Source organism: Thermobia domestica, chromosome 4 (genome assembly GCF_964235325.1).
Source record: "Thermobia domestica chromosome 4, izTheDome1.hap1.1, whole genome shotgun sequence".
Classification (NCBI taxonomy): Eukaryota; Metazoa; Arthropoda; class Insecta; order Zygentoma; family Lepismatidae; genus Thermobia; species Thermobia domestica.
The window spans coordinates 253,634,550-253,706,638 of NC_137457.1; the positions used below are offsets into that span (position 1 = coordinate 253,634,550).

A 72,089-nucleotide genomic window follows, 5' to 3' on the forward strand; every position below is an offset into this window, starting at 1 on the left:
AATTAGATGACCTGTGTGTGCATATGTGGTGCCAACTCTCTCCAGCGACCCACCGAGGAACATTGCGACCATGCCAAGACGCGTTGCCGTTGTTATTCGTGTCAAAAGGTGGACATACTAACAATTAGGTAGGTAGTCATAACGGTCTGGTTGATGTGTGTGTATATTTTAACTCGTATGTTTTGTCTCGACTCGAATTCGAGTCGAATCGAGACAGCAACATTTTTTTTGAGTCGAGACAGGCTTAAATCTCGACTCGACTCGACTCGTGCGCATCCCTAGTGAGTTTGCCTTACAGAGCATGGAAGAACTTGATTCGGTAGCAGATTGCCTCGACCAATAGAATAATTGGTAAGCAGTCAGGACTTGGGTTTGGCCACATAGTAAATCATTCTTCTCTATCTTCCTGACTCCATAGATACGCTGGAAGAGAGTTATAAGAGCACATCTTGGTTCAGAGGTAACCACGGACAAATAAATCTTTACCATTAAGGAGTTCTTGATTACCCAAAATGACTCCGTGTGTATCCTACATTGTCCTAGGAAGACACTATGATGATTCTCATAGTGTATCCCGCCACGGAGAGATGTGGTAAGAAGCCTCATTTTATGGAATCAGAATGCTCCACTTCTGCGAAACTGGTGTGAAAATACGAGTTGTGAGCTACCAATTTGACCCCTTGTTCAACTTCTCAGTCCTACTCTCTTAGTCAATATCGACTGAGTCTTCGGCATTAATTACTGGCCTACGAAACTGTGTGACTGCAATCTTCGGATTTTTTTAAGAATCTGTCGCTTATGCACCTCACAATGTGCAATACATCTCTGTGTAAACACACTCATATTCGTGCATACCACCTGCCGATATGTACAGATAGTCACCGCGTTGCATCAATTCGATAAACGTAAATTGTTATTTACGTAACAAGTTTCTGATATTAATAAAATTTACATCTGCAGTAAATAGTAGTATTAAACTTCTAAATTCTATTTTGAGAGGCATCTAGTGACTGAGGCATGAACTACGTGCTATTTTCGTATTTTCTATTTTCGTATTTTTTTTTTTTTTTTTTTTTTTTTTTTCGAAACTACGTATGGTTTCGACTTAAATAACTCTCTACTTGCGCAAAGTCATGAAGCCTATTGACGGAAGTTCAGAACTAGTGGTTTATCAAAACTTTTGTCTGTTATTTCCATTTTAAGCAAATTCTAATGCTTATAGAGTGTTCATGCTATAAACAAAGGTTGGGAACTGTTGTTATACTATGACCATGCAAGTTTACATGGTCCTAGTCTATCGTTTCAAAAGCATTATAAATAATAAGTCAATTTTAGCAACGGTTTTCTTTAATATTGTTTTAGACCAAAAATTGTGACAAATTTATCGCAGATGTTTCATTTAAGATGGTATGAGATCAGCAGTAACGATTGATTTTCTTTCTTCCCTTTTTCCTTTCTTTTTCTTTCATTCTTTCTTCATTCTTCAGCTGAAAAATATTCTAAATATTACTAATAGAATAACTCGCCTCAATACTTCTCCAAATATTCTTCAAAGATATAATGATCGTTCCAGAAAACTTTTATCCAATTATCAACTCTCCATAACAATATCAGATTCTTCTCGCCTTATTTGTCCTCTGCTGCAAATAAGTATTACTTCGAAATACAAGCATTTTTCCAAAAAATATTCCCTTTCTTCACTACTACTCTATATGGGCAGTCACATGCGTATCACAAAATATCCTTAATACATAAAACCACCAATACATTAAATAATTAGAAACAACGTTTCTTCACAAGCAGAGTACTATAAAACAGACTACAATGAAAACATTCAATATATATAACATTTACACATGTGGTAGACCATACATATTCATGAAGAAATTTGAACCATTTCATCGTAACTAGATTCAATTGCTTTTTATAATTTCAAACAGAAGAAACTGATGTCCCACTTCGTAGTTAGAAACTTCTCTTGTTCATCATCCTGTATCGTTTTCTTTTCCTTTTATGATTAAATATCTTCAATATATATAAAAATGTTTTCATCATTTTTTCTTTTTTTCTTCAAAGAAAATTTGTGCCAAGGCACGGAAGCTACAAGTAAAAATTTTCTATTGTTTGGTTTTCCAAAAGAGTAAAGTGCGTTAAAGCATCTAGTAACAATCAGGGTTTTTTAAAGGAAACATCAAACAGTGACAGCACAAAGGTGTAAATAGCTGAAGTTTCAACCCTGTTGCAAGGGCTTCAGTAGTTGTATGAAGAGCCTCTTAATGTTCATCGATTTCCTGTGAAGCAACACAGTAGGCGCCGCCACCACGATCTTTTCTTCCTTGGATGTTTGGAAGTTTCAGGAAAGGAATTGCGTATGACTGCATCAATTTCTGATTCCGGGATGTCATCTAACCACTGTTTCTCAGGAGAGGAATTGAATATGATTCCATCCAGCTCTGATTCTGGGATGTCACTTAGCGTATCATTGTCTGAGACATCGCTTTTAACATCATCTGAAGCTATTGTTGTAACTGAATTGCTGCAATGTATTAGATGCTCAGGCATGTTGTTGACGAAATCGAGTTCTTCACCGCCGCATAGTAACATGGCCCGTTCGCTCTCGTCATCTCCAGTAGCATTTGGATCGCAGGAAGCATCTTCTGGAACATACTCAATGGAAGGCTCCTGATGAAGTACAAAGGATCGTAAATCAGTGCGGATACTGACATATGGCAACATGCATTTTACACACATGTCATTAACACAAAACCATGTAATTGAATAAGCACGCAAGGTGTATATAAAAACACGAGTAACCACCTCTTCATCATACTTATAAGTATATATTATATTTCCATTCGCATCCTTGCTTTGGTACTCTGTACAGCGCCTGTCACAGCTGATGGTATTCCTAGGGTTATCGATGAACGGAAATCTAATTTGCTTTGAGTAAAGAGCAATAAACGAAGTCTTGAAGTAGTCAGCCATCATAAAATTCAGAGCGTTTCTCTCATACGTTTATCTAGATTGCTTATTGACACCGCACTAAATTTTCCAGCTCTTAGTAACTACAACAGTGAATACAAGAATCAAAAATCTAGTTTTATCAACAATGACTTACGATTAGATATAATATAAACAAGAACAGAAATAAATAAAAAATATGTTCAATAATTTTTGGTATACTGAAAACATTTAAACGTAAAATTGTTGAAATTTACGTATATCTTTATGTGTGAATATTCTTTCGGAAAGCAAGTTATATCTGTGCACATTTTCATTCACTTCGGATCACTTCTTCTGGCCTTTCGGGCCTCATCTTTCAAAATTTTGGATGGAGGCTTTTGCCCCCTAAAACCGTTTTCCGCAGAAAATATAAAACCTGTATTTGTTTATTTTTTGCCTCTTGCCCCTACACAAAGTTGCGTTGCAATTCTTCATGTTCTTTACATACATCTAACATACAGCTATTAGCTCTTTTGATATTACGTGATCAAAGGTTTGGAGGGGTCCGTGCTCCACCTAATCGTTTCTTTCCAGAAAAATACGAAACATGTATTCCCTCATTTTGCGTCTACAATATGTGTGCACAATTTCTTTCACTTCGGTCCACTTGTTTTTGCCTTTCGGGCGCCAAATTCCAGAATTTTGGGTGAGAGCTTCCTCCCCCCCTAAAACCGTTTTTCCACAGAAAATAAAAAAAATGTATTCATTTATTTTTTGCGTATTGTCCCTACACAAAGTTTCATTGCAATTCTTCATGTTCTTTACATACATCTAACATACTGTTATTAGCTCTTTTGATATTACGTGATCAAAGGTTTGGAGGGTCCGTGCTCCACCTAACCGTTTCTTTCAGGAAAATACGAAACCCGTATTCCCTCATTTTATGTCTACAATATCTGTACGCAATTTCATTTACTTAGGTTGACTTCTTGCCTTTCGGGCCTCAACTTTCAAAATTTTTGGTGGGGTCTTTTGCCGCCTAAAACCGTTTTACCGCAGCAAATAAAAAAAATTCTTTTACTTTTTTGTGTATTGTCAATACACAAAGTTTCGTTGCAATTCTTCATGTCCTTTACACACATCTGACATACTGTTACTAGCACTTTTGATATTTCATGATCAAAGCTTTGGAAGAATCCGTATCCCACCTAACAGTTTTTTTCCAAGAAAATACGAAACACGTATTCCCTCGTTTTACGTCTACAATATCTGTGCACCGAACACTCCTAACGATGGCGAATGTTAACACCACGACATCGGCAACTATAACTGAAATGAACACATGACCATCGCCACTAGACCTTGGCTCAATGGCAGAGCGTTGCATTGTCTGATGAATCCCGATATCTTCTTCATCATGACGATGTGAGGGTGCGAATCCGTCGTGTTCAAAGGGAACAGCTCCTTGACATCTGTACTGCGGGACGGAGACAAACTGGCTGCGGCTTAATTATTATCTGGGGAACATTCAGGTGAGCATCCATGTGTCTAGTGAAGCTCGAGCAAGGCACCATGACGGCCGAGGCGTCGCACGCTGCTTGCAGACTACGTACACCCCTTCATGACGGCCATGTTTCCCATCGGTAGTGGCATTTTTCGACAAGATAATGCACGAATGTCACAAGGCCAGGAATGTGATGGAGTGGTTCGAGGAACACAGGAGCGAGTTCCAAGTGGTGTGCTGGCCCCCAAACTCTCCGGATCTGAACCCAATCGATCACATCTGGGATGTGATTGAACGTGACGTGAGGGTGCATCACCCCCTCCCCGGAATTTACGGGAATTAGATGACCTGTGTGTGCATATGTGGTGCCAACTCTCTCCAGCGACCCACCGAGGAACATTGCGACCATGCCAAGACGCGTTGCCGTTGTTATTCGTGTCAAAAGGTGGACATACTAACAATTAGGTAGGTAGTCATAACGGTCTGGCTGATGTGTGTGTATATTTTAACTCGTATGTTTTGTCTCGACTCGAATTTCGAGACGTCTCGACTCGAATTCGAGTCGAATCGAGACAGAGACTGTCGAGTCGAGACACGAGTCGAGACAGCAACATATTTTCGAGTCGAGACATGAGTCGAGACAACATTTTCTCGTTGTTAACAGAGACAGGCTTAAATCTCGACTCGACTCGACTCGTGCGCATCCCTAATTGTGTTACAGCGAGCATACAACGACCAGATTCCTTCAACGCGGCAATTGGAGCAAATGTTAAGTCTCCTTTCCCCTATCTCAGGGACTGGTCGTTGCAGTGCTTCTGCAACACAGCACGGTTTGCAGTGAACGAGAAGGTTTTTCACGCTAAATAAGATTTCTGAATTTTCTTTCATTAGCAATTAACAAACGGAATTTGTTTTTATGCATTCATACTTTTAAATTACGGGACCATGCTGAAGCAAATTAATATAATAACAATTTTAAAAAAGTGATTGCAGATAGAGGAGAAAACAACTGAAAGTAGCCCCGCATTTACAAGTTAATTCTTACCTTATATTGATAATGAAGGCTTCTTCTACAGTAATTTGTGAATCAAATATTAATAAGTCAGTATGTATCGCTCTTCCCCCGTCTGTGGATAGTATTTTAGTATAAACATATTTATTTTATAAAATAAGTATATATTATACTCTTGATGATTTCTACATAAAACTGTATGATGGGGAACGCCACATTGAATTTGGGACTAGTTTGCAATGCTCAGGGGCGTAACCACGAGGGTGATCCACCGGGTCCGGACCTTCCAAAAATTTCGAAACTTGACTAACATTTGTAGATTTTCTTAACGAACTATACTTGTTTAGCAGAGAAATGATTGATGTAGGTTAAATATTTTATTTTACGCCTCATCATGTACTCTTCTTATAAAAATAATCGTTCTATCATTTTTTCTAAAAATATAGATGACAGTAAGTAAGAATTACTTATCGTCTTTTCGGGTGCAGTATAAGACAGGTTCCATATTATGTAGACGTATTGGACCTCCCTCAAATACTTTGGACCCCTCCCAGTTAACATTTCAGGGTGTAGAACTGGCAGTGCTGTTTGTTTTTATGTTGTTTTTTTTTTAATTTTTGGCTTCTGTTACATGCTGATCCTTCATCTGGCGGGTTTCGAGGTTTCCTTTCCAGAACATATCACATTGGTAAGCATTGTTTCGCCTCATGTGGTAGTATATTGTGTTCATCGTGCATTGCATAACAACCAAGACGGATGATTTGGAATGTAGTTTTTTTCTTTTACGCACATGTGTATGTGTTGATTTATAAATATGTGACATTCGGAATTCATATACCAGTACCATTCGGAATTCATATACCAACTATTTTGTATCAGATGTATTGGTTTTTAATTATTAGGTTTAATTTTGTTGTGTGTGCTTTAATTCTGTAAATAACCTACAAATTCTTCTGTAAATAACTTACAAAAACATTGACCGGCTTTCAACTGAGGAAAAATTTGCAATTAAGGCTTAGACAAAACAAGCAAAGAGCAATTCAGGAGAGTTTTCGAAAAAAAAAAAATCCAGTTTAAATTTACAGGATATCGTATGGCAGTAGTGTTGTTTGTATCAGATACATTTCCTCAATTTATTTTAAATTTTCCTGGATAAACTGTGAATAAAGTGTGTTCAATGTACATTTTTTATAACACTAATCTCTGCTACGAATTCTCTTCAGTCAACGCTGAAGAGGAATTCGGATCACTGTCAGGGACTGAGCTTGCTAGAATGAATCGTTCGCAATAATCTAGAAAAAATCTTTAGTGAATCTACAAAGCTTCTGAAATTAATATTAACTGTACCTATGGCGTCAGTAAAAGAAGAAAAGTTTTTTTTTTTTCACATTAAAAAGAATTGACACTTTCAAGGAATTGAATGTCCCAAGAAAGGTTATCACCATTGGTTATGCTTTCCATCGAAAAAGACCTGACAATAAGAATACTAGAGTTCAACCAGCATGTATTAGGCAGATTTGCTCCAATCAAAGAGAGAAGAATGAACTTACTAATTAATTAAGGCGATTAATCGGATTAAATGTTTTGCATTTTTTATTTTTTTAAAACACAATTTTATTTAATTTCACATGTCACATAGCATTTGAATCTAAAGTTATGCTGATTAGTCAATGAGTCCACTTTATATCTTCTGTCTCTTATCGTTCGTACTGCAACACCCGAAACCACAATCCACCGCCCGACACTGTCCACAGGTAAAAATTTTAAAGAAGAAATAATACAAGATAATCTATACTTGGTAGGAATTTGAGAAGTTAGGTTCAGTGGCGGTTTTTACATAGAGCAAACCAGGCAACCGCCCGGGACCCTGGCGCATGGAAGGACTTTGTACTTCAGAAAAATATTCTTGATTTTATATATATATATATATATATATATATATATATATATATATATATATATATATATATATATATATATATATATATATATATATGGGGAACAGGTTATCCATTATTTAATAAAATTCTGAAGCTTAGAAAGTTCCCAATAGCCACCGATTACACTTCTATAAGTATTCCATAGACAGAACACCACACATGCATCGTGAATAAAAATATTTCCATTATTCCCTTCATATAATGTCCAGGGCATTAATGAGTCCCGTTACCTTTCAATTCATCCTGTAGTACTTACGTAGATCAGTACGCACCTCAGAAGTGCTTTGGGCCGTCATCAATACATACTTTACTTCTTAACTCAAACGAAGCTTCAAAGTTAAGCCAGAGTATTTGGGCCTGGAAGAATCTAAAAAGGAGACTAAAAAAGAAGTGTTACCAACCAAATGATGTCAAGCTGTGGGACAATTGTGTCAAAATAATCGCCACTTTGTACACTATACACCTTCCTGTATTTCTCGAGTTATATCGTTGGCAAAATCTTGGCACATTACTTTCTCGATTTTTATAACCTGCAATCTGCTGACTGGTGAACACAAGACAAACGCTGATGTACGTGCGAGTTCTTATTGTTAGGGAAAGAGCATTTGTATAGCATAATATATTGACTACTACTGTTATAATCGTTTCTGAATTTCCCATTTAGCTTACGTAACTCTTATAATTAGCGCTGGAGGCTGGTTTCGATTCCTGCTGAAACATCGTATGATTCGGACCACGCACTAAGCTGTAGGTCTACTTTCATAAAGCTCCGTTGCAGAAAGGAACGCAAAACTTGAAACCAACTAGTAAAACTATTTACCCCATAAGCATGAGAAGTTGAGTATGGTAAAAGTATTAACTAATCAAAATGACAATTATTCCGAATAGACTAATTTTGTCAAAGATGAATTGAAAGGTCTAGAACACCCGACTCAAAACATCGTATATTCTGAAAACCAGGGGTAAAAGTAAGGTGAACGCCGTCCCCACACCTCGAAAAAATATATATGGCATTCCCCCAGTTCCCAAAGATTACGATGGGCAAAGATAGGCAGCGTGAACAGCGTAGTGTCATGCCGCTACCTACCGTCCCCCTACCTTTTCAGATCCACTTTTACCCCTGCTGAAAACAAAATTACACTTAACATAGTGAACTGTTCTCAATCTGATGCTCGATAGAGTCTTTCGAAGTCTCCTTCCCAATCATCTACGTTTGGCAATTCTTTTTCACGCTATTCTAGTGCTTCTCCATTTCATCATACCACTTTGTACATGGTTGTTTCTTCTATATCTAATCAAGGATAGCTTATGCCCATTCTTCATTTCTTCTTGCAATATTATGAACCCTGTACTACTGCATCCGATCCAAATTATCTTTTTGATCTTATTTTTCTATATTATCGAGTAGCTCCCAGTGTACATTTCTCCATGCTTCGTTCTGTGTTGGCAGATGATGAATGTTTGATTTTGTCATATAACATTCCTGTATTTCAACACTTTGGAAATTTTAAAGGAAATTGTATACTTTCAGTGATATAGCTATTGCTTCAGTACTATTCGTTAGAAATTCTTGGTTCATACCTCATTTACTTCAGAATAAAACTAGCTTTCTGACAGTATAATGCCTAGGGTCCCCTAACGTACGTGGAAAGAGAAATTATGAGAAATCAAGAAAAATCCCTCGAAAAATTCCTTTTGGGGAATTTTGGGCCCCCCTAGAACGACTACAGGCGAACATATGCTTATAATATAAAATAAAAATACGCGGGTTATTCTAAATATTTTATTAAGAACCAGTCCGATTGTTCTAGAGAAGAAATATTCCCACTCCTATTGTAATATACAATTACTAAAGTCACAACACGAAGGGCCATCATGCCGTGAGTCTCATTTCGCATCAGTTTTCGTAAAATTTACAGAGCTCAGCGCAACGCAAGATATGCAGTAATGACATATAGTCATAACTCTAATGAATTTATATATGCTAAGCCGATTATCGCAATCTAAAACGCTAATTAGCCTAAGGTTAATGCAGAAGGAGGCCCTATTCATTTATAGAACTGCAATCAAATGGCATTGCAAAATTACATTCAGTTCGAATTTTTTGATTGGCAACTGGCAACATTGGCACAGTTGTTTACTATCTTGTTATCGTAAACATGGCCGCTGAAGGGTTTGGATGGGAGTTAGTTTATCGTAGTGTTGAGAACAATATTGCGAAGAAATCAGATGTGATAGTAACTTTAATTCATTCCAGTCTCTTGAGAAATGGTTTCAAATGCGTAGGAGTAGGAGAACAGGTAAGATCATTTTGTCATATATAATATTGATCTTACATAAAATGCAGCAATGTCATTGCCATTAACGTAAAAAATATAAAACTGTTACCGGTAAAGTAATAAAATAAAATATGGCTTAAGATATGGCATTTATTCCGAAGTTGGGCGTCCGCTTTGGCCACGTTTTTTCGCTGTTATCTCCTTTCCACACTTTCTGCAATTTGTTATTAGGTTCATTAATCCGTGATCTTCACAAACTTTTAAAAGATTTTGCTCGTTATCAACGTATTGCTTCACAAATGTTAAAACTGTTAGTTCATTGCCCTTGTACATTCGCCATGTTGATAACATAAATGCACGTTTCTTTCCCACAATGCAACTGTTCGGTTACCTTGCGCCAAGTAGTTCCTTCCGCTCGCCGTATAGTCCCATGTTTATAACCGCTTATATATAACAAATAAACAGATTTTTCGAGACTCTTGTACATTATCAAGCACACAAACGATCAAATTATCCATATCTTTCCTGTAAATTTTAACAATTTTGCTGGAAACGGACGCCCAACTTTGGAATTTAACCCTAAGATATAAAATCACTATGATTTCTGTAGCTTCTAACGTCTTGTATATTGTTTAGAATTGTCAATGCAGATTTAAAGTACTTGGCAAGATGTACATAAACCTAACACATGTAGAGAACTGCCAACCCTCAGTAAAATAACATAGGCTATACTCAATCCGAAAGCTATGATGAACTGCACCAGTTTTGTGCTATCCTTACGCAGGTTGGATGAAAATCGTGCTTTTTAGTGGCCACGTAGCACAGGTTGGTTCATTTTTTCGTTTTTACAGTTATATATGTGCACGACACGTGATATAACGGGCAAGGTTCTAGATTACTGGTCCCCTTTCCCTGGATGCGGGTCAGTGAAATAGATTATCCAGAAGAGCGAAAAACTGTATTATTAGATGACCAGAAGAAAATAATACAATTTTTTTCGGATCTTCCGGGTCACCTATACAACTGACCCGCATCTCCCTAACCCCACCCTAACACAATTTTCTATCTAAGTATAGCAGGACAACCTTCGACTATTTCAAAAAACCTAAAATATTCTTATTTCACAAGTTCAAAACCTAAAGTTCAATATTTCTTCAAAGCATAAGGGGGCAAGCCCCCCTAACCCCCCGACGATAAACATTTCTACACGCGTATGGAGCAAAACCCTCTAACCCAAAAAACTAAGATATTCTTATTTTAAAAACGTAATATATTCTCCAAAAAGGGAGTAAAAATATTTCTTCAAAAATATAGGGAAGCAAGCTCCCTAACCCCCACAATAATAAAATACTCATTAGAAAAACCAAACAAAAAATACTTTTAAAAAATCACATGACAATGACGTATATACTCAACCAATAACAATATTACGAACCCACACACAATTACCCACACAAAAACTCAAGACATACCCAACTCATTCACAAAATAGTCCGTGCTAATAACACAATAGATTACATCGAAGATCTAACATTTGTGAACTTCGGGAAAAAATTCGGAACAGATAGCAAATGCGGCATATATTCCGAAGTTGGGCGTCCGCTTTCGTCAAGTTTTTTCGCTGTTATCTTCTTTCCACACTTTCTGCAATTTGTTATTAGGTTCATTAATCCGTGCTCTTCACAAACTTTTAAAAGATTTTGCTCGTTATCAACGTATTGCTTCACAAATGTTAAAACTGCTAGTTCATTGCCCTTGTACATTCGCCATGTTGATAACATAAATGCTCGTTTCTTTCCCACAATGCAACTGTTCGGTTACCTTGCGCCAAGTAGTTCCCTCCGCTCGCCGTATAGTCCCATGTTTATAACCGCTTATATATAACAAATAAACAGGTTTTTCGAGACTCTTATATGTTATCAAGCACACAAACGATCAAATTATCCATATCTTTCCTGTAAATTTTAAAAATTTCGCTGGAAACGGACGCCCAACTTTGGAATTTAACCCGCAAATGCATACAGTTCTTCCAAAACAGGATTATTACCGAGTGAAATTCAAACTTTCGAATGTGAAAAGTGCGGAAACCTAATGAAATCTGTAAAAAGACAAAACTGTAACAGTAGGCTACCGATATACTGTAAATGCACCAACCGAAAGCATAAACACAATCAAGAAGGGTGCACAAATTCTATAAACCGAACATATAATACCTGGCTGTACCACACGAAACTTAGGGGAACCAGTAATCTAGAACCTTCTCATATAACGACTAAGCCCTCTTAAAATGAACCTGCGCCCAGGAATGCAATTCTCTCAGGATGGCTTTTAGATGGATAATCACAGGATGGCTTTTAGACATCATAATACAGGGTGTCTATCGGTCACGAAATCAGAAAATGGTGATGAAAGTCACGAATTTTAGCTTTTTTTTTTTTTTTTTTTTTTTTCTGTACAGATGTAAGTACAGATTGGAAAAGTTCGTCCTATAAAACGGCAAAATTCACCACCAAAAATGTCTATGTTCGGCTTTGAATGCTTATTACGTTTCGAATTTTCCGTAGAACCGTTGCTACTGCGTTCTTAAGATTCTTTGCATTATTTACGAACTTTAAATATTGATTTCCGTTATTCTCATCTCGTACAGGAAAATAAGTAGGCCTTCTAATCAATTAAATTAATTCAGGTTGGATCGAATTTTGAGTTTCGTTCCCTTTTAGCAGCGAGGCTATATGAGATGTGAACCTACAGCGTAAATTGGAATCTGAACCAAATAATCCCTGCTGGAAATCGAATTTGTGTCTTAAATTAATTCGGTGACGCATTTAATTTGTTAAATGTGACACTCTTCATCCTTCAAGCATATAGTGTAATGTAGAGGGAGAAGAAAATACCTCTCTTCTTCCGACAGCCATACATTTTATCATTCTAGAGGTCCGTGCTCATTTGCTCGGGTCACGAGTAAATGAGACAGACCTGGGTTCCAATCCCGATCTAGTTGTACATTTTTACACTCTTGGTATTTCATTAACTTCGCTCCTATAGAGAAATTCACGTGATCAGTGTTCGAAAATTTTCTTCCTATCTAGGCACCATAGCAAGTACAAATCCAATACAATACATAATTCTACATATTTTGGTCTCAGATTAGCTGGCACCCGGGGCTTTACGAGCCCTTGCTGTGATATAAATTAGGTTATTCCCTGCATTTATCAATATGATGTATAATTCAACCATCAGAGGCGTTCTGTTGGGTTGGCCAACTACAGTAAGAGTTTTGGTAGTCCGTGTGGCTAACATTTCAAGTGACTGAACACCGACTTGTAGAGTGATTGAATGTATGGCTGTAGGTTGGCTGTGATTGAATTTTCAACCGTAATGGTTAACACATCAGCATTGGAGATCCGCGTTCCATTCTCGGTCCAGTCATATTTTTTTCACTCATTGTATAGCATTGAATTCGCATCTATGGAGGAATTGCTGAAATATAAATTTTATCATTTCTTCCATTTATCAGTATAGTTGAGAGTTTTTTTTTTTTTTTTTCACTAAGATTTTAAGGAAGTGCATATATTCGTTTTATATTATTTATAAGAACCCAACTTACATAAGAAATTTTGGAAGAATGATTTACAGCTTCAACTAAAAGATGTAATTTCATGCGAGTTGTGTCGGTAAATAGTACAGGATGACAATGTCAGTCATAAGATGTGAAGTAAGTTTACAGTAGGAATTTGAAACTACCGAGGAAGAGCGTCCTTGATTCTGTTCGGAGACTTTAGAAAGTAAGATTTATTCAGAGGTAAGCTTCTTTCTAAATATTAAGTATCTATCAGTAATGCCTTAGATCATATAACAAAGTAAGTGGTTGCTTGATTTGGAATTTAAATTCCTTTTCAGGATCGACATAAGACAAGACCTACAGCTCAATGTGAGGTCTAAAACATGTTATTTTCCTCCAGCGAGTATCTCACGCGAAAGGCGCATATGCCAACCATATAAGTACTAAGAACCTGTAACAAACAATCACGGTTTATTTATATAGACTACAGATACCCAAGAACGTCACTGAACTATCTTCTGATAGACTACTATTATTGTCGTAAGGGTAATACCAACAGATTATTATAGTAGGAATAAAATAACATAGTGTGTGAAAAGTAGAGATGCAAGGGCTCGGAAAAAAAACGGCTTTTTTGAAAAAAAACTCGGTTTTTTCTGCTTCGCTTTTTTGCTTGGGAAATTTTGGGCTTTTTTCAAAATTTTGCTTTAAATTGATAAAGAAGACTTTGTTTCGCTTCTCTACAACACAAAAAGTCATTTAATTAGTGCTTGATGCTGATAATGATACAAAACCTCTAAAATAAACCATGAATTACGAAAAGATTTTTTAAAAAAATCTTAACATATTTACATTATGAATTCCAAAGGATTAACCAATATATATAATAATTTTTTAACCTCCTATATACAAAAGTAAATACTTTTTTTAAAAAGAATATACATAAATAATTAGCAAACTTGTATGTAGTATTTTTATTTCAAAATATCACACATCCTCTTTTTGAAAGAAAAGAAAGTAAAACATGAGAGAAATACATTTATATGGTACGTTTAAAGGCTGCACATCAAGAGCTTCGTTTTGAGTGGTTCTGTACATTCTTGAATTCTTCAGTTAAGTTTTAACTTTCATATACATTGTATGAATATTTCGAACGAATTTTTCATTAATTGATCACATACGTAATAATCTGTTACTACCTATCAGGTGCTTCGGATCTGCATAATCGGTAAAGTTCCGAATTCTGTAATGCACTGACTGTTCCTTAAGCTTGTTCAGAACCGGAAAATTACCGAATTTTCTGTTCATGGATCATGTGCGTAATAGACTGTTCATCTGATCGTGTGGTTTCCTAGGATCTGAAATATATAACCACCATCACAATTTACCCAGTCCTGAAGGTTTATGAATTTTTAACAAGAGGAATTCAACATATCGTTACGTTTTTTTAAACAAAAAAGAGAAAACCTATTGAATACATTTAAAAAGAGTGGAAAGAATCAATCACTGTTTCAATTGACAAGAAAGGCGACAAAACTGATTGTATTAATTATCGATGCATTTCTCTTAACATTCTATTAACAAGATTGATCCCATACGCAGATGAAATTATTGGAGATTATCAGTGTGGATTTAGGCGAAATCGATCAACCATCAACCAGATATTTACCATTCGACAAATACTCGAAAAGAAATGGGAATCAGGGCCATGCCGTGGGGGGCGGGGAGAAAATTCGGTAGAAAAAAGGAAAAAAGATAGGAAAAATTGCTTGGAATATATGTTTGGGGGCGCCGTCGTATACTCTCGTCCCGGGCGCTGAATTTCCACGGCACGGCCCTGATGGGAATATATTACCCAGTACATCAACTGTTTATTGATTCTACAAAGGCTTACGACTCGGTTATTAGGGAAACATGGCACAACATTCTTACAGAACTTGGAATACCGAGAAAGCTAGTTAGATTAATTAACATGTGTTTAAATGAATCCCAGAGTAAAGTCCAAGTAGAAAAATGCTAGCTTCCACATCGAGAATGTCCTGACACAAGGAGATGCGTTATCTCTTTAATTATTCAGCTTTGTTCCGGAATACGCTATAAGGAAAATCAATTATAGCAACCAGGGCCTAGAGCTGAATGGTATTCAGCAGGTTATGGCTTATGCTGATGATGTAAATCTGATAGGAGACCAATCGAAAGAAATGCAGAGGCTTTATTAAACGCTTGCAGCGACATTGATTTAGAAGTAAATGTAGAGAAAACTAAATACATGGAAGTTCACCAGGATCGCAATACGGCAAATTACGAATGCGTTAAAATATCAAATAATACTTTCGACAAAGTGGGTACTTTCAAATATCTAGGACCAATATTATCAGATCAAAATCATATCCACGAAGAAATTAAATGTCGTCTGAAATCAGGAAATTCGTGTTATTATTCAGCTCAAAATCTTTTGTCGTCGCGAATTCTCTCAAGGAATTTAAAGCTTCAAATATATAAAATGATAATCATGCCCGTTGTGCTTTATGATTGTGAAATATGATCGCTTACGCTGAGGGAAGAACGCAGAGTGCAAATATTTGAGAATAAAATTCTGAGAGGAATATTTGGACCCAAGAGGAACGGAAATTGGGAATGGCGAAAACTTCATAACGAAGAACTGCATAATTTATACGGTTTACCAAACATCGTTAGGATCATCAAGTCTAGGAGACTCAGGTGGGCATGTCAGGTAGTCAAAATGGAATAAGGTAGGAACGCTTTCAAAGTTTTAACTGGAAATCCAACCGGAAAACGTCCATTAGCAAGACCTAGGCGCAGATTAGAAGACAATATTAAGATGGATCTTGCAGAAATAGGAATACAGATTAGAAACTGGATCGAATTGGGTAAGGATAGAAGTCAATGGAGAGCTTTTGTGAACGCGGCATTGAGCCTTCGGATTCCATAAGCCATAGAGAGAGAGAGAGAGAGAATACGTTAAGCACAACTGCACAACAAAGATGAAGGAGTGATTAGCTTTTGTGCTTCTATCGGGAAGTCTGGGATTCAACCCCGCATTTGGCCATTTTGACAAATGTTTTTCTTAATTCCATCTGAGTGTAGGGATAGTGCGTGGATTGTGAGTCCTGGTCGACTTCCCTTCTTATTGTTTTCAAATCGTTGTTATTACTAACTACCAGCGGTGTCGGATTTGCGAAGGGGGTTAGGGTGGGGATGTCTTTTGGATTGAAGCCTGTACTCTGAAATTGCGGAATTTCTAGAACAAACTAAATATTAGTTATGCCTCTACTCATAAACTTCAAGCTCTCCTGAAAAAAAAAAATAGGAATTTTTAGAAAAACTAAACATTAATAAGAAAAACCTCTCCCAAAATTCTTTTCTAAATCCGTCACTGATTATTAGTATATAATGGTCTTCAAGGTTGTATCCGGAACATTATTACTAAATATACAAACGAAACGAAATATTTAGTATGCCTGTACTCATAAACTTCAAGCTCCTCCCAAATAAAAATTAGGGATTTTTTTTTAGAGAAAACAAACATTAATCAGAGAAACCCCTACCAAAAACTTTTCTAAATGCACTACTGATTATTCCTATCAAATGGTATTCAAGGATGTATCCGGAAGATTATTGCTAAATCATTGCACAGCTACAGTATAACAGAGGAAGTACGCTCTGACAGATATATTGAAAAACGTACGCTCTGATGAATATATTGAAAAACATAAGTTTAATTATGTGCTAGAAGCTAGAGTACTTAGCTCTAAGAAATGGAACACGGATAACTAAAAAGAAATGATCTAGAGAAGAAAAAGTCGATAACTCAAAAGTTAAAATAAAGATAATAGCCTCTAAAATTGCCCTCAAATACTACGTACTTTGTTTACTTTAATTCATAAAACATGTACTCCATCCATCATGATGGTGAATTCCAGAGCGAAATATGTCATTTAGGTCATGAAATCTTATTTAACTTTAGAGTATACTATAGTAAAGCTATTTAAATAGAAAAATCATGAAAATGAAAAAAGCCAAAATTTCCAAAATTCTCGTTTTTTTCCCAAAAAAGCCGGCTTTTTATGTGCAAAAAACCATCGATTCAAAAAAGCCGGCTTTTTTGCATCTCTAGTGAAAAGTTTGTGCATATCAATGATCCCAAAACTACTAAAATATGGATTACTGGTGAAAAACATAATCCAAATACATGTAGCGGGGAAATTACGCTTTTCGGTTGTGAATAGTAATTTAGGATCGTTGAATTTGTTTCCAGTCCTTTATTTTAGTAGTAATCGTATCTCAGAGACTTCCAGCAATATCTGAATTCTGGTATATCTATTTTTTTGTTTGAAAATGTACGTAATTTTGGTATACAACTGTTTAATATTCCAAACAATATATATAAATGTGTAAATTCTAAAGAGTTTCTGTTTATTTTAAAGTGCGTAAGATAATGTAAAAAAAAAAAATAAATAAATAAATAAAGTTTATATAAGTGAAAGGTTAACTGTCTAGTGGAAAACATCAAGTTAAAAAGATCATAACAAGCAGTACGTAGTAGAATACCCGTTCTTCTCACGGGAAGAATACGTTTCATTTTGGACAGAAATGGCTGAATTTGGATTTAAACGACATCGGAAGTATCACTGTTCATCTCAGTGACCCCCGAAAACTATGGATTCGACACTCATCTTTTTAAGTATTTCTGTCCGCTTCCCTTACGTTGTACCGTCAAAGTGAAATGATAGAAACCATCCCAGGCCCTAACCTCATTTATGTTGAAAATCTGATCGAGATCGGTCAGGTTCTTCAAGAGTTATTAAGTCAGTTCTCTATATATGATTATGTGTGAATGAAAAGGAATGGATCTGTTAACAGATTTATTATATTGATAATAAACAAATAAAATACAAAGTCACATTCTGCCTTTTCGCTATTATAGGCACAGTTATAGGGACTACTTAATTAATTATATATATGTGCCATTAGCATTAGCAGATATCTTACAAACAAACACATTAACAAATGGGAGCCAACTTGAGATTTGCATTCTCAAAACAAATGTACTATTCAATCACACAAATTATAAATCTCAGTAGTATAAGTGAAGCCTGTTGTTGGAAGACCTACCAACAATCTGGCATAGCAAATGTCATCATAACAAATAAGCAGTTAGGAGTATAAGGACAACTTACTGACCAGGAGAGTGTGCTGCCATTCTTGAAAGACTTCGAAGAACCTTGGTTGTCGAATCAAGTCGAGTCTTCAATTCATAACTTGTTGTTAAAAGTGAGTCCTTTTATATGATTGTGGCAAGACACTTTCCCTTTCACCAAGTTGTTTACAAAGATTTATACGTCTGATGAAATATCTGGTTTTCAAAGAGTGTTGCTATTTCCTTTATGTTTAAATGAGTTTTTAAAAAAGTTTTAATTATACTCAAATATAATTATCAAATTTATATTAAACAACACACAAAGATAGTGACTTTCATTATATGGATTAAAATATATTAGGTTTATTTAATCAGAATATATTTTTTAAAACAAACTGCAGCTACTGTGTTATCGCGCAATTGAGATACTTCGGTTTATTATTATTTCCACATTACGTATTACTGTAAAACCTATTAATTTGGCCACCTTTCTTTATTTTTTGCTGGAGGTTATTTTGTGGAATCTGTATTTTCCCTTAAGGCATACATTACTTTACTGTGTATATTGGCCATCTATCAGTCTTGGAACTTGACTGCATTGAAGCATATCGCAGTTAGGTCCTATACTGCTAATGTTAAATTCATCTCTGTATATTGAACACCCGGACATCAGACAGTGTACGTGATCTTCATTTCTTAGAAATCTTTTATCACTGTTTCGGAAAGTCAGTGAACCCGAGAAAAAAAGGAAGAAACTTGTAGAGTGAAAGAAGCTTCTCCAAAATTATAGGAGGTGATGATACTTTTATTACTTTTTGTATTGCTTGTTTCCATTCATATTCTTTCTACATTGCAATACGTTTGTTACTCTTGTCCGGATCGATTTATTAAACTATTCATGTCTTTTATTTTCGTCACGTATTGGAAACCTTTACTATCTGAGGGACTTACAGGAAATTTACAGCATATAATGGACCAATTCATGTTGCAAAGTGAATGAAAGGAGAGAAAAAGAGATGACAGCGGAAGTCCTTGCTTGTCAATACTCATTAACAGAAGTCGGCTGTAAATCTACAACCAACGGCCACGTTTGATGTTTAGCTACTTAAGGTCATTCGTATTTCCCTGAACTGGAAGCTTATCAGCATCTGCCATCATAGGCGGAAGAAATGAAACAATCAATAGAGAATATGCCGTAGCGTTTTGTAGGTGATCAGCAAGTTCAGTTTACACTTAAATCATAGTGTGCGAATAGCAAACTTATATACAAAGATATACTAAATGCGAGGTTTCTATATTGCAGAAGTATATACACAGTGTTTAATATTTATAAAATACGAACTTATATGTAAGTAATAATTAATTAATGCATTAGAAGTACATATGTTACAATCTATAGTAATTTTCGTTTCAAAATACACTTATTTTGTATAAATTAGCCATCTGCCTAAGCTGGCCAATTTTCAGTGGAACCGATGATGGCCAACACAGACACTTTTCATTTTTCTTCTTCATCTGTCATCTCCTTTAGCTTAAAAGGCTCAGCGTAGTGCATTCTACATATGTAAGGTTTCATTGTATTGTTACGCTTTTTTCTTTTATTTCAGCAAAAGCTTTCCGGTAATGAAGTTGGAAGTGAAATTCTGCCTGCGGGATGGAATCAAGGGGAAACGTATGCCCTTCGTTATGTACGTGATGGCAAACTCTTCATATTGAGAGCAGTCAGATCTGATAATGAAGTTATTTTCAATATACTGGTAAGTTTGAACCAGTTAGTTTATACAGAAGGTTGTTTCACGTCCAAGGTAACGAAGGTTGAAATCACCTGATTTTAAGAGAAACGTGACGCCACCAGCGATTGTGTTCCACGTAATAACCGTGTCTTTCAGCAATGGCCCTGCAGTTGAGTTCCCATTGCAAGAGACAGCGTTGAAGAACAGTGGTTCAAACGATCCCGTTCCTCCTGAGATGCTTTCCAAAGACCTTTAGTTGTGCGGGGACGTCTGCTTCCCATGGCCCGTTTCTACAACTGAAACCCACAAAATTCCACGGGAGAGGCATCGGGGGATTTAACAGAGATGTCTGTAAAAAGGGTATTGCGTAATGCCCATTTCACGTGCCATCCAATCCATGTATACCTGCGGGAACCTTGTCGTATGACTGGATTCCATGTCCTGATGGATGACAACACGAGATGTTTCGCTGCCTTAGAGAGAAGGAATTTCATGTCTATATAGTGGCTCCAGAATGCTCTTCTGGTAATGGACATCTTTGATTTTAGCCTGTTTGTCCACTCTGCGCAATGGAAGTTTGCCGTTATAGTTATAGCAGTAACCCCCAACAACCCACGTGGGAAACTTCCAGCACATTCACGTACCCAGTCAGATCGACGTCTGGAGTCAAGTGGACTTTTTTTTTTTTTTTGTCACTCCCAACAGATACATCCGTCTTCATCCATGACACTAAATACTTCCAGCGGCTCACCAACCAGATGGCGTTCGTAGAGCTTTCGTCTGTTGGTCTTCCTCTTTTGGATATTGGGAAGCACGCAGCTTATGAACTTGACCCTTGTGCTTCCGCACGAGATGTAAATCTTGGCCTATGATGCGATTGACAATTGTGGGGCAATTGCACTGTCTGTGCAATCGATATTTGTGTTATCGGTTTTTCATGACGCACCAGGGGGGACGCTCAGGCTTCCGATATGTTCGAGGTCCACTTTGACTGGTTCCAACAACAGATATGGTGCATACTCTTCGGGGATTCATCGCTGCGTTGATGCCCTTCTTTTACTCATGGAAGGCTTTCGTCTTGCACTGTTTAATTGTCTGGCTATAAATATAACCAATGTCGGAAAGGGCACAGATGTATCCCTTCCAGAAGACTGGGATTTTCGGTGTCATGTAACCACTCACAGACACATGATCCGTTATCACACACAATACTCTCGCACTACCAGTTCTGGGTCCTCTCTGCTGTGAACACGTGCTGTTTTTTGGTGTTCGAAGTCGTTACCGTGAGCGCGAAACGACCTTCTCTCTCTCTCTCTCTCTCTCGCTCGCTCGCTCGGCTCAGTTACATTAATTGTTTTGTAAATTATAAATATTTTATTGCTTTGACAGAAGATACGCACATCTAAGGAATCTCAATCAAATCCTGTAAGGAATTGGAAGGAACACGTTAAAAAAGTCACAATCAGCGTAAGATCATACCTAGTCATCTCATAAAGTTTGTCATAGCATTAAGATGGAAATAGCAGGAAGAAAAATTGAAATGTATGAGAAACTCATCACTCGATTTATTGCCTACAGCACACTAATAGTTTCACAAAGTGATAATTGCAGCACATATGACACTCAAGTCTAAATTGTTAACGGCGCGTTTTATGCTTTCCTAACTCCGGTGTCTAGACCAAATTTCAGTCTTCAAAACGTCCCACAGCAGTTTCTAATCCAGAGAATTCAAATCAGGACTTGCCAATGGCGAGTTTTTGTGGTCAGTAAACTCAGGGCTACACTTGCACGTATCCGGCACGACGTGGTAGTGCGGAATCCTGTTAGAAAATTCAATATTGATTTCGTAATATGGTCTGGTTAAGGAATTTAAACACTTGCTCTAAGCCTTTTTCTTTCTTTTCTTTTTTTTTTCAGTTCACCATGTGGCATGGCATCTTCATTACAAAAGTGCTCTTTTGTTGCACTACGGTACGACACTCAACCGCACCGTGACAGATGAGGGATGATGTACTTTGTAAACACAAGGAACAACCTGATGAGCTGCTTTACTGCTGTGGGCGTACCCCTGTCGCTTGATTCTCCTCAACCGTTAAAACTTTCTCTGTATAGAAAATGTTCTTGTGTCCATTGTGCACGTACGAAGGAAGGAGGTTCTTCGCTGTTTCTACCTAATTATCTTCTGCCGTGGTGTTAACAGCTGTCCACTGCTCTCACTGTAGGTCCGCAGTCCGAGGTCTCCACATTAAATCCCTAGATACAGTGTGGTTGGAGATTTTCATCTGATACCTCATTGCGTTTTGTTTTTGAGTAGCGTTTCTACAAATTCGTTCTCGCAGTATTTTGACAACTGCCAAGGTACGACTGTACGATGTTGACCAGATTGTTTTACTTGTCATCAACAGTACTAAATTCATCGTAACGCTTAATGATTTGATAAATATACCCCAAGCTGATATTAAACGGTTTCAGCAGCTTGAATATGGTGCTTACTGAATGATTGCATTTATGTAACGCAATAGCTGCTACTCTGTTGTCTTTTGTGGATTTTCAGGGGGGCCACGGTGGCTCACTGGTTGTGTGGGGTCCCTGATTCGATCCCAGTTCGCGCCAAGTGAGCTTTGTGGTGGGCAGACATCGTGTGCGTGAGTTTTCTCGGGATTCTCCCATATTCTTCATTTCATCATTTCTCATCATCACCGTCTTCGTTAGCATACACTCCATAACCGTGAGACGTGAAACTGAAAGACTTCATTTTCTTTTGTGGATCACTCCGTATGACACCATCTCACATTATATTGACTGTTTATTTCGCTTCGGTATTCCTCCTTATCTGATCAGCGGCACTAGAGCACCTGCGAAGTTTGTTTGGTAAAATACTTTTGTGTCAGAACTTATGAAATGGGCATGTATATATATAGCTTTCTATTTCTTCGCGTTATACAAGATGCTGATGAACACAGTGTCATAAATTTAGATGATTCTTTATATCAAATGAAAGGAAAATAAATTCTAATAAACATGGGTCCGAAAATGTGAAACATCAAGGTTTCAGAACATCTTGACTTGAAAATAATGGAATTTCTCGTATACGGTTCAAGAATTACACAGGAATTAGTATGCATTCTATGCATGTTTCACAATCCTCTGGTAACCATGCAATGAATATTTAATTAGTACTTAAATCCTCTTACGCCAGATTACTTTATACAATTCGTTACACCGCTACTGGGGAATTTTGAGACATCAATATTTAGATATTGCACATACTAGTTCCTGTGTAATTCCTTGGCTGCTTTCAAGAGGTCCTGTAATTTTCAAGATAGAGCGTCATGTTTTGCATTCTCGGTAGTTTAAAACTCTGAAAGTAGGCGTTTCCAGGTTCATGTTTATTAGGACTTTCTTTGTTCATTCGATATAAGGAATTGTCTCGTAAATTTATGACACTGACTATAATTCTGCGCGATTCCATACTCGAGAAGATACGTGCTATCGTATTCCGTGGGTGATAAAACTAAGGTTAAGTTGGTACCTGTTAACTCTATATGCAATGCCATTTTCCTTATATAAACTGACTTAATCTAAATGACTTAATAGAAACAACTCTAATATATTAAAACCAGCTTTCAAGTTTGCTCATATGTATCTATGTCTTGTCTGTTAGTTTCTTTAACAAAGCAGGAACGTTATTGTGTAAGGCTTGTTGTGTATTTTGATCTACTGTGATTTTTACTACATTTAATTAAGATATTTACCATGCAGCTTTACAGGCCTTTGTGAACTATGAATTCCGTTGCCACTGGCCTTTATTTCTGTCTTTTCTTTCTAACCATACACTTTCAGTATTCGTGAATCTTTCGTAACATCTTGCACCTGCCTTGCTTTCTGCTAGATAATATTGTCTTCTGCACGTTAAGATATCGCTTAGAAGCATCGCATTGGAACCGTTATGCTTACATCAACTGCCTTTTCCTAAACCCGACAGACACCAAATATTTATGACTTACTGGGTTTCACTCATTTGCTTCATCAGCTCAGGCCATTAACATTATGATTACTTGTCGAGGGCGAGCGTGGGAATAGATTATATTATAATGAATTACTCATCTACTAATGTTCATCATTTAATTTTTCTTCCAATATTTTGAGTGCTACTTGCAGGCACTCCTCAGGAACAAACACAGAAGTCCTTCTTTACAATAAGATCTTCACATTTTATTGTATCAGTAACGGAAATTGAAGAATAATTACAAAAATTTTATCAGTATTGGTGGTCACTTGCCATTCCCTGTATACTGTTAGCATTTCCTGTTATACATATTACTACATACAATAATTTTTAAATATCTGTACAAAGATTAATTACATTAATCAACATACTAGTACTCTTTTTATGTGGTTTTTGTATATAGTAGGGTTGGCAAAAACCATGGTTTTTATTGAAAAAAAAAAAAAAAACAACTTTTTTTTTGGTTTAAATCATTTGCTCTGCGTATTTATATCACATATGGACCGAAATAAGTCTGTTTTGCCTTGCTGTTATTATGCAACAACCGGGTTATGCTGGAAGGGGTGACATAAGCTTAAAACGAAATCCAAACCTCTTCTCGGCTTACATCCGAGAGAAATTGTCTTTCATTTAAACTCGAAACCGGGACTAATGGGCCACAAGTGCGATACGTCTACTGACTCACTCACGAAGGATTCCTGATAAAAATACGTTGTATTGATCTACTTGTTAATATAATTGTCAAGAGTCATTTCAAAAGGGCAAAAAAGATAAACAGTTACACAAGTGAAACCATTATACAGAATTATGTATGGACAATTTCAAAATACTACAGAGTACAGAAGAACTAATTTGATCCAAGTTAGTTCATACGACTTTTATTAGTCCAAGTTAAAGAACTACAACACCTTAATGTGCATATCAGGAAGAGAAGTGAATAAAGATACGAATTGTTTGAGTCCACTTTGGCTCTGACCTATTTATACGTAAATAGATACCAAAGATACTTCTGATTTTAATAAATGCCACTCGTGGGGTCTAAATGACCCCCCTCCCAAAGTACGGCATTTCGATGTATTTCTTCAATAGTAAACATTATTGAAACGAAATAATAGTTAGAATTTTTCTTGATTACAATTGCATTACAGTAATAACAAACTATAAAAAAATCACAAAAGAAACATTCATAAACTTATATAAGAAACAAAAGTTGGTTTTGTAGTATAACCTCTTTGAGTAGTAAATTGGGATTTTAGGTCTGGATATCATACGAATAATATACGGGAGTGAAACGTGATAACCTACAAATCTGTGTTCATCAAGATTTTACGAACACTTACACTTTTAGGAACATTTTTCTTTTTTTTTGGGTTAAATTTTTGTTTGTTTGAAAATACCAGCTGGTTTAAACCAGCCAACCGTGGTATATAGTGTTCCAGATTTATCATCATAGTATAAATAATCGAAAACTAAATACCGGCAAAATAAATCTGAATAGAGATTGGGATAGCTTGATTACTGTTTACATCAGTAGAAGCAAAAAATACAAACATTAGGTTAAAAAATATTATGTTTTTAACGTAAAAATTTATACAATGAATATACATATAAAAAATAGAATAGTAGTATCACGTGTCTACATTGAGTACACTACAATTCAAATAAATTTCTGCGCGGTGGCTCATTGGTAGAGCGTTCACCTTCGGTGCTTGGGGTTCCTGGTTCGATCCCAGCTCGCGCCGTGTGGACTGTGGTGGACGAACACCGTGCTCGTGGGTTTTCTTGGGGTTCTCCCGTTTCCTCCTACTTTCTTCATTCCACCAGTTTATTCATTTTTCATAATCACCGTCTCCTTTAGCCTAACCGGCATAATCGTGGTTCGTAAAAATCAAAGATTTCATTTCAGTTTTCAAATAAATTTCTTGACGAGTGATTAGGACTACAATTCGAAGATAGAACAATCCATTTATTGATAAATCTGGAATGTATATAAGCATACACAAAGAAGGGTTTATTAATAGGTTGGATAGTACACTAATCTTGGGATATCTATTCAAAAATTGTTGTATGCTAGTAGGAGTAGCCAACAGTTTGCTGGGAACGGCAAGTGAGCACCAGTACTGATAACAGTGGAAATTTACATAAAGTTTGAGAGGGAAAAAAAGCTCATATTGTGAAAAAAGAGTTAAGCATGTGTTTGTCCTTAAGGAGGATTGTCCGATTGTAGCAGTCGAAATATTGGAAGAAAAGTTCACTGAGGAACATTAGCAGATGAGTTATTCAATGTACCATTAACATTATTTGGCTACTGCTTGTGGTAAATTGGTCGTAATAAAGACTAAAATAATGCTGTTTTTGAAAACCAGATATCGACAATCAGGAGACTCGATGGTCAGCATAAAAGTGTTTCTAATACATTGCTTTCACGGAAATGTAATTCGGTTCTAGTAAAACTCGATCGATATGAAGGGTAGTCATTCAAAAGGATTTCATTGTTTGAGATTTGTTATATATCGCGAGCTAGAGTCTCACTTTCATAGGGAGCTAATGGCAGTTTGCGAAAATTATGTCATTTTATACAGTACAGAGATTCAAGTTATCCTACTTTTTAGTAGGAAGAGAGGAATGGTCCTACTTTCAAAAACAACTTCTACTTTTCAATCAGAAATAAATATACCCAAATAATATTTACATTGAGTTTACGCTTCATTCTTGTGGAAACACATGGATGAACTTGATCCCAGCTGCTGAAAGTGTTATAATTCAGTGGCCAGCAATAAAAGACATTTTGTCCCAAAGTTTCCCAAACAATACCAAAAGTTAGGATAATGCAATTGGTTTAAATTGATAGTGCAGTATGTAAAATATTTTCCTTTGACAGTTTGTAGCCAGTTGCATTTTCTGGTACATGCATTTCCGTTTGAGAAAGTTTTAAAGCTGTTTCAGAAAGAGAAGCCACTAGTGTATGTGTTTCATGAAGAATCTCGTACCCTTATTAAGGATTTCTTAGGTTGTTTCATAAACGTCATTGGGCTTGTTCAAAGTATGTTGAATACTTATCGAAACAGAATTTCTAAGTTCCTATAAAGTGTTAAATGTTACTGAATTGAAGGAAGGTCAGGAACAAGGAAAGCTTAGAAAAAAATTAAAACAAACTCGTTGTGTTTCTTTGCATGGGATAAGGTTTTACCATTGACCAATCTTGTTCTAAAAAGCTGTTTATGCTATCGTAACTTGAGTGAAACATTGTCTTCTACAGCCATTACTTCACTTGCATAATCTGTTTCCTTACTTCCACCTTTGAATTAAGTTTTGGGTTCTGATGAGCAAAGAATAGTACGTAGTGCAAATCCAAGATTTTATTTTCCTTCTTCTAAATTGACAATCTTTGGACAAACATTTTGGATTTGAAAAAATCTCTAGAAGAAGAAATATGTTGTAATGCACAATAATATAATAATCATTGAACATTATGGAAAATATAATCATCAATAAACATTATGCAAATTACGGAACGATCTTCCATTTATTAAAAAAGAATTCAGGTTGTAAGTGTATGTAGGAAGGATGTATACTAGTTATCTTTTTTACTCCTACTTTTTGACGAAAAATTTCTTCTCTTTATCACTAAAAGTCGCTTGAATCCCTGACATTGTTATGACTCTAGATATACAGTATATTTATACTTTTTATTTTCAGCGTGTGTCCGACTTAATGGTGTCTCAAACAATGTTTGATGCTGATGCGCTTGTGAAAACTCTGCATGGACAGATGAATGAAATAGTACCAAATAGCAGACAAGTATTCAATACAGTGCAGCTGCAGTTGTTAGACCCGGTGATACCTCGTAACAAACAGGAAACAATGACGCAGACTGAGGGACGAGTTGTAGTGTCCAATGAACAAAGAAATGATCCGTTTTCTCCAGAAGTTGATCCCCTATCGTCGGGATTTATACCAAATCCACGAAATCCTCGAGCCCCTACTGCTGGTTTCGATGACCACTGGTAAGTATATTGTAGTTACTTGAGATATCCTGTTAGGTCCTTTTATATATATCACCTGGAGCCGGCCCATTCACGGTTAAGTGAATCACTTCCATCATCTTTCTAGTTCATTTTAAAATTCTTTACTTATCTCTTTATGTGATTCATAGCGTACATCTCTCATTGTTCCATTGTGTAATCTGAAAACGATAAATGTCTGATATTAGTAAATGCCCCCATCCATATGTTAAAAGAGGCAGAATGATCATTGAAAATTTGTGCTCTAGGCACATTCGCATGTTACTTTTCCTAATGTGAAATTGTTCCTGCTCTCGAGCCTAGCTTAATATGCCTAGTCATTTCTTCTTTAACACTTAAGATTCGTTGTACTTTTTTACTACAACAAGACGAAGCGCTAGTTTAGGTCGGGTCTTATATATGAATCTCCCAGTTACTTTCTGCGAGTGGTGGTCGGTTGTGTGGAAAACTTAGTTGGACTAGTACCTAGGGAAGGGGGGCCTTTTTTCTTATATTTTAACGGTGAATTTGTGACTGTCTTGTGAACTGGAATATTATTTCTGAATGCATTGTTGTATTACCAAGAAACAAACTATATATATATATATATGCTGGAGACTGAAATTTATATACAGTAGTTCGTAAACCCAGAAGCGAAAATGTTAATGTTCCCATCCATAGATAAATTCTGTCTCAAGATATACGTGGATATTCACTTCTAATTCGACATTTTCGTTTTCAACTTAAATCCTTGATTTTCGTGCCAGCATTGTGACACGCTTTTATACATACATACATACATATATATATATATATATATATATATATATATATATATATATATATATATATATATATATATATATATATATATATATATATATATATATATATATTCAGTATCAGACCAATTTTTTTGCTCTTTGTATTAAACTTTTCTGTAGCAAAGAGGACAATGTCATCAGCGAAACAAAGACGGGTCAAATGCTTCCGTTTATATATCCCTTTGTGATACAAGTTTAGAGATGGAAACATATTCAAATAAATTATGAAAAACTTGGTGGAAGTAGTATCACCCTGTCATATCCTCGTCTCTACGTCTCTATTCTTACTGTCATTGCTGTCAGTATCTCCAGTCACTTTTTAGTGGCAGTGACGATGAGTGCATAATAATGTCTGATACGTGAACTGTTATTATTAGTTCAAATACGGGTGTTAACGCCGCAGCAGGAACCCAAAATATTTGTCATGCGAAAAAAGAATGCACAGTGAACCACAGCAAAGCAACTCGTTAGTTCCAGAAATTTCGTACAGGTTGTAAAAATATCGGAAGATCATCAAGGTCCGGTCGCCCCAGAATAACAGATCCTGAGGCCGTACGACACCCTACTGAGGAAAATCCTTCCACCAGCACAGAACGATTGCACAATGCAACAAATTGCAAGGTCACAAAAACTTTTTTCGAAAATGTGGGCGCTCTGTATGTATTTCGACCTCCTGAATTCGAAAATGATACTCAAAATGTCGTATCACCTACAGTTTTGGTACAAATCGCTTACATTTGCAATTGATGACAATGCAATGTAATTATATTATAATCTATATACGAAAACACCATATAAAGCTCAGAAGCGGCGCATAGCTTTCAATTGTTCAACAGTTGCGCCCCTAGCAGCACACAGCGAACTGTCACATTGGAAATGGCGCTTCCTGTTCGTCACTGTGTTGTTTGAGGAAGGAAGTTAGTGTTAGTGTACAATGTCTACCCGACGCTGTGTAAACTTTCCTAACAGTTTTTGTTATATTTGTGCTGAACTTGTGAAAGAAAGACCGAAGAAACTACTGATTTCGTCAAAAAGGTCTACCATGCCTATTTCGGAGTGAAACTATGTGACATTAACAAACCATGGGCTTCACAGGTCGTATGTGCTGTGTATGTAGAAGATTTACGACGGTGGGCGTCAGGAAAGAAGAGTCATTACGATTTGGCATCCCTATGGTCTGGCGGGAGCAACAGAATTATACCGACGACTGCTACTTCTGCTCTTGTAAGGTTACTGTTTTACTACTTTACAATATTCGCTCGGCATTTCATCCTGTTCCACATGGCCCGGATATACCTATACCACAGCCTCCGCAGACATTAGATACGGACGACAGTGATGACATAGATACCGTGCAGGAGACGGATGATATTGAGTTTGAAGTAGGCATAGATGAGGGCTCTATTTTATTTACTCTCTCAAATCAAAATGATTTAGTCCTGATCTGGGACTAACAAAGGACAAAGAGAGCTCCTAGGCTCAAGACTGTGTGAAAGAGATTTGTTAGCACCCGGTACGTCCGTTACATTTTACAGACAAATGGACTTGATATTTTTACACAATATTTTGCTCAAAAGGACTTGTTAGTGTACTACAGTGATGTACAAGGTTTGGTGGGTCAGTTGAACATTCCGTACGCGCCAGGTGACTGGAGACTTTATTGACTCATCTAAAAGAAGCCTGAAGGCAGTTCTGCTGCACAATGGTAATATGTATGCCTCAATACTTGTCGGCCATTCTGTGCACCTGAAGGAAACATGACAACATGAAGGTGCTTCTTACTACCACACATTATGAAGATCACAATTGGATGGTGTGTGGTGATTTGAAAGTGTAGGGTGTGCTTCTAGGACAACAATCAGGATATACCAAGTTCCCTTGTTTCATCTGTGAATGGGGCAGTCGGGCTTGTGACAAGCATTGGGAGCAAAAACAGTGGCCCCGAAGGTTGGAATTGGTTCCAGGGAACAAAAATATCAAGTGTGACCCTGTAGTGGAAAGAGACAGAATACTCTTACCAGCTCTGCACATGAAATTAGGCATAGTGAAGCAGTTTGTCAAGGCATTACCTAGGTGTGGCAATTGTTTCAAATATCTGAATAACAAGTTCCCCAATCTGTCAGCAGATGCCAAGTAGAAAGAAGGTGTGTTTACTGGTCCCGATATTCACAAGCTAATACTGGATGAAAGTTTGATGAAAGTTTCTTTCATTCAATGAAGCCGTGGGGCGAGAAGCCTGGACTGCCTTTAAGTGTATGGTTCAAAACATCCTGGGAAACAATCGTAGCCCAGAATATATCGACGTAGTTGAGAACATGCTGACGAAATTCAAAATGCTGGGATGCTCAATGAAATAAACTTAGATTTTTTACATTTGCATCTTGACTTTTTCCTTCCAAATCTGGGTGCTGTAAGTGTGAAACAGGGTGAAAGATTCCATCAGGATATCAGGGACATGGAACGACGATACCAGGGCACTTGGAATGTTCGGATGATGGGTGACTACGTCTGGATGCTTCACCGTGGGTACCCGGAAATGCCGCATAAGAGGAAAAGCAGGGGCCACGCCATAATCACTAAGAAAGCACGGAATAAATGAGCTTAATGCATGTTTTGAACCACATTCTCTGTATACATCTGTTCACTGTGTGCGTATTTCAATATTTTGTTGTTTTAAACTTATATTCTACTTCAGCGTGATTCGTGTTCCATATGTATATGTAATACTTCAATATGTGTAATCAATATTGGTAACGTATACGATTTGTGCCAAAACAGTGGGTGATAGGGTGTTTTGAGTGTCATTGTCGAATTCAAGAGGTCGAAATACATAAAGAACACTACTTTTGCGTAAAAAAAAAAAGGTTTTTTCACTGTTGCACTGTGTTATCAAACAACTCGGCATGTCCGAGGCCACTATAGTGCGACCTTCACGAACTCGGAAAAATCATGAGGCGCTATCACATTGTACCAAATGAGCTGAGCCCAGAGGAGAGTGAATGTGTGCCGACAACTGCTGCAAAATCGCGTGATGTGCGTTTGCTCACGCGTCAAATGGATGTCACGTACGACGAAAAGTGGATTTTTTTCCCCCGAAATTCGAGCGTGCAAAAACAATGATTGAGCAATGGCCTTCTTTAGAAGCGGTCGTCAAACAGGGCCGTTTCGAGCCTGTGTATGGTTATGAGGGTGTGATTCACTTCAGCTTCATTCGTAACGTTTGTATCATCAATTCTGGCTTTTATTCCAAACAGTTGGAACAGATGTATGCTGCACTACGCCAAAAATATCGTGTGCTGGTGAACTGAAAGCGCGCTCTGCTGCAGTAAGAACGCAAAACCATACTCAATTCTAAAAAGACAACAAAAAATTTACGAATTTTGTGGCATCGAGCTGATACCACGCCCAGCATATAGTCCTGACCTTGGGCCTTCGAATTACTACCTATTTCGGTCCATGGCGCACTTTCTGAAATCATGATACTTCACCAACCATCAGGAGGTGGATACACAGTGACTGACCTTTGACTCTATGGGCAAGACGTGGTATGCACGTGGAATCGAGGAAATGGGAGGAGGGTAGCTCAGACAGACCAATACTAGGGGCTGTAATTTGAGTGTTAACCTGCTTTCATTCTACGGTAATAAATACAGGTTTGTTGTGTACCAGAATATTGCAAGACTTCGACTCATTCTTGTAGATCTTTACAGAGGCTGAGTCGTTTGCATTGGAATAAATTGAAGTTGTTACTTGTCTAAGATACCCTGCCACAATCGATCATGTTCGATGTGATGTCTAAAGCCCGGAATTAATGGCGAAATAAAAGTCCGAAAATGGTTGGGAAAATTGCAAAATAAACACCCAAAAATGGCAGGTAAAATGGCAAAATAAAAGCAGTCACGAACTTTGGGGGAAAAAATAGATACTAAAATATGTAAAAGCTATAATAGGCTATAATTCGTTTACTAATCGAATAAAATATTTCATTTTGCACTTTGTACTTACCACTTAAAATTCTAGAAACTTGCGCAACCCGTGAAGGGACGACATCTAACAATTCATTCGCCATTCTTCAGTAGTAACATTGAAACAATAACTTAAAAACATAATCACATTTTATTCACACGCAGTTACATTGGCACAAACATTCAAAGCACAAGAAATACTAAAGTGAAGTCATTTTACACTACACTAGCAGTTTATTTTCACTTACGAAAGGCTTTTCGTATTTTTGTTCTCTGAAATTATTAACATCTTTTTAAGATTTTCAAAGGAAAGACTTTGTCTCCTGTCAGAAAGAATTCTCTTTAGATGTGAAAATGATCTTTCCACATCTACAGATGTTACTGGACCATACTTGAAACATGTAATTTGGGAAGGATCCATGTCACTGTCAACAGTTGTATCAGCATCACCTTCCATAACACTAGCGATGTCCTTCAATTTTCCCAAATCTGGATTAACACTTACAACACGATCAGACTTACGCCGAATGTACTCGCCCTTGTCACCAGGTACAACACTCAGATCGTTGAGAGTATCATTGAAGATTTTCAGAGAACTGGCAAGAGTCTCTCTCTCTCTCTCTTTTTTTTTTTTTTTTTAATTTAATTTTATTTTATTTTATTTATTTTATTTGGCAATAGCATCTGGTAACTTTGCAAAATGTGTTGCAAGGAAGACTAAGTCTTTTCTCAAGGAATTCTTCTTAAGCAAACTTTGAGCAACCTTAATTGAAGACGCATCATCCTCATCAAAAGTATCAATGATTATCTTTTGATGGGTGCAAAGTTGTTAGCATAATAGAGAACAGCTGTAATCCATGTACCCCATCTCGTTAAGACAGGATATGGTGGAAGCGTAAGTTCAGGGGCCAATTCGCGAAACGCACTTGTTCGCGAGGGAGCTTTCAGAAATACCTTTTTCACATTTGACACAAGAAAGTCAACGTCAGGAAAATGAGAATGAACTACTTCTGCAATTCTATGTAGCGGGTGTGCCAGACAGGTGACATGCAGCATACGTGGAAATAGAACCTTAAGGGCTTTTGCGGCATTTTTCATGTATGCAGCTCCGTCTGAGACAAAAAGAAGGACCTTATCGTATTTTACACGTTCTGGCCACAGAATACTCAGCGATTTTGTAATAATAAAAAAAAAAAAAAAAAAAAAAAACTGTGCGATTGCCGTGCCATTTACTTTTTCCAGAACTTCTGATGCAATCAAAAATGTTTGTGTGCCTTCTTCCCCTCCCAGAGTTCCAATTACAACATTGGCAATGGAACGTCTTAGAATATTGCAAGTTTCATCAATTGAAATCCATATATTTTTGTCAGCAACACTTTTGCGGATATCGTCAATAGTTCTGCTGTACGCGCTATCAACGTAGGTCTTTCTCAAAGATGATTCACTTGGAACTTTTTGTTTCGTGTATTTCTCGAGAAAGTTTCTAAAGGAAACATTTTCTAACTTCCATAAAGCAATCCGCGTTAATTAGAGCTTCACACAGATCATTCGCTAAACTGTTAGTACGCGAAGCGGGATTCGTGACTGTTCCAAGAAGATTTTGAACCGTTTCACCAACTGATTTACGTGTCCTTGCAGAATTGTGTTTTGCAGTGCTTATATAATGTGTTACAAAATAACGCTTTTCAGCGGAAACCACAGTTTCACATAACTTACAAAACAGTACAGGACCCTCTGTTGAAAACATAGTACGCCCGAACTTGCTCACAAATTTTTCCAACTTCTGTTGCCTAGAAAGACTAACTTTCAGCATCTTGAAATATTGAAACGCACATAAATACCAGTTCTGTATCACGCACTTCTAAGACTCACAATAACTGCCCACCTGGCTACTTCTTGAAAGTAAGCATCTTCGTTTGTCATTCCAAAAACCGAACACTGCTTCAAAATTCCAAGAACTGAATACGCACTAGCATCCCCGCCCCTCCACTTGTTACATTCCAACGAGAATAGACCAGTTATTATCAGACACCAAGATCGCTTGGCCAGATAAGAGCGACTCAGATCTGTTGTATGCTGTCATTCATGACTAAATAAAGATAAGTGGAAGAGAAAACCTGTAACAATGGCAACAAATTGTTTCTAAATTGTGAAATTGCACTTTTCCTGAAAATATCATGAAAATTGCAATAATTTCACTTAGGGCATTTTGCCATTAATTCCGGGCTTTAGTGATGTCCAATAGTATGGACAATTGCATGACGTCACAGTTCCCACTCAGGGTGTCTATCGGTCACGAAATCAGAAAACGGTCATGAAAGTCAAGAAATTTAGCTTTCATCTCACGATTTTTTTTTTTTTTTTTTTTTAAATCTACAAAAGTAGACTGGAAAATTTTGCTCCATAAAACGTCAAAATTCGCCACCAAAAATATCTATGGTCGACTTTAGAAGCTACCAAATTGCAAACAAAGCGCGCTTCTATCGTATTCATGAAAATTCGGCCCAATTCGCATCCAAAATCGCTCTTGAGAATGTTACGAAATTTTATGATTTGGTAAAGAAAAGGTCACGAAAAAGTCACGAAATTTCATTTTAAAATTTTAGTAGACACCCTGCCATTGCAGCAGACTTCATTATAGCTACACCAGATGTATATTGTCCTACTCCTGCTTGCATCTTTCCATTGGGCATTTACCATGCGAATCTCCCCGTTTTGAAAGGGACTGTTTAAGAAGTTCGAAAGCACAGTAATCCATAGGACTGGAATCTTAACGTAGCAGCATGGATGCCAGTTGCAGCTGGTATGTGTAGGTAGAAGCTGAGTGGTGGTTTAGCCATTGTCACACAAAGTTACATCTGTCATTTTCATGAACATCACTGTAGGACATGAACATGTCTGAACTTTTTTACCGTCGTTTCAGTAGATCAATGATTTGTCCATTGTCACAACAAATTTCCAGTGATCACTAGCTACATAACACTCGTACAACCTTTGTTCTTTCTCGTTTGTTCCTCGATATGCCATGTGTCAATGCATGGACTCTGCTGTGTCCTTGTGGTAGCTTGCAGCCTCAATTTGTGATGGTTGCACAGTTCACTATTGTGTCACAATGGATTTTTATAGACCGCCATAAACTGGATATTCTTTATCACATGTCTTGTGAATTTTTCTGTGACTCGTCTTACCTTAAAGACATTGTTCCGACACTGTTGTACTTTGCAGGAAATGCTTAATTTGCATAAGAAAGAGCCATGGCGTACCCTTTCCAGAAGCCTCACTCTGCTATACAACAGCTGAGTCACTGATATATTTCTGCGTACAGTTTTGTTGCTCTTTAGAACCCGATTTGACAAGTGTTGCTGTATGTAACTTATTCCAGTCAGCTTTTGTAAAACTTTTAAATGAGCTTCTTCGACAGTACTTAATTTAAGACCATTAATAAGCGCCATGGTCTTCATTGAATATATATAAAGTTGCACCACAGATAAACAACAGCCTTTCGGACCATGATATACAGGTTTCAAGTGCTGTATACAATTGCCGCTCAGGTTACAGTGGTGTAAAATAACAGTACAGTAACGACTACAGATATTTTGCGCCTATGAACTGAAATGTCTATTGATTAAAATAATAATAATTGTGAGAATTAGAATTAAATATATGAAAATTTAAGAGTTTTTTAAAAATAGAATAATACTAATTACTAGAACGTCCGCAAGTTATGAAGAATATGAATTCTGGAAAATTTCGGTGAAGAAAATTGTTCGTTGCAGCATATCGTGAACTTCTGATGTCGACTGCGAAGACTCACACATTAAAATACATGTATTTGCTTTTCCTTTACTGTCTCGATCTAAATCCTCGACGAAACAACGTACTCTATCTCACACTCGCTTCTAACGTCGCACTGAAGAAGATTACAGTCATGCCAGATACCACCACTGTTCCGTCATCTTCTTAAGTTGCCGAATCTTGTAGTATTCAGCGGTGGCTTTAATGCGCCATTTTGGAGGAACTTTTGTTGTCTGGTTAAATGAATAGGTTTCGTGTGCTTGGTTTTATAACATAGATTCCTGTCTCTACTATAGCCAGCAAATTTGAATATCCATTTCATTCATATTTTAATCAACTTTGTTTTTACACACCAGTGTTGAAACATACACAAAAGTTCAGATACTTGAACTGGCAGGGGGAATCAAAGCCTAGCTTTCCGCATGCTCCGCGTATGTTCTGTCATTGTGCAGCGATATACAGCCCTCAGGGTTCAAAGAACTGGACGATTTCTAGTCGTTATGTAATATAAGTTATATTGGCCCATACCGAATTTGTGAACATATTCACAATGTATATACAATACAATAAAACCGGTTAACTCCACTTCGTTTCTGTGAATCTTGCTGTTTTTTTAAAAGGTGTATTTTTATATGTAAAAATAGAAGTTCTGATCAACATTCAGGCCAAAGCACTTAAGCTAGAAACTTGAATTTTTGACAGTGCATAATGCATAGGAAGGTATCACTAAGAAAAATTTTTTGGAAATTCAACAGGGAAGGGGGACAGGAATAGGAGTGGCAATTATTATAGTAATATATCCATATCTCCGAATCTCTGAAGGGTGGAGATATGAAATTTGCTATATGGATTTCCCATTTAAAGTAATTAGACATATGTCTCACCGTTTTTCAATTATTTTCTCTAAAAAGGGTGAGGTTACAATTATTATAACAGGCTGCCCGTATTTCGAAATTCCTTAAGATTAGAGACATGAAATTTGGAATGTAGCTTTTCAGTTAAAATAATTAAAGACGTGTTTCAGCGTTTTTGGTTATTTCTCCTACAAAAGATATAAAAAGGGTGTGAGTTGCAATTGTTACAATAAAATGGTCATAGCTCGAAATCCGATAAAAGTAGAGACGTGTTAATTAAAGACGTGTTTCATCGTTTTTTGATGTTTCCCTTAGAAGGAAATAAAATAGGAGTGCGGTTGCAGTTGTTATAATAAAATGGCCATATCTCGAAATCCCTTATGATTAGAGACATGTTAGGGATGTGAAAAGTGCGAGGCCGAGCAAATGCGGAGGTCTGGGGGACGAAGTTCTCAGCTAGCTGACTGCTAATTTCTTTATAAATTTGGCCGTTATTTTGAAAATTGGCCACATTACAACAATTTTATTCTTGAGCTGCTGAGTTAAATTTATCTCCGTACGTTGCCACCTAATTCAGGCAGTCTGTTTGTATATGATTCTTTCTTTCCTTAGAGATTCAAGAAATGCGCTCCCAAAGTCTATTCCAGAATTGGAAGTTGGAACTGATGTGTGCACAGATATTAGACCTGATCGAAGTGTATAGAGTTGTTGATGATGGTGTCTGAAAATTTTTAAATATACTCTAAATATTTGAACCTCAGTTTTATTATTATTATTATTTGCGTGACGTCTTATATCAGAATTTTTTTTATAAATATATTCATTTGGTCATGTATGCTACAGTTTTCAAGTTCTTTTTTTATTCCGCAATGTGTAGCGAGTCCCTTCGTCGTTCCGTGGTGAAAATTTCGTTGTTTTTATTTTTGTTGTGAGTTCAAAGTCTTTTACTTTTGCATAAATAAACATCGGTTAATAAATCCATTGACTCATCTATTGTCCGTTCTAGTGCAAGTGTCTACGGCAATACCTATAGTATTTTACAAATTTCGTCCAAGGGAGCCTTTCTCCATTCAGGTAGAAACTTAGTTTTTGAGCTGGGTCGTTGACTTTTGGAAGAGAGAGAGACGGAGAACGCGAAAGGTCACTTCTAAAGACTCACAGTCTGAAATAAACAAATATTTTAGGTAGGATGACACTTTCTGGGGAAAAAGTTGAGATGACATAATTTAAGCTGTTTTTACGTGTATTATGCATAGTATACTGTACATATAGAGTCCGTGAATAAAAATGGACCATAAGTAAAGCTTCATCTGCTGTCGATCCGTTCTAGGTCCAAGTTGCAGTCACCGAAAAGTGTAGTTACAGATTACTAACAAATAATAGGTTACCTGACTAACGGGTTTATTTAGTAAGGTGCATACCTGCATCTGTTAGCTTAAGTGAAAGGGATTAAGAGAAGAGAAAAAAAGACAAGAATGTACAGCATCATTTTGGTAGTTAATTAATATATTGAATTTATAAAGGTTGACAGTATGAGTGGCAAATTAGGAGATAGATATCCTTTACCAGCATTTTTTTTTTTTTTTTTTTTTTGTTTGTTTGTTACGGAAATGGTTTTAAGGAAAACACGAGGGTGGATCAATAAGTAATTGACAGCAATTTTTTCACGCGATATTATACTGATCTGGAACGTGAAATTTGATACGGAAGTACTTTGAAGTTCGCACTGTAGTCAGAAGTTGTTCGATCAGATGTACCTCAAGGGGCAGATGGGTGAACTACTGAGCAAATATGACGCATGTGTTACAGTCATCTGCAAGCAGAGATGTGTAATTTTTTAATGAACCTCACTGACATCCATAAGATCATGAATGATAACATGTCCGGACCATCTGGCACGGTATGCTGTAGAGGGACATGCTTTCCTGGAAGCTGTCGTTACAACTGTGCGTAGTGCCACTACACACCTGAAACAAAGCGGGCATTCATGGAATGAAAGCATACCGATTCCTCACCAAAGATATTCAAGATGGCTCAATCTGCGAGAAAAGTGCCAGTGACTGTATTCTGGGATATGCAGGAGGTTCTGCTTGTGAATTCGCCCCATGCTGCTGTTTTTGTTCGTAAGAAACTTGAGAAGATTGAATGGAAGGCGCCATACAGTGCTGATCTATCGTCTTCAAACTATCATCTCTGGCCCGTTGAAGAAATTCTTGTCCGGGCAACGTTTCAAATCTGACGACAAAGTTAAATCAGTTGTGCGCGAATGGCTGTACTATCAAAGGTCAGACTTCCATGAACAGGGCATTTCTAAAGTTCCGCTACGTTGACAGAAGTGTGTTGAGAAACTTAGCCGCTACGTCGAAAAATAACTGTAATATAATCCTTTACTTTGTATGAATTCTTGATGTGTTATCTTCCACATAAATTGTTGAGAATTACTTATTGATTCTTCCTCGTACTACGAATAGTAATAGCAATTAAATAGAGGCATTTGTGAGTTTGAAAACTACATTATGTTGAAAACAAAATAACACTTCAGTTAAATAATACTTTACTTACTGTGTTAGATATGAGTGTATTATCTCTGTAATAGTTTTTAATCAGAATTTATGTATTTTCTAAGTTAGCAACTGTGCAATTAGTGAAGAATATCTTAGCAATAAGCAATACCGATGAAATGATTATTATTATTATTATTATTATTATTATTATTATTATTATTATTATTATTATTATTATTATTATTAGGATTGCCACTTTCATTTTACAGTTTCGTTGTCTTGAGAGTGGCATTGTGCATATATTTTGTATAATTAAGTAAGAAAGACTAAGTAAAGAAAATGATTTCAATATGAATTACGTGAAATTTCGTTATATCTGTACGGCTTAATTTACATTATACAATGTTTTGAAATGGCGCTAAATAATTTATTTGTATTTGCTCTTAGGAATCCTGACACAGATCCTTTAGCTGTAGGTCGAGGTGATTTAGACCCCTTGGGAAGGCAAGGAGGTGGAATGTTATTTAATCCATTCGGTGGAGGAGGACAACCAGGTATAGGGCCTGGTCTAGGAGTTCCTGGTGGAGGACGATTGCCAAGGTAATTTTAGATTTTTTTTTTTTTTTTTTTTTTTTTTTTTTTTTTTTTTGTAGTGTTTTTCACATAAAGTATTACAATGCGTTGTAATTTGGACCACAGAATTCTGCTTTTCTGAGTGCTTTAATAGAATTAGTTTTTTTTCTTTCTTTTCTTTTCTTCTTCATGATTGTGATTAACGTATTAGAAGTCGTGTGGAACCTTATAGTTAGTCCGTGAACCTTGTAACGACCATTCTATATTAATGTAAATACGTACGAGAAAGTATCAAAAAGTTCGTGCAATCACCTAGAAGGAATCCACTCTGGAGAACTCTGACACCGTGATGGTATTAGTAGTTCTCTGCGTAGTCACCGTGTCTAGTGACACATTTTTGCCAACAGTTCACTTTTCGTAAGCCCGTTTTGTAAAAATCTCCAGTTTGGCTTTGAAACCATAGTTCCAACCTCAGAAATGACGTCATCCCTATTTCAAAATGGCGTCCTTTTGATGGACGCTTCGTCGCTAGTTCTGCGAGTATTAGGGTGAGCAATACGTATTTCATATCCTAATTCCACTGCCTTCATCATGGATGCATGGGCGGAATGACTTGGGCAGCACTCCTTTTGTGACCAATCCACGACGCTTGTCTTTCAGTTCCTCTCGTAACTTACGTGTAAGACTTCTCAAGTGTAACATTCCGTTTTTGATAAAATTTGGCAGGTAGATAATACACATGAAATAAATAAGTTTTTTTTTTAATTTTCTGTGGAAAAATGGTTTTAGGGGGGCAAAAGTCCCTCCCAAAATTTTGAAAGTTGACGCCCGAAAGGCAAGAATAAGTAAACCGAAGTGAATGAAATTGTGCAAATTGTAGGCGTAAGATGAGGGAATACGTGTTTCGTATTTTTCTGGACTAAACGGTTAGGTAAAGCATGGATCCCTCCAAACCTTTGATCACGAAATATGAAAAGTGCTAATAGCAATGTCAGAAGTGCCTAAAAGACATGAAGAATTGCAACAAAACTTTGTGTAGGGACAATACGCAAAAATTAAACGAATACTTGTTTTTCACGGTTTTAGAAGGCAAAAGCTCCCATCCAAAATTTTGAAAGTTGCCACCCGAAAGGCAAGAAGAAGTGGACCGAAGTGAATGAAATTCTGCACAGATATTTTAGACGTAAAATAAGAGAATACGTGTTTCTTATTTTCCTTAAAAAAAAAAATCAGAAGTGCCTAAAGGACATGAAGAATTGCAACGAAACTTTGTGTAGGGACAATAAGAAAAAATAAACAAATCCATTTTTTTTTTTTTAATTTTCTGCAGAAAACTGTTTTAGGAGCCAAAAGCTTCCCCCCCCCCCAAAAAAAAAAATGAATGTTGACGCCCAGAAAGGCTGAAGGCAAGAAAAAGTGGACTGAATTGAATGAAATTTTGCACATATATTGTAGACATAAAATGTAGAGTTATTTGCCTCTCCAAACAGACGGGGACAGAAACTAACAAGTATTTCCTACTTTCAACCATCTATGCATTGGCAGATTTTAACTATTTTAACTTTAGCCGTTTCCTACCTATAGCATATTTTATCATAATATTTCAAGGAAGTGAGGATTATTCCTTTACAATGTTTTTCCGCATAAGCAAAAACGTGTTGTCGATTTATTTTCTGTTTACTGTTGATGTGCTAAATTTGAAGCAAATTGGAGGGGGACACTTAGAAACACGAATTGTCTTATTTTACATATACAGTATCTACAGTCAATTTCATTTATTTCGGTCCACTCCTCTCTGATCTTTTACGGTACCATTTACTGTTTTCGGAAGGAGCCTTCGCCCCAACATTGTTTTTCCGCAGAAAATAAAAAGTATTCGTTTGCTTATTGTTCCTACAAAAGTTCCGTTGCATTTCTTCATGTCTTAGGCACTTCTGACATACTGTTAAGAGGCCTCATTTTATGTTTGCAATATCTGTGTACAATTTCATTCACTTTGGTCCACTTTTCTTGCCCTTCGGGTGTCAACTTTCAAAATTTTGGGTGGGATCTTTTGCCCCCTAAAACCGTTTTGTGCAGAAAATATAAAACACCTATTCGTTTATTTTTTGCGTATTGTCTCTACACGAAGTTTCGCTGCAGTTCTTCATGTCCTTTAGACACTTCTGACATACTGTTCTTTTAGCATTTTTGATATTTCGTAATCAAAGGTTTGGAGGGGTCTGTGCTCCTACTTTTTTTTTTTTTTTTTTTTTTGTTTTTATATATTTATATATATATATAAAGGAAAATACGAAACATGTATTCCCTTGTTTTATTTCTACAGTATCTGTGTACAATTTCATTCACTTCGATCCGTTTGTTCTTGCCTTCGGGCGTCAACTTTCAAAATTTTGGGGTGAGGGCTTTTACCTCCTAAAACCGTTTTTCCGTAGAAAATTAAAAAAAAATATTCGTTTATTTCATGTGTATCATCTACCTTCCAAATTTTGTCAAAATCGGAGTGTTACACTTGGGAAGTATTACATGTTAGCCAGGAGATGGGAATAATAGGTACTAGTAATAGTTTGCTTCTGTGGTAGGTAATCTGTTGTGGTGACCCTCTCACAGTCCCAGAAAACGGAAAGCATTACCTTGACGGCAGACTTCTCCACTCGTCCCTGTTTACGATCGGGAAAGGAGGAGTGTTTCCATTGTTTACTCTTGTCCTTTGTTTCTGGGCCATTAACTTCCATATGTTGTCAATAGTCTGCCGAAAAAGTCATCTTCATCTACCTCACAACGATGTAGCATTTGTCTTGCAGCGTCCTTGCGATTTCTCTTCTGGAAAAGTGTGAGCCGTGGTTTCAAACCTCAGGCTACATCGAGTTCAGTGTGAAGAAAGAGTTGTAGAAAATTTCCTCCTTCCCCCTGAAAACAGAAATTTTCAAAAACAAGGAGAGACATTTCTCTTTATTTTTAATGAGGGGTTTTATACAAAGTTTCAATTTAGAACTTTAGGGGGGCGCGGTGGCTCAGTGGTAGAGCGTTCACCTCTGGTGCTTGGGGTCCCGGGTTCGATCCCAGCCCCCGCCAAGTGAACTTTGTGGTGGACAAACACCGTGCTTGTGAGTTTTCTCGGGGTTCTCCCGTTTCCTCCCACTTTCTTCATTCCACCATTTCACTCATCTCTCATCATCACCGTCTCCTTTAGCCTAACCGGCATAACCATGGGACGTAAAACTCAAAGATTTCATTTCATTTTTTTCAATTTATAACTTGATGGGATCATGATAAAACTCCGCTCAAGGTAGGTACCAACCTATCTTCCAAATGCATTTTTAACTGTTTAACCTCTCCCCATAATGCAATCACAAACAACGTGTAACATCGTTTTCAATGTGAAAAAAGAAATTGTAGAAAATGCCCCTTTCCCCTTAAAATGGGAGTTCTCAAGAACGTTGGGACACATCCTCACTTATTTTAAGGGGGGCGCGGTGGCTCAGTGGTAGAGCGTTCACCTCCGGTGCTTGGGGCCCCTGGGTCGTTCCCAGCTCGCACCGTGTGGATTTTGTGGTGGACAAACACCGTGCTCGGGTTTTCTTGGGTTTCTCCCGTTTCCTCCCATTTTCTTCATTCCACCATCTCACTTATTTTTCTCATTATCACCGTCTCCTTTAGCCTAACCGGGAGAACCCCGAGAATAAAACAAAGATTTCATTTCATTTTTTTTTTCACTTATTTTAAAGAGTTTATATACGAGGTACGTCCAGAAAGTAAGTTCCGTTTGGTAATAAAATTAAATTGTGTACAGATATAGAAAAATTATTTATTGCACAAAATTCTACAACTCTTAAACTACTTTTTCACATAACTGCCGAAATTTTGCAGGCATTTGTCATAGCGTGGCACAAGGTTTTGTATACCTTCTTCATAGAAGTTTACCGCCTGTGTCTTCAACCAGTTGGAAACAGTTTCTTTCAGCTCGTCGTCATTGTTGAAGTGTTGACCGCCAAGAAAAGACTTGAGATGTAAGAACAGATGAAAGTCGCTAGGAGCGAGGTCAGGGCTGTCATCAATCGCGTAAACCAGTTCTTCTGTAACCAAAGATGGACGCCCACTTCGTTCTTCATCGTGCACGTCACTACGTCTTTCTTTGAATTGTCGGACCCATCTTCTCACCATTGAATCACTCATCGCATTTTGTCCGTAAACATCGCAAATTTGCCGATAAATTTCACTTGGTTTCACTTTCCTCGCATTCAGAAAACGAATCACCGCTCTGATTTCACAAGCGGCGGGATTTTCAATCAACACCGACATTGTAAACAAGCACAACAAAGCGTACGTGACTGACAGCGATCTCCAAATGGCGCACGTTTCTTCTCCTTGATACAGAGCGTCTACCGAGCATATGCGGAACTGCGATCGCAGCGCTGCAGTGGAGATAAATTGAAACGGAACTTACTCTCTGGACGTGCTATGTATATACCGAGTTTTGTCTTCCTACCTTGACCGGTTCGTGATATACTGTATTTTATTTTAAACCACCTCTATCCCCTTTAGGCTCAAGGTAGGTATTAACTATGTTCAAAATTAATTTCAAACTTCCCCGTGATGCGACCACAAACAATTTTAATGACAAATGTGTATACCAAGTTTCATCTTCCTAACTTGACAGGATCGTAAGATACTCAATTTTTCGCATAAATTTTGACCCCCACTCCCCCTAGGATACGCATTTTAATGAAAGTAACATGATTAAAAAATCAAAGTAACATGATTAGAGATTCGTGATGTGTATATATATATATTCAAAAATTCCTTCTAACAGTTTAACCGCTTTCCCGTGATGCGTCACGAACAAGAACCTTTTCACTTTTATATAACGTTATATATGTCGTAGAATAATTTGTAGAAACACTACGGGCGTTAATAATATTATCGTAATCCTTCCCACTTGTTTAGTGTTTTAGGCACTAATTTGATACATGTAATCCCAGGTTCGATTTCCAGTGGGAGTTGCGTTGAATGCATTACCAGGTTCGGATACCACCTTAAACTATAGGTCCAGGTGTTATAATCCCCAATGGAACGCTGAAATGGAACGCTAATTCCAGTAAATAAACGAACAAAATAATTTTACAGACAATAGCATAAGTCCCCTGCTTCGCATGAGAAGAATGCAGAAGGACTACACTGCAACTCGTTCACAAAGAGCTTTCTCGTGGTTATATGGGGCCGGAGATCCAAGTTCAATTCCCGGTTGGAGCTCATGTGGCTCGAATCCCACGTCTCACATAGCCTCGTCGCTGAACTCCAATCAAATCAATCATATGCTCTGAAGAACAAAATGAACTGCTTTATATAAACAGTTTACTTCACGACATCTACTACAGCTTGCTAAACCTTTTAAATAGTCTACTGTCTCTTTCCTATAGTTATATAGAAGTATGCCAGGCCAACAGTGTGGATTTGTATAGCGGACAAACATACGAACATATACTTCAGTTTACACCTAACTATGTAAGACCAATAGGCAATTGAAAAGCCACATCTAGTTTATTTCAGGAATACGCCAGTTTCCAGGAAACATCCTATCTTCTTCTTTTCTCGAAGTAAAGGTATAAAAACTTTGCAGTAATATTCGTATACTTTTCCAGTATTTAGTTGAACAAAATTATTTTGAGCTTTTCCTCCTCCAGAAAATGATTTTACTCTGTTAAAAACGATATAACTTAACCATAAAAGATATTTTCCTCCTGAATTTCAGAAGATGAAGAAGCAGTACTTTCCTTTAAAATATAATTGCTCAGTGGTAAGAGCACTCACTCTTGGTGCGTAGAGTTGCTTTTTCGATCCTATGTCTGTGATTTTATGATAGACCTTACCATGTTTGTAAGTTTTCTTGAAGTTCCCAGCATTCTTCTATTCGTATCATTCCAGTAATTCTTCCAGGTTTGAGTACAAAACCGCACGAGCCAAACTTTCGCCTGGCCAAAATCTCGCCATAAAATTTCTTCAGTGTAGAATTTTCAATATATCATTGAACGCATATACGTAGTTAAGTGTCTCATTTAATGTTAAAATTTAAAATGCACGAGACGACAAATACAGCCATGTCCTATCGTCCTATGCTGATAAATACAGTACCAGAGGCCGCATAAACAAAACAGAAGTGGTCTTAAATTCCCTCACGACATTCAAGTGTTTTATTATTATTATTATTATTATTATTATTATTATTATTATTATTATTATTATTATTATTATTATTATTATTATTATCACGGACTGTTTAACTCACTGGCTGTTCCCCCCTTTCGTTTATTCTTAGAAATTCTTAATATACTTTGTGCGCGTATATTATTTATGCCATATACATTTGTTCGAATTCATCACGTAATATCAATGAACCTTAAATTTTGTCTTCAATTATTTGTATTTCATCCTCAAACATATATTCTTAAAGAGTTCGAATCTCACTCTCGCTCGACAGAGCATAATGTTGGCATAAAATTAAAAGACTGCAATTTTATTCGCGCTTCCATCTTCCACTATTTTCCTCTTAGTCTATCCTGCGTCGAAGATATTAATCCTCCCTTTTGTTCATGTTGTATCTCTATTCAAAACAGTAAATTCACAGATTCACTCTTTTAATATTAACAGCTTGATTAATCTCCCTTTGTTACAGGGGCGCAGTTCCACCTGGAGCTAGATTTGATCCCTTTGGTCCACCAGATCCTGGAGAAATTCGACCTGGTGGTGGGCCACGAGGCGGACGATTTGGTGGACCTGATCCTGATCATCTACCGCCCCCTGGCTATGACGACATGTTCATGTAAAGAAGAGGTTTGAACTTGTATAAATTTGTTTTATATTCGTTTTTTGTTATATTTCTGCAACTAAGTTCGTACGAGGAAACATATGTTTGCCATCATTCGAACCAAAAACAGTGCTTTCTGTTAACTGTAACTTATATATATGTTGCAGATATTAATTGTGTAATTTAATTGTATAAAGACATTTTTGCAAGAGAAAGTCGAATAAAATATATAAAACACGAAAAATGCATTAACAGCACAGATTAATCTGTTTGTATAGGGTGCAAATTAATGTAATCATCATTGTGATTTGTTATGGCAGATTATGGCGGTTTCGAAACATTTTACAAGTACTGTTAAGGAATTCTTGTCTTTCTGTATATAAGTGTAGACTTTTCTCGAACACATTTATTGTTGCCGGCTGTGTCAGATTAGAGATTATCTAAATTAAGTATTATGAAGCTGACACCAGAAATTATTAAGTAACATTCATCTATTATGTGTTCTGAGAAACTTAATCGAATTCCTAGTATGATTTCGGGAGACAGTGCTGTTGACTTCGAGAGGCAGACACTAGTGAAGAGCTTCTGCTTTACAAATATTTGTACGTGTTATTTAACTGAGTCCTTTTTTTAACATAAAACAACAAAATCAGCTATAACTTTTTAAAATGTTGATCACTACACACACTAACTCACAACTTGGCGGTACCAATATAGAAAACAATCTAGGTTTTTTAGACAGATTCTGTGTATTAGATCTAGATTTTTTTATTATTATTATTATTATATCTAACCGCTAAGTTGTGAGTTATTGTGTAGCCAACATTTTTAAAAAAATATTGTTCATTGTAATGTTTTCTGTGAAAAAGGACTAACTTAAACAACGTATAAAAATATTTGTGAAATCGAAGTTCTACATTATTATCTGGTTGTCGAAGGCAACAGAATTAGTTCTGAAACCATACTAGAAATATAATCATTCTCTTGAGATTCACAGGACTTATAATAAGTGAGTGTCAGTTAATGTTAATAAAATGTGCCAATTATATCAGTGTTAAGGTAAACCAAAATTTATGTTATGTTGACCTTTCAGACGGTCTATTTACTGCGTGGTTTCTTAAAATAGTTAACATTTGTTTTCTGAGTTGGATTAAGCCCATCCAGAGTGGTAACATTTGTTTTCTGGGGGTGGATTAAACCTATCCAGAGTGGTAACATTGTTTTCTGGGGGTGGATTAAGCGTATCCAAAGTGGTAATATTGCTTTTTGGGCTGATTTAGGCCCATCCGTAGTGGTAACATTTTTGAGGTTCAGGCTTATCCATAGTGGTAGTGATCGTGTTAATATTTACAAGTCTTTCTTTGTTTGCACTTGGTATTTCTGTGGCGTTGGAAAGTGTTCTTAACAGTTGAACTTCACTTTTTGATACATTTTTTTATATAACGAAAAGATATTCATGGAGAATTTTTAGGAACGTACAACGTGGGTTCTTTTTACTTTTTTGAAGGAGGTAGGTACGAACACCAATTTGCCCTGAGGTCTCCCTCAAGTGACTGCATGCCCGTCAAGCAACGATTAACAGTGTTTTCCAAAGATTGCAAATACGGAAAATTTGTTGTGAGTACTCGATGAGAGTCATAAAGTGCCAAAACGCATTTGGCGTACCTTGCAATTAGCTCATAAACGCTTAGGGACTGATGTAATATATGTAATTCTAAATACTTCTTTTTTCGACAATAGGTGCACAATTGTAGAAACCAACAAATCGTGATACAAGTATTCTGATTGCTTTCGTAATAATGAACTATGTTTTTTGTTATTGTCAGCAAGTAAAAATTTGTCAATGATTATCGTATTCTGTTATGTGTAGTGTTTATCAGATGTAACGCTTTATGTAGGATGTTGGTAAATATGACATCACCCAGATTCAGATGATACCTTATACCAAATAAACATGGATCACAAAACGCTTCGTTTAGGAGTTAGAAAATGATGTAGCCGAAATCTTCGTTTCCAAGAATAGTGTTGGCTGATGTTAATATTTTAACTAGTGATTTTGAAATTTTAAATAATGTTGCATGAAAAGAACATATAAATATTATTTGTCTTATCGAGGCATAGTTCCTCGAAATATCTCCGTTTCATCTAAATACGGAGCGGTATTGATAGTTGCGGTAAGTCCTTTTACATCAGTTTGCTTATTGTAGCACTACTACAACGTTTAAAATTCGAACATGGGATATACATAAATAGCATACCTATTGAGTATTTATACTACACTTCGAGTATATGTAATTTTAAAATCTTGTAGAATTTACAGATCAACAATAAACGACACTTTTGTGCAAATTTGTTCATGTACGGTCAATAAATAACGCTTCAAACTGATGTGAAGGGATTCGAAAATTTCGTATAAGGATTTGTCTAATATATCTACGTTTGTGATTTATTTTAAAAATTTTTACAATACAAAAAAAAAAAAAAAAAGTAATACTATATAATCAGAGATTTGAAAATACCAACTCCTACCTGATATTTTTCTCTTAATACCACGGACGGAAAACAGATCAGGGTCTTTTACAGAAGTGTATATAAGAAAGGTGAATAAAATAAAGTTATTTGTATGTAGATTGAGTGCATTCCATGCTGTTTCAAAAGAACTGTTGCTCTCATAACACGTTTTCTTTTAAACTAATTTTAAGTAGGATCTTGGAAACACTGAATTCCTTTACCACTGTGTGTTTACTGGCTCTATGCAAGTTGTATTTGGTGGAACCTTGTGGTTCGGAGCCCACGTTAAAATATAGGTTTTGTCTTCATTTAAGAGGGATGTTAATTAAATAGTAACTAAGTTGAATAGTTTATTGTAGCCGCAAAATTACGAAGATAGTAGTAAGTAATTCTTTTTGAATACTACAATCTGTAGTCCCCGAGCTCGTTAGAAAGGTAAGAACAAATAGCAGCTACTACATAAAACGTTCATTGAGGTATTCGCATCTCCTTATTTAAAATGTAACCCAATAATTCAACGTAAAATTTTATTAATGTAGAGATTTAAAATATAATTTGTGTTAAAAATATTTACATTGTATAAGCTATTAAACATGGGTAAGTTGGAAAGTAAGTTCCCCCTTGTAACTATGGACAGAGGTGTTTATGCAAGGAAAAATATGTCTTGAAGAACACGCGTGACAACTCCTTCACGTATGTCTTCATTTCGTCATTGATTCAAATTGGTATGGTAATGCCTTAAGATCCAGAAAGGAGAATGGCAGATGTCAGAAGTGCAGGTCGCTTCCTGCGAATACCACACTTCAATTTTGTTAGTGTCTGGTAATACCGCTGAGCATTCATTATTCTAACTTTTATATTTGCCGGGCACCCAAACTTTTTGCTAGCTGTGCGATGACGCCATCTGCAGGATCTTGGTCGAATGTCACTTAGTGACGTATGGATGGCTCTCGCATTAAACTGTTTGCCTCATTGGTTTACGATTTCTTGGGGGAAAGGAGGGGAAACTTATTTTCCGACTTCTTCTCGTACTACTATTTTGGATTGTAATCATCTCTTCAATGTGGTAACTAACCTAAATTATTATACATGCATAGTGATAAGGCTAGCCATACTGTCTTCCCTGCTTCCGTGTCTGCTATATATTTTGAAGAGGAGATAAGTTTCGGTGGTCATCTGGTTTGCTGTAAGCCGTAATTCTTAAGGTTCTGTTAAGCTAAACAGATCCAGTTTATCCTGCCAGGTATTTACACACTCTCATACACACAAAATAATAAATAAATAAATAATAATCATAACACTTCAAAAATTAATTATTAAATTGTATACAGCTCGAGCTTGTTACAGGTAACAGAAGTTTTTGTTTCTTCAAGATGTTTTAGGTAAGTCGGCTACGCTAAAGTGCTTCTGAAAGAAAATGTATTAGGCAATGTCACTGACTAAAAGTATATTATCAAAATTATGTTTGTGACATTTTTTTAAATCGAAGTGAATAGTTGTTCAGTACTAATGTCGACCAAAGAATGCCGTATTCGGAGAATCAATTCCTAGACTAAGTACTTGTCAAATTAACATTACTAACATAAGTAGTTTACAAAAGGCAGTTTAAGATCCGTAATTCCGTTCGTTGTAATAAAGCGCTGTTTGATAGTCAGTTGCACAGTATATTGATAATGTGTATTAATTTGACAAATATGATTATCAAGTTAGCATTAGAGTATCTACTTTTGACTAGGTGTGTTGTACGTTAGTTTCTTCTGTTTGATATAAGGAATCACTTTCTGACGTGCGATGGTGGTATTTTGTCAATATCCTGGATATTTGAATGTCAGTGTGTAACTTTTTTTAATTTTTTTTTTTTAACATTCATGTAAAAAAAAAAAATAATTACGTTACAAATAATGTTTGTAATGGAGTACTGCTGAACAAACATACCAAGAATATTTCCTAATAACAGGGTGAAATAATATCTCTTTGATCCCTTGTGTACGTTTGAGGTAGTTTTTAATATTTTGTGTGTCTGCCTACATTTCTGCCGCGCTTTAAAATGATGCTTGCATTAATTTGCGCGACATTCTGTTGTAAATGAATTTAACTTTCGCGCTTTTTTATTATTATTATTATTGTGATAAAAGGAAAATATAGTTGTCAACATGTGAAATAAAAGTGCCTTAAAGGGTATATTTTAAGATCATTTAGGTAACCCATGATTAAATAGGTAAAATCGCTTGCAGCATTAAGGGTAACCGATGCAATGGTCAGACGTCAGGGTGTAAAAAAAATCATGACTTTTAAAAATCATTTTTGTTGATTTTTTAAATTTAAATCATATCTTTCTCCACGTATAATACAAGTCGTGAACTGAAGAATAAAACATTAGGAATTAGCAATAAATGTCAACTTTGGTATTTAAGTGAAAGTATTGGGGTTGAATTTTGAATTAATCTCCAGTCATTAACCTATTCCAATCCCAAACATTGTTTCTTAAGCATTAAGGAAAAAATGCAGCAATATTTATCAACATGGTACCTTTTTCACAAAAGTTATTGATATTTGGCAGGGACATATAAAAAAATGCGCAGTCCAGAACTAGCTTGCTGCACGAAACACGTATAAAATATGTAAATTTCACTTAAAATTATGTAAAATGTACATTTTTAAGTTTTGGAGAGGGGAGCGGACGCCCCGATCATCTGGGAACAAAAAGACGCGCACATAAGAGAATTTTTGTCTTAAATGTAGATGGTGATTTCCCCGGTGGAATAGTTAACGATTTACAAACACTATGTTACGAAGAGAAGAAAGAATTGCCCCGTTACCCGTTCAAAACGGGATTTCCCCTAATCATTCTTTGCATGAAACACCTTTTTCCATACAGTGCTGTACATGCATTTGCGTTTCACTGTATTATGATTATTATCTTCTATAATCCAAATAACAGAACAGAAATGAGATTTGATTTATTTTCACTTCAAAATTAATTAAGTTCAGAATTTGATTTAAATCAAAGATTTTTATTTAAAAATCAAGTGGTTTAAATCAGACTGATTTAAATCAATCTACCGTGTCAGACGTTAATAAAGAATCTTTTCTTAAGCATTGTTCTCGATTGCCATCAGGAAAGGAAACTGATAGTATTGAATGAAATAATGTACACACGAGTAATGATAATTCTTGACGAAACGATTTACTCTTTGTGTGCTCTCGATTCGTTAAGTTGGTATCATTTCAACTCCTTGGCTGTTATCGTTAGATAACTTTATAATGAAGCATCGGCTTCAAAAATTCACTTGTTACCCTAAATTTAGTCCTCTTCTAATAAACCATTAAAATGTAAGATTCTTTAAGACAGTGAATCGAGATTTTAGTATTTTACTACAAGAGCGCTAACTTGAGGACTAGCGTGAATTCTTGAAGTTAATGTTTGAACAAACTGAGAAATTAGTGTTCTTTGTCCTAATAATAGCAATAGTAACTTTAGAGCCGTGTCTACTAGGAGTAGTCTTAAAGTTCTAATTATCACCTCTAAAAAATAAAGTTACTTAACTAATTTTGTATACTTTGCAGGTACATATTTGTAGTCCTGATACACATTGAAGTTCCTGCGCCACAGTACCGTTGCACGCCACCAGAAGAGCCAAAATAAAATGACGCAGCTCATTGATAAAGTAGAGTATCGTGCGGTAATTCGTTTTCTGCATTTGAAGGGAAAGAACGCTGGAATAGTCATTCTGAGTTGGTGGAATCGTATGGCAACAATGTACCATCATATGATACATTAGTTAGGTGGTGAAGATGTTTCTAGTGTGGTCAGAGAAGTCTGAATATCGAAAAACGTAATGGCACATAATCTCTCTGTGGAGAATGGTAATCGCAGAAGTGGAATTCTTCGTGCTGGCAGACCGGCGTTTGATAATTGCGGGTATGGGAGAAAATGTGAAAATTTAGTCATGGGTCAGTTTTCAACATCTTGCACAGCATTCTGCACATGACAATGGTTGCCGCTTGCTAGGTTTCGCGACTCTCACACCCATTCAAAAAGCCCGCCGAACCGAGGCAGCAGCGGAAATTTTGGAACTGTGTTAGGCCAATCCAGATGACTTCTTTAAATGCCTAATGACCATGGACGAGTGCTTGCTGTACCACTATGACCCTAAGACAAAGGAGAAAAACGCAAGTAGTGAAAACATATGGTCTCACCACTGCCGAAAAAACGAAGACCCAGCCATCGTCGGGCAAGGTGATGCTGAGTATTATGGGACTGCCGTGGTGTGGTGTTAACAGACTACGCTCGTAAGAAGCAAACCATCACAGAAGTATATTACCGAAATTTCGTGACGAGGTTACGGAAGACTGTCGAGACAAAACGTGAAAGAAAGCTGTCCAACGGGGTCTTTTTGCTCCACGACTGCGCCCCAACTTATTTTGCACAGTACGCAGTCACACGTTCTGTTTCTTTAGTCTATCAAGACTAAAGAAACAGAACCTCCCCCCTTATTCTCCAGATATGACACCTAGTGTATTTTTCCTCTTACCACGATTGAAGAAACCATTGCGCGCCAGGCATTTCTGAACTGTCGACGAGGTTATTTTCGAGGTGAAACGTTTCCTGAACAGCCAAAATGAAGACTTCTACAAGCAAGGTCTCCTGCAAGTTATCTGTCGGGGGGAAGAATGTTTCACATTGTAAGGTGAATGTGTAGTGAAGGACTAACACCATCACCAAGTTTGACAGGCGCAGCTTGATTCTTTTTCGAGATGATAATTAAAATTATGACTACCCTTCGTAACATACTTATTCATGAAATTAAAATAAGATGGAGCATGATTTATTCGATATAATATCCTATAGTATTCTTAACAGTATCCAAACTGCTGCTAACATGCTTCCAATCTATGTCGAAACCACTGCTTCTAAAATCTAATCTTATTTCGGTTTCTACACTTAGTAAGTAAAAAATTTGAAGATTTCTGTGATTTCGTTGAACAAGAATACGAAATTATCTTACAACAGTAAAATAGTTTGCTCTCTTCCTTGCTGTAAAGCGGCTCCTAAAAATGTATTTTGAATCTCATAACAAATATCATTGTCCTGTGTAGGATCGTTATTGGAAATTTGACTATTCGTCGATCCGTATCAGGTATCAACTTTTTAAAGCTGCAATTGAAGAATGGAAGGTAAGTCTGTGTATTTTTGAAGTTACTGAAACAATGAGCAATTTGAAAATAAAGCTTTTTAAGATTTCTCTCTCTCATCGTCAGTAAGAACATTACTTGGTAAATTAAAGAGAGAAATCTTTAGGTTTTGAAACTTTCAAGTTTCGCCATTATGGTAGTAGATTCTACGAAATTTCTACTTTAATAACCCTTCTAGTGCTTCCCTAGTGGAAAGAAATGAAATGACTTGTTTTATTAAAAATGTCACATCTTCGTTCAAGGCAAATGAAATTATTCAGTGTGAAGAACTTGAGTTTGGTACACTTAATAAGTTGAATTGTTAGTCAACAAAGATTCTCCGATTTTAATGGAAAATAGCGTACGTTTTTTCTGAGACCTAAGAACTACTGCTGTTGCATGGAGAGAGTTCCCACCGATCTTGAAACTTTGGAAAACCTGGAAATTCATGAAATTTAGCTTACTCCTAAAAAGTCCTGGGAAAGTCAGGGAATTTTAAGTTTGGATTCTTATTTCTCAGAACCTATTTCTCGTTGGCTTATTCGGCTATTTAGTAGAGGTTATTTCATTAAAGAAAGAAAAAAAAGTTTGTTTTGTGAAATCTCTACCTACACAGCACACACATCAGATATATATATGCGTAGTAAATGAGGAACCCATTGGTCGGGAAAAATATAGTGGCTGTTTTTACATTATATATAGATCTGGAAATTCGTAAATCGTGACCTCAGGACTTTGATGGAGTTAAGATCAGTCGTGAACAAGGAGTGAATTCATCCTTATTTTAAGAAAGTTACACGCTAACTTTCCTGAAAATTACCTCAAGTTTTATAAAAATAGATATAATATTACTAAAAATAGATATAACTAGCAGAAGTACCCATTTTTGTCACGGAAAGAAATGTTTATCAAAATATATGTACGAATATTTTCTGGTTCAATATAATTGTTGATGTAAGTTCAATTTTAGAGTTTAGTAAAAACCCCACACACAGTGTTTGTCCACCACAAAGCCCACTTGGTGCGAGCTGGAATTCAAGCAGGGAGCCACCGCGCCCCCACACGTTTATTCTCAAGAGTAGTAATCTTTCTTTTTCTCATCAATTTTATCTGTTCCTAGATGTGATGCAGGCTGTGGCTGAGTCAAGAGTCTTTGGACATCCTTTTATTTTAAGTGAGTGAGAAAAATGTGAAATTGTTAATGAGAGATGGTAGTAGTGGGGGTCTTCAACTAGTAGACTGCATGGCTACCATGGGCGCCATCTTGAATTCAAGTTCTAAATTTCAAATGCGAAAGGGACATGTTGCACATCAAGTAACGACGACGAGAATTCAGGAAACCAATGGTGTAATCGTTTCTTTCAAACCTTGCAGAATTTGCATGTTATGAACACAGAAAATTTGAAAATAACCTGCCGACGGCATGTTACAGCACATGCGGACATATTCTGTAACAATTTGCATTGCAGTTATAATTGCTTTTAGCGTTGCGTTGCTGTGCGCAGAATTTTAAGAAGATTACCCCCCAATGTTCTACGTGGGGGCCATTCCGCCTAATACACTACCGTAGTCGTGGTATCCACTCACATTACACACACAGAAGAATGTCTGGAGAATGCGACTACATGCGTGCTGAATACGTATCTGTAGGTGCCTTATACAGTAAAGACGCTAGAGTACTGGGACTTCCGGTGGCATCATCGGCCCACTTAACTGCTCCTCCAAACATGTTTTATTGTAGTGTAATTAGATAAGTAATATAAAACTGTTATTTTCGATATACAAAAAATACCTGCCCCAAGAATATATCTGCCTCTTCGCTGGACGTCCAAGAATTTTAAAAAGCTAGCGTCCCTCAGGCTTTCTATTGCGGAATGTCTTATAAACACCATCTGCTTCAGATGGCTCCACAGATAGCAATCAAGGGACATAAGATCATGTGATCAGGGCAGCTATTCCACGGGGACCATGACAACCAATACACTTAACTTTCCTGAGAGTTATGCACACCAACACCATAGTGGAGAGTGGGCGATCTTGTTGAAAATAAGAAGGAAAGAAACGTGTTACTGCAAGAGCGTCAGGTACTGTTACAATAATATCAATGAGAAATAAACAAATGATACGAGTGTCCCTAGTACTGTAGCCTTAAAATTTTCACATTGTGTATGCTGTTTTGTGAACATCTATGATTAACATAAAAGATATATATGTGACAATAGAGAAGGCATATTTTAAAATGAAGAATGTAAAACGCAGTAGTAATAATTTCATTAAAATATAGACTGAGGTACTTTTTTATAGTCTAAAAGCATTATAAGTTATTTTCTTGATGATACTTCTTAGATAAATCACTCCATTAGTGAGATAAATCGGCGTAGGGTACACAGAAACTTAAAATAAATCTATTAAAATAAAACGAGAAAAAAAAGAGCTGACCTTCTTGTGTTGAAGAAAAACACTGACCCTTGAGAAAATCTGTACAAAATAATAAATCATAAAATAAAAAACTTGTACAATCCGCGGCAAAAAACCTGCAACATGAGGATGTAAGTTTATTGTGAAACTACGCCTAACAGCACAGGGAATGAACATAACGTCTAAGTGGAACGAATCAAGCCAGGATAAACCTCGGCCTCCTCCCGTGCGCACTTATTTTGGAGCAAAAGACTTCGTCATTTCACAATAAACTTATATGCTCATGTTGCAGGTTTTTTGCCGCAGATTGTACCACTAGGGCGTACTAACTTTCAAGAAACCAGACGGGGACATACTTTAAAAATTGTGAAGAAACAGTGGAATATTAAATAAAAATCCTGTTACCTAAAGATATTACTCAAGAGGATAATGAACATCGTGCAAGACTAGCACAAACGATAAGAGTGACTCCTGTGGAGGACTAGGAAGTAGATATTTAAAATCAAGAAATAGTAAGTTACATTAAAACATTAAATAAAAACATGTTCACTGTATAAAGTAGAAATATATTTTAAAATGCTGACAACTAGGCGCCATATTTGTCAAAACTATTTAACTTTGTTTTAAAGAGATCGATTCTTAAATCATTAAAAAAAAAAAAATCGGATGATAACAAATGTGAGTAGATAATATGTTGTGATACGAGGACAAACTCCTGCCAAATCTCATTTTAGGTGAGTTTATATAGAGTAAAGTGGGGGAATGCCGATCACTTAAGGGAAAATGCGTGAGGAGGGAAAACTACTAGTTCTAGGGTAGTATTTAATGTAAAAATGTACGAATGTAAAAATCTTATCACACCACGAACCTCACACTTGGCGGGATCAGTAATTGTATCGCACATTTTACAGTCGCATAGCGAAGCAATAACGGACCGTAGCGGATCGCAGCTGGTGCCAGACTGAGGCTAAAGCATGCCCAGGTCAATAACCCAGCGGCAGCGGGGGTGGGGAAACACGCGCTAGCGCAAAACGTTCTTTACTTTCCGAATGACCCTCGTATTTATCGAACCTTTTGCTACAAATTACTGTTTCCATATTGTAGCTCACAAGTAAGAGAAAGATACAGTATCGTTTGTTTTCGGAGGTTGCGTTTGATCCGACGTACCCCGATTTGGGGGAATTCCGATCGCCATTTAGTAAATATACAGAATGAAAAAATCTCATGAGTTTCGCTCAGTCATTGTACACCTACCAATATATCTCTTGCAATTACGGATGAACAAGTGTCCAAACCCTACTATAGAACACATACTATATAAATTTATTGACCTTGAATATAAACGTTCATGTTAATGGTAGCAGGCAAATAGAAGGGGTGAACCCTATTGTACCTGAGGTTCTTAAAATTGACACCGTTGCTAAAGAAACTCCGAATAAAAACTATTTCATGACACTATGTTTAAACAATGCCTTATTGCGTAGAGAGATCCCAATTATAAGTCTATTTACATTTTCGAGAGTCTCTAATTAGGCATTTCTCCGTTTCGAGTTGGAATCTGGTTGTCTGTAAACTTGATTTTTCTATTATTTAAATTTTTCTCCCCGCAAAATTTCCTCCAAGCTGGTAAGAAGAATATGACTTACATATGTAGTAGAAACTACATACTACTATCACTCCCTACCCTAATTAAAAAGATTCTACGTATCGTACTTACATTATTACACATCGGGGCAATTCCGATCACTTAAGTACAAGGCCGATCACCTCTGATCGAAGTTACCCCGACTCGCCATTTTATATTAAACAAAGTCATGCAGGCTAAACATTTAAATACACAGAGTGAAACATACAGCGTTAATTTGCTAAAAGAACATGCTATGGCATATTGTAAGCTTTAGAAAAATAACAAGTAATTACTACGCAAAATAACCAGACCAAAATTTACAAGGAAAAGCTAGAAAACACAAATGTCGAAATCACTTGCACAGAACAACAGAACAAAGGTCCTTCCTCTTCATGAGTACTTTGTGACTCCTGCTAGAGAAGTAAGCATAGTCTCGGTCACCAGATCATGTCCCTTTTGAGTAATTCAATGATCGGAATTACCCCAATGATTGGAATTCCCCCCTTTACTGCACAGTTTAGATAAGCACATTTCACTGAAATACTGTGTTAAATTTTCTATGATTAAATTACAAGGACCTTTATGACATTTAGTTATAAAGAACCTATATCTTAAACTATTACAGTATAAATACAAATATATAATTTAATTTATTTTTCATCTTTCTTATATTGGCCTCATGGCAAGGTTTTTATACCATCTTTGAATTTTTTTTTTATTATCCATACAACTTAATACCAGTTTATTTATTTCTACACTATATAACTTATTACATTCATCTTATAATATTACTTTTGATTGAACAAACAGCCTTTTTATTAATTAAATGTGAGGTTCTTAAATACTACATTTTTCTTAGCACCCTTCACTTTTTTTTTCTTTCTTTATCGAATTTACTTTTAAAGTCTTGATGTGTTAGACCGAAGTGCGCTGCTTTGAGTACGTTCCTCTATAATTGTTCCTTTAACTTCATCTTCCATTTTACCAAGTACTTTCTTATTTATTTGAGAAAGCTCATATCTATTATTTTAAGGATAGTCACGTGTATCGAAGTAATTATAAAACTTTTCATATGTTTGTACACATCTTTCGTTTGATCGTATTATAAATATTACTATCCGTGTCTGTATAACATTTCAATTTTGTTCCTGATATTTCGGTTTCATCACTTAATGGAAGTCATACATTAAATATTTCGACAAATCTAAAATCGACATAATTGAATCAAAATTGACACCAACTGCTTCGTTTCAATCACCATGACTCTTATCTTTTTAACATTATTTTCATCCCATATTTTTCATAGCCCTTCTACTGATTTTCTTTCCGGATTTCGCAACAAGTACAATCTCATTTGCAAAACGTATACACCAAATTATTCTAATCCTATCGAAATGCGGTCTTCACTATATAGGCTACTAACGTAGGCGAGAGACAGCATCCCTGTTGAACTCCCTTTCCAATTGCACTCTTCTCTGTCATTTTCTCCCCTATTCTAACACTTTTTTTGTTAGTCCATTTATAAGTTTCTTATGAGCCTTCGATTTTTCCATTAAAACCGAACCTTCTCTAGAACTCCCAAGAAGAACAATTCCCAATTCACGTGGCTAAAGACCCTTTCTATATCAATAAATCCAACATACGTCTCTTTCTCTTTTTCTATAAACCTTTCACCGATCACCCTTAATAATCCAGTTGCATCTCTTGTGCCCTTTCTTCTGAACCCGGGCTGTTCCTCCTCAGCTTTATTTCATTTGATCTTCCATACAACCTTCTATTGGAAGCAAAATTTTTGCAGCATGCAGTATGAGACTAATAGTTCTATTATCCTCACATCTCTCTGGGTTCGATTTCCGATTTCTTAGCCATCGGTATCTTGGTCGTTTCAGGAAGTATTTTTGGCCACTCTCCTGTTTCATACGAGGCCTGTCTAAAAAGTATCCGACCTTAATTTTTCCCACGCAAAGTAGTGATTCTCAGGCGGCGCCACCGTGCACGGTGGAAGGAGGAACCTTAATGCGCATGCTTGAATTTTTACACCGCGTTTGCGTGTGCCAGTCGTGAGCTGGTGGTCGCGAAGTGAGGTGCTGTTGGTAGTGTTCGTCGGATTTAGTGTTTCTCGCAAGATGACTGAACGAATTGAGCAAAGATAGTGCATCAAATTCTGTCAAAGGCTGGGTGATTCTCAAAGCCAAACAATTCGTAAGATTCAGCAGGTGTTTGGAGAAGATGCGATGGGTGTAACACAAATTAAACAATGGTTCAACCGATTCAAAGATGGCCGCACATCAGTCGAGAGTGAGCAGCGTAGCGGCAGGCCCCAAAGTGCTCGGAATGCAGCTGTTGTTGAGCGGGTGCGAAATTTGGTGATGGCAGATCGCCGTTTGACAGTGCGGGAGATTGCAGAAGATGTTGGAGTGAGTAAAGATTCTGCACATGCAATTTTGCGTGACGATTTGAACATGAAACGAGTGGCTGCTAAATTTGTACCCAAGTTGTTGTCTCAGGAACAAAAAGACACCCGTTTTGACGTTGCACAGGACCTTCTGGACACCACCAACACTGATCCTGGGTATCTGAATTCCGTGATAACTGGAGATGAGTCATGGGTGTACGGGTACGACCCAGAAACAAAACAACAATCGTCTCAATGGAAGCATCCCGATTCCCCAAGGCCGAAGAAAGCGCGGCAGGTGCGAAGCAAAATCAAGGTATTGCTGACTGTTTTCTTCGATGCCCGTGGAATTGTGCATCACGAGTACGCGCCGGTAGGACAAACAGTGACAAAGGAGTACTATCAAGATGTTCTCAGGCGACTCCGTGACGCAGTCCGGCGCAAAAGACCAGACATGTGGACAGCGAAGAACTGGCACGTCCATCATGACAACGCCCCAGCACATTCATCCCAATTGATCCACACGTTCTTAGCCAAACATGGAATTACAACCGTTCGCCAACCTCCCTACTCTCCAGACCTGGCTCCTTATGACTTCTGGTTGTTTCCAAAATTGAAGACGCCTCTGAAGGGATCCCGTTTTGAGAGTAGAGAAGACATAATGCGAAATACGACGACGGAGCTGAACAGCATTCCAAAAGAAGACTTCCAGCGGTGTTTCCAGCAGTGGAAGGATCGGTGGGCTAAGTGTGTGGAAGCACAAGAGGTCTACTTTGAAGGGGATTAGGGTCCCAAATCTGCCAGGTATTCGCAACTATTTTTCTGGCCTAAGGTCGGATACTTTTTAGACAGCCCTCGTATATTTCATTGCCGAGTCAGAACAATTCTTTCTTGCCCTTGTCTCCCATACTCTTAATGAATTCGATCCGAATATTACACTGGGGAACTACATTTTTCTTGCATTGATACCAAACCTCGTTTACTCTCATTTGTATGTGCTGGTTTCAAATATGAACTTCATTTTTATATGTAAGCTTTAGTTTTCTTGCAATTCAATGTTTTGTGTTTTTTGCTATAATGTCAATTTAAGTATTTATACTTTTTACAATTGGAGCATATCGTATTGTGGAGCGATGTACTTCAAGAAATCTGGTAGTATAGTCTCTAAATAGGGCTAAAACAAACACATTAGCAAGAAAATTCATCTATATATTCAGAAAAGTGTGTAAATGTATTACAATATGCTATATGTATATATATTAGAAATATGCAAAATAAACACATTTGTTTCCGGGTATTGCGTATGCATCCACTATGAATATAAGTATTTACGCAGAAATTAACATATGTGTCTGAATACAAACCACGTCTATTTCAAAAATATATATATTAAGCCTTGCAAAATTAAAGAATATACTTTAAAAATTGGAACTATGTACCGTTCAGTGGTATTATGTACAAACTCAATATGGTAGTGTACAAACATAAATTTCAGGCATTTACGACACATTCGTCTACTTAAGGATCACATGTATTAGAAAAATGATGATATAAAGTTCATAAATATGTATTTCAGATTCGATATATTCCAATACGAAAGTACTTGTCTGTGATGGTTACACACACACTTACATCTAATATAAAAACGCCTTTTCCCTGGTAATAACATATTTATGTAGACACAGACCACAGTAATAGAAAATACTCATGAAATCACGAAAAGTTCAAACACTTCCTATTGAGGCAAAAGCTTTCGCTTTAAGCTCTTGCGCTTTTGGGAAACCACGGGGCATTCTCTTTTGATACTTTAGCAGTTATCTGCCAACATATTCTTGTTCCATCGCCCTTTGATAATGCTCTTACATCGTCATCAGGTCTTGATGAAAACATTCTCCCTGTTCATCACTACAATATCCAAGGTCTCAGGTAATTGATCAAGGTCATTGTATAGAAAATGAATCTTCACACTCACGTTGCACCCAGGATCGTGAAAAGCCTATAACATTCTCGTAACTAACACTTCGTAGTTATCCGAATTTTTTTTGGCCTAGGAATATATGTATATATAACTTCCACGAAAGACTGCTATGCTGCCTCCTCTGTGTAGTTCATCTTCTTGGCAAATTCCGCATCACGCAAAAGAACACGAATTTCAGGTGCATCTAACAATCCTGTTTTGATCTTCTCATAAGAGAAGGCAGGAAATTTAGAAATTAGATACTGAAATCAGCCACCATTAGTATTTAGTGCCTTCACGAACTGTTTCATCAAGCCAAGCTTGATGTGGAGTGGGGAAAAATGGTCCTATCTCGTCTGACAATTGGTTCATTAGCAATGTTTGGCGTTCCTACTTTCAGAATGTCACGGATAGGCCATTCTTTTTGTATGAACCCCCCCCCTTCCCTTTCACTTTCTTCATTTTCGGAAAAGCCGAAACCATTAAAACGAATCGGGAATTCATCCGCGTGAAGGACCAGTCAAATTGCTGAGGGATACTCGGATACAAAATAGGATGTCTGCTTGTCTTGCCAATACCCTTTGTATTGACCAGCCAAAAATAACAGCCACTTAGACGGTCCTTCGGTTCTCGCCAAACCATGGGAGCGCCAAAAGGCATACTCTTTCGCTTTCCTTTTGTCCAATCACGTAACATTTCCTCAGAATTATGACACGCAATATGAGAAGCTCATTTTTTGTCTTGGTCGCCAAGGGAAACTTGAAAATACGTTCTGTAGGCACGCCTAACGAACGATGTTATATTACGTCTTTGGCGGGAAAGTGTGTAGCAGCCACATACAGAAGAAAATACGTCAGGTATGTTTACACAATTCTGTCTACTTGAAGAAGCCATAATATAATCTGAAACACAGAATAGAATAGAAAAATCATCAATATTGTGAATTACTTGCACCTATCCTTTCATAGTTTGAGTATTTTTCTTCGAATTTTTCAACGAAAAGCTTTATTAATTCCTTGTTTTTCAATTCAGCATCTTTTTGCCTATTTTTCTTGTGCCTGCATTTTTTAGTTGAATATCTATATTTATCTGTTGAATATTTAGGTCACCACAAGATTGTGATCAGAGAAAATGTCAGAAAGAGTCTTCGCGATCTTCAAGCTATTTCGATACCTGTTCTGAATCATAGTCTTTCAGAAACAAATAACAGAAATTGTTGAAAATACAAGAAAGTGGCCAGAGCACATTAAAAAATGCTGATAGAGATTTTATATTTAAAAAAGAAGTTCTAGTCTTTATAATTAAAAATATGTGGCTGTCCTGCAATACTGTGCACTCGTGCAGGCATGCGGAGGCTATATAATTTTTCCGAACACAAAACTAAATGAAATTTTAATTAGAATGCAAGGACTAATCCTAATTAGGACATACTGTATTATTAAAACAGTATCCCTAGAAACTATCAAAATCTTAAGACGGAACAACCTATTCATCTTCAGTTACTGAGAAAATGGATAAAAGCATGGATAAGAATAACGAAAGAACAAATCTCAGATACAACAGGTGAAAATCCACAAACGGACAATGAGATAGATAAAATAATAAAATTTGAATTGGAAAATAAATGGATAGCAACAAAAAAGAAAAAGTACAAAAATATTATTCTAAGTATAAAGATAAAAGAACAAGTAGGAAATTTTAATAAAGAGAGAATGGAATATATTTCAGGACATGATCCCTTCAAATCACATTTATAAAATCTTAATATAATTAAAGTTGATAAATGCAACTGCCGAAAAGCACGTCCAGAATTCATGTCTTCTGGAATTGTGACATACCTAACAAACAATAAGAGATTCGAAACAAATTTGAACATGAGGAAATAATAATAAACGAACAAACAAGAAGAAAATTCATCATAGCAGAACATACTGAAAATCTTATCATAAAAGTAGAGAAGAATGAAGGAACAGATGTAAATAATCTTGAATCAAAAATAACCGAATAATGACCAATATAACCCGATAAAAGAGGTACGTTCTGATTAGGGATGGCCAAAATTTTCTGGAATCGGAAATTTCACTATCCGGATTCCGAATTGCGGATTTTTTCCGATTCTACTTTCCGGATTCCGTAAAGTAAAAATTCCGGAATTGACCATCCCTATTTCTGATGAACATGAAAATCTTTTAATTCTTCACATTTTTTCATTTGCTGTATAATGTTTAGTGTGGAAAATAATGTAGTTGAGTTCATATGTTTTGTGTTGTGTGTACTGATAAGAGGAAAGGAAAATTCCTGGTCAAAATGAAAACAAATAACAAGTAATCAATAAGAATAAGGTGTGATTGTCAGTTCTAGAGCTAAGAAAATAAAGTAGTAGGAAGTCAAACTGATGTCGAACCATACGGAAAGAATAAACTTCTTGAGCCTTATTCAGGGTCGTTTTGACGTATGATTAGCGTCATACTAAGAGCCTGACTACTGCAGGAAACATACGTTAATCAAACTCTAGTACGGCGCTAATCACGCGTCAGAACGACTCTGCATAAAGCCTCTTATGTGTTCTGATGCTGTTGATGGAAACAGAGGTTAAAGGAAATAAAATATAACACAGAAGATAAACCAGCGCAAGCATGCTTTTATTTTTTTCTTTTTCTTCAGCTTATATTTTTTTAGGTGTTTTAGTTTTTATGTTATTATCTTTTATTTTGTAAGAAGAAGGAATAAATAAAAATAATAAAAAGGATAGACATGGTTTAAAATTGTCAAATAACATACTAAAAGTATATAATGTCTCACTTCAACCTGCTGCGGTAAAAACAGCAGAATGGAAATGAAAAATAACAAAATTATAAAAGTAATAAAGAGAGGTAAACAGACAGTGGTAAAATGCGTCTGCCCTAAATTAGGCCGAAAGAAATCGGCCAAAGCAAATTTAAGTGGTAGTTTCATATTTTATATATAGGCCCTATATCGGGGAAAATCTACAAGGAGTAATTTACTTTTGAGGATGAATTTTCTTTGGGTGAAGGTTTCCGAAAACCCTTTATAATTTTGTTCATATTTCACCGCCATTGTTTAAGCAGACAGTACAATGTAAGTACAAGCAGGATGACAGACATCTTAACAGACACTACAACGCCTCTACGTTAGAGCACGGTAACGGGTTATCTGCAGCAGCAGTTTGAGGATGTTTGCTGCACGTTGAACTGACATTTTATGTATATATATATATATATATATATATATATATATATATATATATATATATATATATATATATATATGAACAATGGGGAGGGAAATATGGACAAAATTATAAGGGGTTTTCGGAAAGCTTCACCCAAAGAAAATTCATTCTTAAAAGTAAATTATTACTCCTTGAAGATTTTTGCATAAGAAATGACTTATTCCGTATGATAAGGTTATTAATGAAATATTTGTGTAGAGGAAATAACAAAATCAGATGAGTGGTATTTTACAAAATTGTCACAATAATAATAATAAATAAAACACCTGAAGAGTAAATCACCCCTTGTGGATATTCTCATGAAACTGACTTATGCATCATTATAGAAATATTAATGAAATATTTATTTATGAAATATGAATGAAATCGTCAGATCGTCTTTGAGAAAATTTGTCCGAAAAACCCCCAAATAATAAGATACTCCTCGTAGATTTTTCAAGACAAATATGTTATCACATATTGTAACTTTATTAATGAAATATGACCAAAATCGCGTGAATCATTTTTGAGAAAATCGTCCAAAAAACCTCACCGTCAAAAGTAAACTACCATTTCGTGATTTTCCTAGAGAAATGACTTGCACTGCAGTATGGGGTTGTTATTGAAAAATTGATTTATGAAATATAATCAAAATTATTAGAGCCGTTTTCAAGAAAATAGCATTTTATTATTTTCACTCTTCAGTAAGCTACCTTTATTTTAGGGGTGGTAAGAAAATTGGAATGAAAAACTTGGAGAATCAAATAAAAACTTTAAGCTTAAAATTTGGTTGAGATACGTTGAAAAGTATAGTCTCTAGGCATGTATATATCAGGATGAACAGGCAGACAGATGTCGAAAAATCAAATTTTCGGTATTTATGAACCGAGCTAATCAGTTGGAATGTCTAATTCGATTTTTTCATGATTACCATACTTTCTTCTCTCCTTTCGTCGCTCGAAATTAATAATAATGAAACGGCATTATTTGGGATTGAAGTCCGTCAAAGAGGATAATTTCTCCCAACCTAAAAAGAAATATATTTTTGTTGCTTCTACAACGCGCAATAATAGCTGTGTGTGTTTGTGTGATACTTTATTTCTCGATAAGTACCGGTACTAGTCGGATCTGAATGAAATTTGGTGAGCAAATGCCCTATCATCTAACTCTTAAGATACCAATTCTCTAAGATCGCTACATTTGGTGGCGGATCTCGGTCAGGGACAAAAGCTCTGTACAACAGCTTTGCTCACCGTGACCTTCGTGTTCGGTTTACTTCGACTTGTTCATTATGTTATTGTTATGAGATTACAGTGAAACCTCCCTTAACGGACAACTCAAAGTGCCGGACACTTCCATCATATGGACTTTTTTTTTTTTCGATAAAGATATGTGTGTTGTTGTGGGAGAGAACCATTCGAACATTTTCAGATATGAATACAGACAATCTTCTTTTACTCCAAACGTTGTAGTAACTTCTTCATGAAGGACAGGAGGTATTCTCAACTCGTCAGTATTTAGCACAGAAAATACTTTCTGCAATGCTCAATAGATCGCTTCAACTGATAAAGCAATTCCAAGCAAATACTGATCAGATACTAATGTGCGTAAGGTTATATAGCATATAACTACATTGTGTGCGTAAAGTTGCGCAACCCAAAGTTTGATTAATTAATGAGAATTTGTACATGATTGATAACCTGAGCTTTATGCAATATATATATATAGCAAAATTTTGCATAAAAATTTAGGTTATCAATTGTGTACAAATTCTCGTTACTTATCATTAATTAACTTAAAACACACTTGTTGCAGTGTTTTACGACAACAGTGTTTTCAGGGGCCGCGTTTCTGTCAAAGAAAAAAAAACATTTTACGAACTTACATTAAATAGCCTTTTTATATGGCAACCCTGCATCAACTTCGTCACATTTTTGCACCAATTGATGAATGTTGATGTATACTGCACATGCACACAGGAATTCACCCGCAAGAAATGTTTTCTGCAACTGAATATTGATTTTCTTCATTTTGTACATTTTTTTTTTATTTTACACTTTCGATATTTTCTTTCGTTACTTCACAGAAACGTTACAAATTCCAACATTGGTCATAATCTTGAAAATATCTACATAGAACACGCTTACATTTGTTTTAAGTTTCAGGTCTTCATCATTCTTAGTTCAAAAGATATACGCAATCAAACTTGGGGTTGCGCAGCTTTACGGACACACTGTATTATGGACTTTTCCTAAATAAATTCATTCGTTAGTTCTGGTTACATTATCAATGTTTAATAATTATGTCGCATGTTCTTATTGTATTACTTTTACTTTTAATGCAGTCAGTAAGCGAATTAAGGGACATCTATAGAGCTGATGACTTGTGATTTAAAAGAAAATGACCGCACAAGAATTTTGCAGTACACGTCCGTATAAATACACATCCTCAGGGATACTTTTGTTCCTTTCCAGAAGGGGTTTCCTATTCATTCTCCCAGTAGCTCGAACTCTTAAGTACAGTATTTCGGTGTTAGCCTATATTCACATTTGTAACTAATATAGCTACTGTATATTACATATAATTACCACATACTTTGAGTAATCTAAATATGTGTAACTTCTCTGCAACGGACACCTCTCATTCACTGTAATTATTCCAATTGCCTTAAGGTGCAGGGGATCAGTTTAGTTGTCACGCTTTTCGGTGTAGCTAGCTTTTGTTAAATATAAATCACATCGTACCTGTACAAGACAAAAGAAAGTTCCTATCCTAGTAAAGTATACAATAATTGGTTACTGTAAATAAACAATATTAAAAAAAAAAAAAACATCGCCTAATTCGTACTGCAGAGGAGGTTAACATTACATTTAAAAGAATATTCAGTTTGATATAAGATTTTCCTTAGATGATGCTCATTATTTCCATCTCCTCTAGTAATAATAATAAATATTGCCCATCACTGTTCTCTAAAATCCTTTCTACCACTCACTCCAACGGAGAATCAAAATCGTTTTATGGCACTTTGGCATCAGCTGCAATCATCCAAAACATTTCTCCTCTTCGAAAGGCTTGAGCGCAATGTGGGCTGATGACAAGATCTTGTAAAGAAATCTGTTGCCACTGTTTCTAACAAACCATCTGTGATGCTATAAGAAGAAAAAAAAATGCCCTAAAAGGAAACAATCAAATGAACAGATATATATATTAACAACTTTCTTCGTTGCCTGCGGGTGCCCTTCCGAGAAATTTTCTGACTTACAGCTAGGTAAGAGAATGTGTTCTGTTAAGTATATCTTCCAATGTCATTAGCCTAGGATCGTACTAGAAGGGAGCAGAGAAAACTGTAATGCAATAGAAGAAGGTGAAGTATTTAAAGAAATCACTTTTCTTTTTTATGTATCGGAAAGATTATCAGTAAATACTACCTGGTTGAAAAATGGTCCATCATTAAGAATTTTTTGAAATGTGTTTAATTTAAATATTTCTTGATTAAAAGTACGTACTGAGTGACTGATCAACGCCCAGAACAAACTGCTTAAGCTGAAGCTAATAAGATTTCTAACGTAAGGTACCGCTAACGAATGATTTTTGGAAATTCAATGTGGAAGAGGGCAGGAATGAAGATTGCAACTATTATAATAAGAAGTCCATATCTCAAATTCCCGTAAGGTTAATGATATGAAATTTTGTATTTTGATTTTGATTTTAAAACAACTAAACATTTGTTTCAGTTTTTCTTCTTTTTTCATATTTGTCGCAGAAGGAAAGAATAGGAATGGGAGTTGCAATTATTATATTAAATTAGATCTCGGAATCCCTTAAAGTTATAGACATGAAATCTGGTATTTAGGCTTTTCATTTAAAATAATTAAATACATGTTTAATGTGACTCGTTTACGTAGATTCATTGAAACACATGTTTAATTATTTTATTTTAGCTGAAATACACAAGAGGAATACGTTTATGGAGTTATTGTCTTCGAAAAATATAAACCCTTCCCCCTGCTTTAAGATACGCATTTCATTCTAAATTCAATGATAAAAACCCAGCAAGACCCGACTGCAAATTGTGTTCAAAAATTCAATTTGAATGGTTGAAACGTTTTCTCACTTTCGCCATTTTATGTTTACGAATGGGAAAATAAGATATTTTAGGAATTGCTTCCTTCACCCCCTCTGCAGGTGGATTTTACGAAAAAGATGGAGTTAGTGGCCACATATTCTTAATAAGAAATTAATATGCCAAGTTTCATCTCCTTAAGAGTCTTCATCCCGTCGAAATTAAAATACCGCTAATTTTACAGTAATTATGTGATATCTTCAAATAGATAAAAAAGATAATTGAAATATGTAACAAGAGCGCCCTAGACAATATTATTTTGCGTGAGGTACCGTTATCACAAGTCACCTAGTAGCTTTCCGTTTTCAGCTGTTTAGAAACGCGAAAATAAATGCCGATTTTCAAAATGGCTCGAAATCGAAAGCAGATAAGTGAGTCGTGATAACGGTTTCTCATGTAAAATAATATTGTCTAGGGCGCTCTTGTTCAACATTTCAATTATCTTTTATCTATTTGAAGGTATCATATAATTACTGTAAAATTAGCGGTATTTTAATTTCGCCGGGATGAAGACTCTTTAAGATGAGAGGCTCGGAATATTCCATTTCTGGTGTATATTTCAAATCCTTCTTACTCATCTTAAAATACGTATTTTAATGAAAGTAATATGATAAAAAAAAAAATCCGGCTTGAGCCAAATGCTATGTTCAAAAATTCATATCGAAGAGTTTTCTTGTGATGATGATACAGAAAGAACTCGAAGCCATTTTCTTAAAATATGATTTATTTCATAAATTCAGACAAATAAAATAAGAAATAAAAACACGCTTTCGTCAAATAAAGTTAGAGTACAAAATAAAAATAATGTTCTAGAAAGTAAAAAGAAATTCTGTTTCCAAGACAATTACTTTTTTTTTAAATCTATTTATGCATAATTTAAGAAAAAGAGTAGGGAGAGCTCTCATATAATTATATTATAATTGATTATTTGTGAGAGCACTCCCCATGCTTTTATTTTTAGTTATGCATAAATAGAATTTTTAAAGTAATTGTCTTGGAAACATTTTTTTTACTTATTACAAATTGTTTTATTTTATTTGTTAATTTTATTTAAAGAAGGCATGTTGGTAGAAAATAATTATGTTCTATTTTTTTATCATAATTAAATACATTTTCTATCATTAAAGAATTTCATTTATTTCCTTTCCTACATGCTTGATGAGGCTCTGTGTCTTTTGATACTA

General features: G+C 36.2%; 1 protein-coding gene across 2 annotated transcripts; it reads left to right on the forward strand.

Annotated features, from left to right (window-relative positions):
• The first annotated feature begins 9,537 nt into the window (after positions 1-9,537).
• Positions 9,538-56,051, forward strand: LOC145683988 (proteasome inhibitor PI31 subunit-like). Of its 2 annotated transcripts, XM_081755749.1 has the most exons (6): positions 9,538-9,699; positions 20,009-20,158; positions 27,843-28,150; positions 40,537-40,689; positions 47,336-47,493; positions 53,546-56,051. In XM_081755749.1, exons 1-5 carry the CDS (start codon positions 9,559-9,561, stop codon positions 47,484-47,486), a joined length of 903 nt encoding a protein of 300 aa, XP_081611875.1. In that variant the 5' UTR covers positions 9,538-9,558; the 3' UTR covers positions 47,487-47,493; positions 53,546-56,051. The 2 variants fall into 2 exon arrangements, with proteins under 2 accessions (XP_081611875.1, XP_081611874.1); XM_081755748.1 differs by lacking the exon at positions 53,546-56,051 and having other exon boundaries at positions 9,539-9,699; positions 47,336-52,159.
• Positions 56,052-72,089: the final 16,038 nt, after the last annotated feature.

Excerpts from the sequence above, each read along its gene's own strand:
- LOC145683988 (XM_081755749.1), top strand. The coding sequence starts at position 9,559 with ATGGCCGCTGAAGGGTTTGGATGGGAGTTAGTTTATCGTAGTGTTGAG. Across the intron at positions 9,700-20,008 it reads GCGTAGGAGTAGGAGAACAG|CAAAAGCTTTCCGGTAATGA; the intron begins GTAAGATCATTT and ends CTTTTATTTCAG. Across the intron at positions 28,151-40,536 it reads GCTGGTTTCGATGACCACTG|GAATCCTGACACAGATCCTT; the intron begins GTAAGTATATTG and ends ATTTGCTCTTAG.